General features: G+C 43.0%; 1 protein-coding gene and 1 pseudogene across 2 annotated transcripts; both read right to left on the bottom strand.

Annotated features, from left to right (window-relative positions):
- Positions 1–20,462: 20,462 nt before the first annotated feature.
- On the bottom strand, positions 20,463–38,515 carry LOC125395594 (mas-related G protein-coupled receptor member A). Of its 2 annotated transcripts, none has more exons than XM_048427038.3 (2): positions 38,418–38,515; positions 20,463–22,812 (listed from the first exon to the last, which is right to left on the bottom strand). In XM_048427038.3, exons 1-2 carry the CDS (start codon positions 38,426–38,428, stop codon positions 21,810–21,812), a joined length of 1,014 nt encoding a protein of 337 aa, XP_048282995.3. In that variant the 5' UTR covers positions 38,429–38,515; the 3' UTR covers positions 20,463–21,809. The 2 variants fall into 2 exon arrangements, with proteins under 2 accessions (XP_048282995.3, XP_048282996.3); XM_048427039.3 differs by having other exon boundaries at positions 20,463–22,809; positions 38,418–38,512.
- Positions 38,516–63,936: 25,421 nt separating this feature from the next.
- On the bottom strand, positions 63,937–64,833 carry LOC125395596 (small ribosomal subunit protein uS3 pseudogene; annotated as a pseudogene).
- Between the last annotated feature and the right edge of the window lie 7,256 nt (positions 64,834–72,089).

The following is a 72,089-nucleotide window of genomic DNA, read 5'->3' as shown; positions in this document are numbered from 1 at the left end:
CAAATGTTGGAAAATTTGGCAACAATCATGTTTCCATCCATCCATGGCAGTGACCAAACGGAACTGGGTAGTAAGCAGTGTTTAGAGCCTGTATGTGCCCAGTTTACCAAAGCCCTTATTCTTAGCCTCACTATTGAGGACAGATGTTACTTATCACCCATCTGTTGGTTTCCTCTGTGCCTATTCTTAAGAGGGAAAGTTCCTGTCTGCTGTAACACATCTGTATCTTTACCCACCTCAGCTTGCTCCATTTCCCTGGCAGCTGCCAGCATTTGACTCGTGACTCCTTTCGTCCCTCTCAGGACTAAAGCTTCATGGGCAAGGTGAAATGCTTGCATGTGCTGGTTCCCAGGGCCTGTCTGACTTCCTGGTGCTGAGGTTCTCCCAGCCTGCCCTTCAGAACCCAGCCATGCTATTGACAATGCTTAATTGTTCTGCAGATGGTTTTTGAGGGATTGCTCACCCTTGACTCTCCTGTCCTTGAGTTCTGATTTATCTGAGCCCTGTGAGGAAAATGCCTTTTGTCTTGGGAGTTCATCCTTCGTCTTTGATTTGGAACAAAATGAGCATTTAAACAATGCAGCATAGCTTCAGTTGCTAGGAAGGTCAACAGCCCCAGAGGCTGCCTGGCGACCAGGCCGAGGGAATCTTCATTCAAATCCCAATCCCCTCGCTGTCACTTACTTACTTCCCTCCTCCTCCCTCCCTTCCTTCTTTTTTCTCTTCTGCCTCCACTCTTTCATCCTCCCCTTCTCTCATTTTTAAGCAAAAGCATCACAATGTATGACCTTTTCTATAACGCTTTAGACACAAAGAGTTTAGATTGTCTTATGACAATTTTGATTATTATTTTTAAGACAGGGTTTCATGTAGCCAAGTCTGCCTTTTAACTTCTGGTCTTCCTGCTTCTAAGAGCTGGGATTTGAAACCATGGCTTAGCCTAATGCATTTTTTTTTAAGCTACCTACTTCCCACATCCAGTCAAAGGCTCAATGAAACAACCCACTGGGTTTTAAATTATACTCTGTGAGTTAGTCACTTTTCTTTGCTGTGATGAAACACAATGACCAAGGCAACTCATAGAAGAGACAGTTTATTTGGACTTATGGTTCCAGAGGTTTAGAGTTCATGATGGTGGAGTGGAGGCAGCAGGGAGCAGACATGCCGTCTGGAGCAGAAACGGAGGGTTCCCACCTTGAACTACAGGTAGGAAGCAGAGAGGGAACCAGAAATGGCAAGGGTCTTTAAACTCCCAAAGCCCACACCCAGTGTCCTACCTTCTCCAACAAGGCCACACCTTGGAAGCCTCTTCAAATAGCACCAACTGGGGATCAAGTCTTCACACTGCTGGGACTGTGTGGGACATCCCGCCCAAAGCACCACACTCTCTGTACCTGTTACGCCTGTGTCATGGGGCCCTCAGAGACCACCACAGAGCCAGCATCTGATGCAAACACATTGGGGCTTATTGATTACAAGTTACCTAACTCGAACTGCAATCTATCACACCACCACAACAGGTCAGGGAGAATAACCTGAGTCTTCAGGGTAAGGAATTTTAAAGGGGGAAACCGCAAGTAGGGTAGCACAAACCTTGACGTTTCGGGATTGGGTAAAAGTATATAACTTTTGAATTCATTGGCTGGGATATTGGGGAATTTCAAAACAGAACAGTGGTTAATCAGTACCTAAAAGTACAGTTTCTTGGGAATGTTTATGATTTTGCTGGGCTGCATTCACCCCCACCCCAGTTAGGTCCTGTCTAAAATGGAGTTCTTTCTCAAAATGGAGTTTGTTCTGCTCCTTCTGTTGGACCCTAGAGTCCAATCACCAAGGATGAGTCTCCCCAAGAGACCATCTCTCATACCACAGCTGATGTAAAAGCATGAGGATTTTATTAATTCTGTCATGACAGGGTCTTTCAGCATTAGAGAGGCCAGAAAGACCTCAAATGACTGGATTAGGCTATTTTTAAAGGAAAAAACCACAGAAGCAAGGGGGGTGTCTGGGGGTTGTTCCTTAACTATTATGATTGGCTTATTCAAAAGGGCTATTATCAATAATTGGCTGGAGCGTGGTTGCCAGATCAGATGAGGTAAGAAGAAACATCCGAGGGTCATTTTACCCCTTTCCCAGGGACTGAGTCAAAACACCAGGAACTGAGTCAACACCTAAGGGTTATCTTGCCTCTATTCAAGGAGATGGAAAGTTCCCAACATCTCAGTACGTGCATGTGTAGCTGTTAAGTCCTTGGTTGGGGGGGAGGGGAGAGCATTACTGTTGAGACTGAAAGGGCTCAGAATTGTCCTCAGAATTGTCTTAAAGTTTTACACTTCAGGACCCACATAGCTGTTTGCTTTAGGGTAAATAACTTGCTTTTTATCTGGGCCTAGTCAAATGGAAGAATGGTGAAGCGTAGGTGCTGCCTGATTTCTCCTGAGGAGAGGTGAGCAGGCTTCTCTTTACCTTGGATAAGGGATCCATGACAGATCAAAGAAGCAATTCCACCCGAGTCTAGCTTGGTCAACCAATGAAGTTGGGGTTACTCCCAGAAGTGTGGGTGAAGCTTAAATGAGCATGGGCGACAGAAGGACCTCCCCTGCATCATTTCATACGGCTCCGTGGAAGTCTCTTCCCGACAACTCTTTGCTGCTTATAAAATCTTGGGAGGGACCGAGTGCATTCTACATCTTTCTCTGCTTCCTGAGGCTTGTAAGTTTCACAGATTCCCTGAGCCCTATATGCAGGTTCTTGAGTCTTACAAGCTTCCTTCATTCAGGAGGGACCATGTCAATTTCAGAGGCAACGAATGCAGCTGCCTAATGCCTTTGCAGTCTCCTCTAGCCTTACCATTCACAAGAAGAATGCCAGAGGGTTAGAGAGTATGCTGGAGAGTTTCATGTCACCTTGACAGGAACTAGAGTCATCTGCAAGGAGGGAATCCCAACTGAGATACTGCCTTGTAAGCTAACGCTGTAGAGCATTTCCTTAATCAGCGATTGATGGGGGAGCACCCAGCCTGTTGTGGGTAGTACCATCCCTGGGCTGGTGGTTCTGTAAGAAAGCAGGCTGAGCAAGTCAAGAAGTGGGGTCAACAAACCATAAGCAGCTGATGGCTCCTGTCTCCAGGTTCCTGCCCTCTGAGGGAGAGAGGGTTCCTTTGTTTGTCCCAGATGCCTAGCTAGCTTACACCTGAAATAATCACACAGAAACTGTATTCATTTAAACACTGCCTGGCCCATTAGTTTTAGCCTCTTATTGACTAACTCTCACATCTTTATTCAATCCATTTCTAATAATCTGTATGTCACTATGAGGTCGTGGTTTACCAGGAAAGATTTAGCATGTTTGACCTGTAGGCTCTATGGCAGCTCTCTCCCTCTCTGCTTTCTTCCTCCCAGAATTCAGTTCTGTCTACTCCGCCTACCTAAGTGCTGTCCTATCAAAAGGCCAAGGCAGTTTCTTTATTCAACCAATGAAAACAACACATAGACAGAAGGACCTCCTACATCACTGCCCTGCTTGAGCTCCTGTCCTCACTTCCTTCAATGATGAACAGGATGTGGAAGTGTGAGCCAAATAAACCATTTCCTCCTCAAGTTTCTTTAGTTATGGTGTTTCACCATAGCACTAGTAACCCTATCTAAGACAGAGAGTAAGGTGTCATTGTTAGGCAGCTTTTGAAGGATTCTGGTTCATGGTGAGCAAGGCTTACTTTTGGGCTTACAGTCATGCTTCTTACTTAGGTCTTAGGCGTGCCTTGGGTCTCTGCTGTTCGACGGTGGTCAAGGATGGATTTCTACACTCTATCCTCATTACACACTGTCTGCAGCCAAGTCCCTTTCTACATTATAGAACAGTCTCTATGTTGTCAAAAAAGGTAGTGACAGAGCCTTAGATGTGTCAGTGGTTTATTCCGGCGCAGAATCGGCGTCAGTTTCTGTAGGATGCACTGCACTAAGCAGCATGTATGCCCCCTGCTGGCTACTGTGCTGAAAACCTTAGACATTAAACACTGAATTCAGAAAAATCTTGTCCTCGCCTAATCTTCAAGGCAGGATTTTAAGCACGGACATAAATGTCTTGTCAAGCAAAGCATAGTTTGCACCTTAGAGGTGGTTGTCGTTGGAGCTTGCGTTTCCTCTCTCAGAGCTGATGTTTACTCTCTTGGCTGCTCATCTCTCGATCCCTCAGTGGCTGTGTTAGCAGTCTGAATAGAGTTGGATAGCATCATTCTCCAGGTAGGCCTGCCTCTGGGAGAAACAGTGGGCTGGAGTATCTCATTAGGTAATCATTTCTCTGTTGCTAGAGAAGCAGATGGTGAGTTCCGAAGCATGCTCTAAAACGGGGGTGGAGTTGAGGTTAGACTCACTTACTGAAATGGCAAATACTGTGTCTGTAACTATGTTCTAGGAGCTGTCCTAAGCAAAAGGGTGTACAACTGTAAGCGAAAAAGCCAGGGCTGAGGCAATGGTTCTCTGGTTAAGAGCATACTGCTCTTCCAGAGGACCTGACTTCGATTCCCAGCTCCCACACGGAGGTAACTCTAGAATCTAGAGTATCTGATACCCTTTTCTGACCTCTGTGGGCACCAAGCACACATACACATCGCACACCCTGCATGAGTTGCACATACACACACATACACATATAAACAAAACACACATAATATCAAATGAATACATATAATGAAATAAGAAAGTTCTAAATCCTTCGGGATATACTGGGGGAAGTGACTTCAGCGTTGTTTTCTAACCAAAGTTAGAATTCTGAGCACTCTGAGCTTTTGGCCCGAGTCTTAGGGCTATAATGCTTGTACATCACAGTGGACATGGACTCTAAATGGCGCTATCAGGATAGCTGAACACTGCAAGCTGCCTTGGGCCTTGAAAGGAGACGTGAGGCTGGCACAAAGTCTGTCCTGCCAGGTATTAATGGTCCTGAGTGCAGTTGTGGAGGAAAAAGGAGGAGAGAATAGATATCGTAGGGTTGTGTGTTTGCACGTCCTCAGGTGAAAGGCATCTTAGAGGCAGTTTCTTCAAATGTCTTTATTTTAGAGATGGAGGAATGAAGACCCAGAGAGAAATGCCTTGCCCGAAAATCGAACCAAAATTATTAGTGATCGAATGAAATCTCCATTGACGAGCAGAACAAACCCACGAGGTCAATGCCAACAGTGACTCCAGCTCTAAGAACACATATGGCTACCTTTCCAGGCGTGAGAGTGGGAGTTTTTATATTTTCTTTGTTTACCGTAAGGATGCAAACTAAAGGTAAAATTAAGCATTTAAATCATGCAAAATAACTTGCATCCTCAGTGATGTAAAAGAAACAAGCCAAACCCACTGTATCCGAATACATGAACACACGAACATGTAATTATATTTTCTTTCCTAACCTTCCCAGATCCTATACCTATTATTTAACGATTGTAGCACCACTAGTCTTCCTGTGTGCAGGTAGGACCCCATTCTGAGCGTACAGCGGAACTGGCCCTCAGTGGCTTCTTCTCATACAACCGATCCCAGAGAGTTTCCTGCAGTGGTGGAGCCTAAGCTGAGTGCTGAGTGCTGAGCTGGAGGACCAGTCTGGAGAGACAAGTGCTGAGCTGGAGGACCAGTCTAGAGAGACGAGTGCTGAGCTGGAGGACCAGTCTGGAGAGACGAGTGCTGAGCTGGAGGACCAGTCTGGAGAGACGACTTTGTTCCTGACTCCTGCTGTACTGAATCGCAGATTTTGGAGCTTGTTGCCACAGCATCACCTTGTCTAGTCTGACCAATATAGTGACATACGCACATTAGGACGAGTCAGCAGCATCTCATGAAGTAAAATCAATAAGACATGTGTCATACTCAGAAAATGTGTCACTTCCACAAATGACTTCAGTAAATTCCTCTGGCAATGAATAGTCATCCCAGGATTAATTGGAAATCAAGCGCTTTAAAACTAAGTGGCTATTAGTTTGCAATGAGTAATGAGCTGGGTGTTAGACTTGTGATACTGGGAGAGATCTTGAAATTTCGTTTTGTGATCACACAAGGATCGTACAGATACAGATCTAACCCATCCACTACCAGAGAGCGGTCCAAACCACTTATTTCCAAGCTCATGATGGTCAGAAAATCCAGGGGAACCTTTAAATCAGGCTCCCATGGCGTTGTTCTGGAGTTTGGATGAGGGAGCACCCTAGGCAGCTTTCATTGTCAGCTCACACAACCTAGAGTCCTCTGAGATGAATTTACTCCTCCCTGTCATAGGTTTGCCAGGTTAGATGGCTGCAGTGGGCTCTCAGCTCCCACTCCGCAGCTGGCTCTGAGATCATCACTCCTCTAAGTAGACCATTGTGGACTCTTTCCACTTGAGCCAGCGTCTTGGCTAGTCTGGCAGAGTGGAGAAGAGAGTTCCCGAGAGTCTTAACTTCTTTTTGTTGTCTCCTCGGCAGGCCACCGTGGCTGTATTTTTATCATTTACAGTCTAAGCTGGAATAAAAATAGACAGAGACAGCAGGTTGTAAACTCACCACCACGGTCCTCCCCCTGTAGCAACAAGCATCCCCTCGGTGATGCTGACGGTCACCCTCCCCTCACATGATGACGAGGGTTTACTGCTTCCATGTCTTTCTGTGATGGTCTGTTGGCATGAGAACCGGAGAGCAGGGGGTACCCATCTTGTTCAGGACCTGGGAAACTCTTATTTTGTACCCCAGTGTAAGCACCATTTTTTTTGTGGGATACTTGGGGTCTAGATTAGCAGGCATGGGAAGCCAAAATGCTTCCAGTGGGCCTCTGGGTGATGTTGAGTGGACCCAAGCCTGATTCCGTCTTTCAGTTCTTGAGTCAAGTGTTTCAGTCACTGAGGACTTTCCACTCGAGTGGCCCTTGCCTTGAGGATACCTGGATTCTCAGCTTGCATAGGTGACCTCAGCGCTACTATCAGTACCACATGGTGTGGCAAACGATTTGATCAGTGGGGTCCATGTGCCTGGTGTTTTCTTCTTTAGGCTCAAAGACCCCGTGGTCCAACATGGTGCCGTGTGTGGTTTCATGGAGATGTATCAGATATCATACAGGGGTGGGACTAGGGCAAGGAGAGAGGTACCTTGGACATCAGTGTTAAGATAATACTTAATATTTGCAGTTCACATATCTCATTTGCCACATCTTGTTTTTGACTCTGACTTTGAACCCTTGACCAGTGGTGCCAGCAAAGGCACTCTGAGCAGGGCCAACAAGTACTTACATCAAAAGTCTATGTCAGTTTTAGTCAGGATGAACTGATGTCGTTCTCTGGATACAAGGTTCCTGCTATTACCCAGGGCTACTGGCATCCTTGAGGGATGGTACCACAACAGGGAACCACGATGCTCGTCTTTGTTGTTTATAATTTATATGTCGATTACCTAGTTTTGTATTGACGCAATAAAATGCCGGGGAGACGGCTAACTTTGTAAAGAACAATTAAGCAGATTTGGAGGTTCAAGTGTGTGATCAGGTGATGTCATTTGGTTGGCATCTGGTGAAGTGTGGTATTGCATACACACACACATAGGACCGAGTGGGAGAGGAGGACAATTTTCTACAAGATTACACATTTAATGACCAATGATCTCCTACTAGATCTCACCTCTCAGAGTCCCCTCACCTCCCAATTACATGTCCCTGAGACCAAGCTCTTAGGATGAGGATTTTGGGGGGGACAGAACAGCAGTCTAGAGGCCAAAGTCTGGTCGGGGTGAGACTGCTGTAGGTCTGTGCATGACTTTAATCTCTGCCACCATGACTGTTTCTCCATGATGTCACCGTACCTGTCTAAGAACCATCCTATAAACAGGCTAGCAAACTTGACTTGGATTGGGAGCCTAGTCACGTTTCAAGCCTTCTTTAATTTGCCGTGTGCGCCCTCTAGTGGACATTGTTGTGTAATACAAGCGAATAGAACAGATTAATATCAGAATGGGGCAAACATCTTAACAATCTAATTGCGTTAATTATTTAATTTCTAAACTTTTGTGTGGTGCGCACATATGTTCATGTGGGTGTATGCACATGTGTGTACGCGTGCAAGTGTGTATACATGTGTGTGTGTGTAGGCCTAGTCAACTCTGGGTGTTTTACTTGATCTTTTGAGACAGGGTCTCAATTTGTCTGAGTTGTCTGGCCAGAGAGCTTTAGAAACCTGTCTGTCACCACCTCCCCAATGATGGAGTTACACATGTGTGCCACTGAGCCTGGGTTTTGTTTAGTGTGCGGGGCAAACGCTTTGACAACTGAGCCATTTCCCTAGCCCATAATCTAATTTTAGAACTTTTTAAAAAAATTAAATCTGAAGGAAACCATGTAAAATGAATACCTTTAACTGTCAACTTGATACAATCCAGCATCATCCGGGAAGAGCGTCTCAGTGATGGATTGTCCACATCTTGTTAGCCTGTGAGTGTGTCTGTTGGAGATAGATAGTCTTAGCTAATTTAAGTGATCCGGCCCATTGTGGGCAGCACTATTCACAAAGTAAGGGGCCCTGAACTGTGTATGAGTACAGAAATTCAGCTGAGCACGAGGAGGGAGGAAGGCAGGAGAGTGGGCAGGCCGGCCGGCAGGTGACAGGTGAGTGGGCTGATTGGCAAGCAGGCCAGCAGGGGAACAGGTGGGCGGCCTGGCAGGCATGCGCTCTTTTCTCTCTGCTCTGAACTGTGGATGGGATGTCTCAATCTCCTGCTGCCATGACTGCTCTGCAGTGATGGCCGCGGACCTAGAATGTTCAGTTGAATAGACCCTTTCTCTCCTAAGTTGCTTTTTGTCAGGATATTTTATATCAGTAGTGCAAATGAAAGCAGAGCACCGTGTGTCACTTTTTCAAAAAGAAGTTAAAAAGTTCATTCAGTGCTTACACAGAACATAAGACTACACCAGATTATGAGAAATGTAATCTTAATAGCTGGTTGGAAGGGAGGAAGTAATTTACATTTTCAGTGAAAAAAGAAACATCCTCATTGCTACAAACATGTTCTAAAAGTCATAAAATAAGGTCTAGCCAAATTTATTTTTAGTAATTTTTTCTCATGTGGATTAAAAGTGAAATCTAATGTCTATATTACTGGTCACAACTGATATAAAATAATATATAGAATCAGAAATACAGTATAAAAGACAAGACTTTTAAATAATAAGAATATTAAAAACTTTTGGAAATTTTACTTATTTTTATTTTATGTGTATGAGTGTTTGAATGTGTGTCTGTGCACCATGTGTATGTAATGCCAGTGGAGGCCAGAAGAAGGTGTCGGATCCCAGTAGACTGGAGTTACAGAAGGTTGTGGGCCATTATGTGGGTGCTGGGAATCAAGCCAGGGTCCTCTGGAAGAGCAGCCAATATACTCTTATTTGCTGAGCCGTCTTTGCAACCCATAAGATGAGGAAAGTAACAGGAACACAAGCAACCAAACTAGTTGTTTGTTACATTGTTTCAAAACAGACCCACACTGATCAAAGCAGGAAGGGTGCATGACAGGCACATCCCCGCCCCCAAAAAAGCCTAAGTGACTGCTACTTAGTGGCATGTCAGGAGCTTTCTCTAAGGACCTGGAACACTCGGTTAGTGCCGTCCGGTGGGAGCTGTGGAGCTCTCAGAGAGCTGCTCGCCTTCCACAAGCTCGTTTGTATACTCGACTTTCTGGAGTCAGTTTAAAGTCTCCACGGTGCTTGGGGTCACAGCTGCCCATATGCTCCTTTCCTTGTTGTATGCTGCAATGCAAAGGGGAACTGACTGCACGGTGATTGCCGAGTCATCACTTTGGCGTAATGGATTGACTCACAGAAATGCTTGTTTCTGCACAAGGCACACTCTCAGGGTCTCACCCAACAATGTTAAAATTTGACCCCTGCCACTGACCTTGCTCTGAATGCCACTGCTTCTCCTGCCCAACGTATATCACCGGAGAGGAGAAGATGGCCGCTACTGTTGTTTCAAGATTCAGGATTCCTTCCTACAATAAGGGTCATGCGGTGTCACCCTACATCACCCTTTATTTGACCTCCAATAAAGGAGAAGAATAGGGTGGCAGCCCCCATCTAGTTTTGAACTTACTCTTAAAATAATTCCCTTCTCCCCTAAATTTCGATGTAAATTTTAGATTCCCTATTGTTTCTACAAAAACATAAATTGGGCTGGGCAGTGGCGGTGCACACCATTAATCCCAGCACTTGGGAGGCAGAGGCAGGCGGATCTCTGTGAGTTAGAGACCAGCCTGGTCTACAGAGTGAGTTCCAGGACAGTCAAGGTTGCACAGAGAAACCTTGCTCATGTGGGATGCCCTTCTGTATGCTGTAAATATCGTTCATTGCCATTGGCTAATAAAGAATCTGATTTGACCAAAGCCAGGCAGAATAGAACCAGATGGGAAATCCAAGCAAAGATACAGGGAAAAAGAAGGCAGAGTCTGGGAGTTGCCGCCAGTCGCCAAAGGAGTATTACCCATAAGCCACGGGGCATGTGGCGACATACAGATTATTAAAAGTGGGTTGATTTATATGCAGAGTTAACCAGTAAGAAGCTTGAGTCATTAGCCAGTTTGTAATTAATATTAAGCTTCAGAATTTGGGAGCTGGCAGGCGGAAGAGAAACCTCCAGTTACACCTTGCCTCAAACAAAACAAAACAAAACATGAATTGGGGTTTGTGTTTCTTATTTCATTGAATCTTTAGATGTAGTTTGGGGTCACAGACTCTTTAAAGATAAGAAGTCCTTGAATCCCAAACAAGCACGTCTCCCCAGCTACGGCGATCTTCTTTATCTTATTAATAATGTCTTGCCAATATTAGAATAATTAGTTAAACTTATCCTGATTTCAGGATTTTGAAACTATTGTGCATGATACAAAAATCCTCTTAATGCTGTATAATTGTAGATCCACAGGAAGTGGCCAGACATTTAAAAATGAGCCATGCATTTGTCATCCAGTTGTTTACCACAATGACATTTTACACACATGGAAAGCAGGAATCGGAATTAATAGTGTTCTTCAGTCTTGACTAGTTTCACACACACTTGTGCGTGTGAGAAACTCTCTGTGCAGTTGGATCTTATGTATAGATATGTGTTGCCCCACCCAACCCGGACGCAGTTCCAGCTTGTCACCGTGTTGCCCTTCACAAATCTCCTTTTCTCGCGGAGATACTCCGTGGGCAGTGAACACCTCAGACTTGACTTTGTTGCAGTGAATCGTCTTCTTTGAATTATATTCTCAGACTGTAGTAGTTGGCCTTCTCCTTTCTTCTTTTTAAACTATACCCCGTTTCTGTTTCTATTATCTCCACAGTTTTTTGGCTTTTGTTTCTCTGCACAATCATTGCTGATTCTCTGGCTGCCTTCAGACTTTCTCTTTGATCTTCCAGTAGAGCATATGCAGAGGAGGGAGACTTATGTCCCCCAAATGTACGCGTGGAAGCCTTAATCCTCAATGAGAATGCTTCTGGAAATAAAACTTTCAGGTGGTTCTTCAGGCTGAATGGTGCCGTAGGGGTAGGATTGGTGTCGCTAAGGGAGAATCTGATTGTGTACAAAGAAAGGAAGGTGACATCAGACTGTGCTGTGCACACCTGGCGCGGGGACCATGGACTCCCAGCCCCTGGAAGTACGAGAAAGAAATTACTCCTGTCAAAGCTGCTCAATCTGTGATCTTTTGTTTGGCAATCTTGCTGACTAAGACTACATGAAATTCGCTGACATTTTAAAATGTTTATCCTGATTTAGGTCTGGGGCGGTTTTGATGTTCTTAGACATTTTCTCTGATACCTCTACCTAATTTTGGAACATTCTTAAGCATTATTTATTTTGGCTATTCTCCTTTGCTTTCTATGGGACTCCAGGTACACGTTAGTTTATCTCTCAGCTTTTACGCGGCCTGTTTTTTTTTTTTTTAATTCGTCAATCTTTTAGTGTTATTTTTGGATAGATTCTATTGCTCTGTCTTAAAGTGGACTGCTTCTTCCTTGCAGTGTGTCAAATCTACTGATGAGCCTGTCACAAGAATTCTTAACTTTTGATGTCCATGTTTTGTTTTTAGAATTTCCATCTTCTTTTTTCTTTTATTTGTGTGTATGTGTGTGTGTGGTGTGTGTATGAATGGATATGTATGTGTACACGTGTGGAGGCCAAAGGTCAACCTTGGGTTTAAGAAACTCTACATGGGAAATCTCACAAGGCTGTACTCGTAGGTGAGGAGTACATTACTAATGGTTGCTGGGAGACGGAGAGTCAATCTTCTACAGGATGCGCTCCTAAAGTGATTAGTCTGAAATGCCACTAAATGATCTCAGCAGGTTATTTTTATTTTTTAAATTTTATGTCTGTAGATATTTTGACTGGATTTATGTGTGTGGAACATTGGTACAGTGCCCAAAGAGGCCAGACAATGAGCTGGAGAGATGGTTCGGAGGTTAAGAGCACTGACTGCTCTTCCAGAGGACCCTGGTCAATTCCCAGCACCCACATGGCAGCTCACAACTGTTTGTAACTTCAGTTTCAGGGGACTGGACATCCTTATAGAGACATACACACCAATACACATAAAAGAAAAGTAAATTATTTTTAATAAAAGAGGCCAGACAAAGGCAGCAGATCCCGTGGGATTGGAGTTACAGATGGTTTAAGCTGGAATATGGGTGTTGGAAATTGAACCCTGGTCCTCTGCAGCCGGTGCTCTTATCTGCTGAGCTGTCTTTCTAGCCATCAGAAGTGTAGACTTTTATTTTAAGATTGGGAGATTAGAGTTATACTGAACAAGGTCTTTGAAGGGAGAAAAAGGAGACAGTGTCTGCTCAGGACATCATAATGGGTGATCTTTGCAGGTTCATTAAGTCACAGGTATCATCGATGACTTCTTAGAAATTGCATCTTTCAAAAAGCATTTATTAGCTGGGCATAGTGGCCCATGCCTTTAATCCCAGCACTCTGGAGGTAGAGGCAGGCGGATCTCTGTGAATTCAAGGCCAGCCTGGTCTACAGAGTGAGTTCCAGGACAGCCAGTTTCAGAGGCAGGTCTGGAACAGCGGCCCCAGTCCATCCCTGGCTTGGGTCCACAGCAGCCTTGGTGTGGGTACGGTGTCTCTATTGACTGCTCGAGGCCTGCCATCTCAAGAGCTGAGGGAGTGAACAGTTTTGTGCAGTGTGAGCCACATCTTCGAAGAGCCGATGTAGGTAGGTGTTTCACAGTCTGTGAGGCCCCTTGAGTCCTTGGGGAAGTGGTAGAGGCAGGTAGCCACACATGATCTCAAAAGGAGAGCAGCCGTATTTGAAGGGCATTCAATGCCCACTAAGCAGACAAGTGGCAGAATTTCTGCCAAGGGAGGTCTGTTTCTTGGCAATGTTTGGCTGGTGCTCTTTTAAAGTCCTATTCATTCTCTCAGCTGCTCTGATGGCCGGGGATGGGAGCACGTGTGGAAGTTCTACGTAAACTGTGTGTGGAGGAAAAGCTTCTACCCAGCCTGCAAAAGTGCACATCACAACTGCATGCATTGGTAACCTCTGCTGGGTTGAGGTCAAGTCCACTTCCTCTTCCAGATGTTCCGATGTGTAGGACCACTGTTTCTGTGTCAGTGTGGGGCCTCGGGTCCTGGCTTGAGGTTGTTCCAGGCACATTACCGATAAGCTTTGCTTGTGTCTGTCAATGGTAGCAACCTGGGGATCACCGCATTTCTTAGCAACAATTTCTGTAGGGCACTTTTTCTATATGTGTTCTTTCATGAGCTGGTGAGACTAGGTGGGAGATGGCATTTCAGGAATTAGTCCTTTAAGTCTGACTGTGAGAAGAAAAATCTCTTTTTAAATATCTCAGCCATCATGGAAGGGCTCTCGCTCCTCTTTAGGCACCTATGTGGCTGGATAACACAGCCGCCATCTTCTTGGGTGAGGGGAGGGCCTGACAGTTCCTTCAGTGCTATTTCATTGGAATAGGGTCATCACTGGAACACAGCAAATCAGTTTTTGGTAGAGCTGGCTGGCCCAATGAGGTTGGTGAGCATGGTGGGTGTGGTTGGTGGGACGTGATCAGGTGACCTTGTCACTGCCTCTGAGCTGTGTGGTGCTGGCAATTGGAGCTGGTATGGAGGAGGCATAAATTTCATCCTCTGGAGAAGCTAATGGGGATGCTTTCTTGGTGTTTCCAGGCTCAACAGTCCTTTCAGCCAATATGGTCTTGGGCTGAGAAGGATCTGGTAGTGACGCCATCCCAGAGGGTCTTGGGCTGGTGGACAGGTGGTCCCATATGGACCTCTCAGGCCCTGTTAATCAGAGTCAAATCTAGAATGACGTCAAAGGGAGTCTGACCAATTTCACAGAGAATCGTTGGTTTGGAGAGCTTAATTGAAATTACTCAGGTGGTGGTAAGTCCTCTTTTAAAGTTGTCAAGTGTGATCTGTAGGACTGTGAGCGTCTCACATGGGGACTTTGTGACAAATGCCCCCATCTCAATGGTCCACTCTCCTCTTCTTTGATTGTGATATTTTGAGTTTTAAGTTAGAAATAGATCCCTATAGAGCCGTAGATAACTCGAATTACTGGTCCTCCTGCCCCCATCTCCTCCCAAGTGCTGGGATCACAGGCATGTACCACCATGCCCAGTCCCCTTCCTTGATGTTGACATTATCATGTGATCAAACACTGAACAGCTGAATAGTGATACAACCCATGGGAGGTGAGTTGCCCCCTAAGTCCCTGATGTGTTAATAGGGCTGAGAGTCATGAGAACCACAAAGATGCTGGTTCCCCTTTAGTTTCTAATTTAGGTCTAATAAGGCACATATTAAGATCATTATTACAACGAATATGTCTTCACATTTTTAAATTGCATTTTCACGGCACTGAAAATCCTAGCGAACAAGAGAGTAAAAGACAGGAGATGTGAGTGGTGATCTCACGGCACACGAGATCCTCTTGCTGCCATCTTTCTCTGCCTTTGGCATCCAAGGAGAGTGGTATTATGAATCCCATCCATCAGAACCTTTTCCTTCTGCTTCTGTTTGGATTGAGCCACTGGTGACACTGTAGGGTTCTGGAAGGGAGGAGGAGAGGGATTTGGGTTTCTTGCTCTCTACCTTTCTTCTATGAGGCTGTTGCCCTGGCAGCGCTTTCCTGCCTGCCTGGCTGTTCTCCTCTGTTAATGCAGCCAGGGTTCTGCCCCATGCCTCACAGTCTGTGGCCATTGTGTTGCCTGGCTCCTGTTTCTTATGGTGATTCCTTGGGCACTGACTTTTCTCCTCAACCCACCTGTTCTTGTAAACAGTCCCCTCCTGAGGCATTCCTCTTCTGTTTCTTCCTGGAGTCTTGAGAAACACACAATAGAAAGTGTTTGAAAAGGCAACAGAGTCCTGAAACCTGCTTTATAACTGCTCACCCGGGGAAGCAATGGCTGTACATCTCCCTGCTTCTTTAGAGAATGCAAGAGGCAGCCATTTTCACGGCAGCAGATCTGGGTGGTGGCAATGGAGGGATTTGCATGAGAGGGTCTGGGTAAGCCCACTTAGAACACCACAAAAGGCTCTGAGAACACACAGCGCTCAGAAGGCAGTGTCTGCGTCCTGCCTTCCCCCTGGAGGAAGCACTATGACTTTCTGCTCCTCACACCCTGTGCTGGAGATACAGGGTCGTGACCTCAGAGGACAACCTCACCAGAGGACTCCTGAAAGATCTAGAATGCACCCCTACTTTTTTTCATCCTGCAGTCAAGGGTGGGGAGCTGACCCTCACTGCAAGGGAAGATCCTCTCTCAGCCTGAGTGACAGCAGAATGTATGGTTTTGTAAATTGTGAGATGCCTGCTGAGCCTGGAATAGAGATGGAGGCTAGCTGAAGCTTGTCAGTACTCTGGATGGATCTTGTGATTTCTTGTGCAAGGGCTGGGAGCAAATCAGAGAGCAGAGTCAACTGAGCCACACTCCATCACAGAGGTGTTTCTTGACACTGGCCCCAATTCCACTCGCACACAAGCCTCTCGCTTTTTCTCCGTTTCCTAAAAGTTACTGTGATTCTTCTCTTTGGTCGCCAACTCAGTTCAGCCCCAAGTAAGGTGAGCTTGCACTATGGAGGTTTATAAGTGGTGAATGAAGAACTGAGTCACCCAAGGCTTACTAGATAAAGACTTACCTTGTCCTGGCAGCAACGTGTTCACCTTTGTCCTAAATGACAGAGAAGTGTGTGCAGGCTGACATCCCCGAGTCCCACACTCTAGAGACCATTGCTTCCTACCCTTTTCCACCATCACCGATTTTATTTTTTTTGAGACAGAGTCTTACTATTTATTCTTCACTGGCTTAGAATTTGTTGTGTAGGCCACATTGGCCTTGAACTCAGACATTCACTTACCTTTGCCTCCTGAATGCTGGGATTAAAGACAGGTACCACCATGCCCACCCCTAATCTATTCTTATTCTTCTCATTATTATTAACACCGAATAGCGAACTTATTTTATTATTCACTTATTTCTGTGGTAGTGGGGATTGAACCTAGGACCCCACATGTGTGACATAAATGTCTAACTAGTCCCTTTTATTTGTTTTTAATTTATTACTATGAATAAGAGGATCAGTTTGCTTCTCTTATGAAATATAAAGGGTTCGGCACACAGAGCATATTCTTCTTTCTCCTTCTTCCACTTGAGAGAATTTGTAATTCATTTATTTTCATGTAGTGTAGATACATAAAGTTTAAAATCTTTGATTCTGTTTTTCCTGCTACAAGTAGTCTAATATTATTGCTAGCGTTGGACACTGTTTGATTGTATCCTTCCACCCCTCTGAGAGCTCATGTGACTGGCACTTGGTTCCTATGGTGATAGGCTCTGTGGAACTTTACAAAGTGCAGCCCAATGGGACATTGTTAGGTGCTCTGGGAATCCCATTCTCAGGAAGTCCCTGAAGTTTTTGAAGCATAGTTGTTACAGAAGGATCAAGCCTGGCCCCACCCATGTCTTAGGGATTTCTGACTGGATAAAGGATTGTTCCTCCCTGTGTACTCCAACCATCCACCGTGAGACTCATCCCAGAGCCTGACTGATGCTTGAACTTGTAGTTTTCAGAACTGTGATCTAAATTAAGATATATTTCATTCAGGAGGCCATGTCAAGCAATAAAAATCTGACAAATAAATAACCACATGCAGAAGATTTCTTCAGTGGACAAATTCAGCAAATACACAATAAAAACCTTGCTATGGACTTAAGTGTGTCCCTCCAGGAGTTGTGTGGAAATCTCAGCCCCCCTTATCTCAAACTGTGACCACTTATGGTAGGTCATAACCAGTAAGAGTTGTATCCAGGGTGGCATGGGGATAAGAGCGGGTGATGGAAAATGGATACAATTAAGGTCCAATGTATGCATGAAACTGTTGTGTGACAGATTCTTCCCGAGGAGTTGGAACACCCACATCTACTCTCTCCAGGTAGGAGTAGATGACAGGGCGAAGTACAGATCCCACTGAAGTGCCAAAATCCAGCTTGGTGAGCCAATGGCTTTTGTTGGTGTTCCCTACAGGAGTAAGGATGAAGGGTCACTTACAGAAGCATAAAGGACTCAAGGTCAGCTGCATCTCCAAAACCCACCCTAGTATAGGTGACAGCTTACAAAACCTGGGGCGCTGGAATGCACTGCACAACTGCAGGCAGCTCTACAGGTGGGGGTGTCCTGCCCAGGTGCCCCAGGTGGTCTGATCCTCTTCCAGGCAGGTGGTCCGGCCTCAGAGACTTCTTTGTTTCTTGGCTTGCTGGACAGTACTTCTCAGCAGTCGTTGCTGTTTATATCTTCTTGGGGAGGCAAGGGTCCTAGGGAATCTGATCAGCTTCCCCAACTTCCTGAAGCTATTTTGAAACTTTTGCTTACTTTCTTTCTTTTTCCAAAATATTTATTTAACTGTACACCTGTTTGTTATGTATTTATTTTAGGAGTAAGATTTGAGCCAGAGACTTAAGACCTCTCTCTGGAGACCTGGCTGCCCGAGAATTTGTTATGGAGACCAGGGAGGCCTTGAACTCACAGTGATCTATCTACCTCTATCTCCCAAGTGCTGGGATTAAAGGCTTATGCCACCAGGCTGGCCTACTTTCTTTCTTAATGAGCTTCTGTGAAGGATGGAGTGTTTGAATCTCTAGGAAAATGCTACACAGCTATTGTGGAAGAATAAAATAAGAAGCACAATAAAAAGAAGACGTGATTAGGCCAGAGACACAGAAGTTGGTCCCTGTGAAGAAGGTCCCATTTACAAGCTACAGAGAGAAGGCTCATAAGAAACTGGATGAGCTTGCTGTGTTCCCCACAGAATGGCTAAATTACTCTGGCAGGGGTTTGGAGAAAGCTGAGTTTTCACACACTGCCAATAGGAAAGGAACACAGCTTAGCACTATGGAAAGTACTTTTGCATTTCCTGGAAAATTAAACATGTACTTTGTATTCTACCCAATGCTCCACTGTGGCACATATCCCAGGAAATGGAAAGCGTTGTTCACTTAAAAATCTGTACAGGCACTCTGAACTCATCTTTATTTATAATAGCTAGTCTGGAAACAATCCCAACACCCTCTCACTTGTGACATGTGGAAAAACCTATGTGATCTTATCATAGAATCCTGCTCTATCATTAAAACGAGTCAGCGATGGACTATTGGTGCACACTACAACCTGGATGACACCTAAGGACAGTATACTGAGAAGAAAAATACAAACTCAAAGTTAGTATGTGAGTCCGCTCACATAACACTTCTGAGATAATGAATTCTCAAGTGGGCCTGGGAAGATAACTCAGCCAGGAAAGCGCAGTTTTTGCAAGTCTGAAGACCATGTGTGATGCTTAATGTTTATTGTCTGTCTGATAGGATCTAGAGCCCCACCTAGAAGACAAGGGGTATCTGGGTTAGGCTAGTCTCTGGGAACCTCTGAGAGGGATTATCTAGATTACATTAAGGGAAGTGGGAAGTCCCACCCTGAATGTGGGTGTCTCCATTCCATGGACTGCGGTCCAGGATGGAATGAGAAGGAGAGAACCGGATGGGCATGGAGCATTCATCATTCTGCTTCCTGACAAAGGGCGTGATGTAGGCAGCAGCCTCAGGCTCTTGCTGCGGTGACAGTCTTGTCATGACAGCCCTCACCTTGAATCATAACTCAAAATAGACCCTTCCTTTCCCAAGTTACTTTGTTCAGATATTTTGTTGCAATAACAAGATAAGTAACTAATTAATACTCCATGTAACAAGCAGGGTGTGGTGGTGCCTGTAATCAATGTTGCAAGGCAGGAGACAGGATGGAAGGTAGGATCCCTGGAAGCTTGAAGGCTAACTCTCCTGGTCCGCGTGGTGAAGTCCAGGCTAATGGGGGGTGGGTGTCTCAAACAAAAGGTGAAAAGCACCACACACACACACACACACACACACACACACACACACACACACACGCTCACATGCTTGCATGCCTAGCACACACGTGGATGCACATGTACACATGCACGCACAAACATGTGCACACATGCACACCACATGTAAACTAGAATACAATGTTATAAAACAACGGGCAGGGCAGTTTGTAGCTAGACTACCCACACAAGTACATGGGTGTCTGTCACCTCTAATGAGAATACTAGTCTTCTGGAGAGGTATTATGACCAGACACCCAGGCAGGAAGGAAATGACCCAAGCATTTATGGCAATTAAGCAGTATTTAAATTTTTATCTTTTCTTCCAGTGGCTTTTGGGAAGGAGTAAAGGACAAGGTAAAGGGAGAGCAAAAGCATCGCCACAGCACATCTTTCTCCCACGTTCTCAGAGCTTCTGAAGCCCATCTGCTCTGTTCTGTCACACGCATAGCAGGGAGTTACAGAGCTCAACCTGGATGTCCAGGCAGTGGAAGGCTGGGGACATAACTCGGCGGTAGAGTTCTCACTTCACTACAGTGCCAAAGAAAAAGCAGTCTCTAGCCTGCAGATCCAAAGATCTTCAGGTGTCTTCTTCTCAACTCTGAAGCCATGACAACATTTAGAGTTAAGGGTTACTCAGGGAACGAAATGCTAAATTTACTCTGAGGTCAGAGCTCTTTCCTTTATTCTCAGGAGAGACTACAGTGGGCAAGGGGGTACATTCTGCTTGTTACCCCTATTTCCTAAATTCCCCCATTCTATTTTTATCTGTCTCTTTAAATCTACAGCCTGTGAACCAGCAGGGGTGGGATATCCTTGGGAGGACAAAGAATGCTGTGTTTTGGCTAGTGCAGCCCTGTCTGAGTTGACATTATTTTGGAGCTGGCTCTGGCTGCTTTTGTATGTCTGTGCCAGCTGTCTGTCAGGGCTACTGCAGACATTGCTCAGAGTCACGGTACTCCAGCTTATGCAGCAAAGGTCCGGGATAGTAAAGATTGTGTGTGTGTGTGTGTGTGTGTGTGTGTGTGTGTGTGTGTGTGCGCGCCCTGATAATCATTCCTTTGAGAATCTTAAGGTTGATTATTATTTTTATTAACAATGCCACAATGAATTCCTCTCTGTCCCATTTTATTGTTTATTTTCCCACCCTGCCACGAAACTTTTATGTGGTGGTTAAAATTGTAGAATCATCAGTTTAGATTTCAAGCATCCCAGGAAATCTCCAATTTACCTACTTCAGTTGCATAGTTCCAAATGAGGTATTCTCCTCTTGACATATCTGCATTTTATTCTGAATAGATCCAGAGACAGTTGCATCTGCATCTCTGTGTAAGGAGACCTCTTCTATACTGCTGGGAGCAGGGACTGAGACTAGGCACACAATCACATCTATTTTTATGGCCAACAGAGTCATAGTAATACTGATGCCGGACTCGTACCATCTCCACATTCAGAAAGAACATGTCACAGCAGCCTCTCCAAATCCCGGCAGTTGTCAGTCACATAAAGGTGAATCTGCTCATTTTGATTATAGGCATGGAGGAGAGGATACATTTCTGGGTTTTTCTTAATCACTATGGTTCTTATATTCAGGTCGTGATTACAGTAAGATCAAATTCTACAACCTTGTTCAGAAAACAGGCCCCAGATTCCTTAGGGAATAAGATCAATCAGGTCAACGATATTTCCTAACTCTGATACCTGCTTGTGTTTCCGTGGATGGACACGAGCTCTAAGGTGGTCATGGGGCCAGCTTGAGGACATAGCCTAACCATTCTTCCTAATCTAGAACTCATAGCATACACATCGCAGTTATTTTGACATCTGTGACTGCTGGGGTCAGCTGACTGGAGCCCCAGGATTCTTCTGCTGCATCATAGGGCTGTGGGAGTGTGCGAGGCAATGCAGCGTCTGAACCTTGGCGTCTGTCTCTGTAAACTGTGCTGCTGTCTCACGACGGAGGGCTACTATCAGCACCATGAGATGACGATCGCACAGGTGTAAAACACTGTTGCCGTTGCTGAAGGTGTTGTCTCGTGAGGGTGCTTCCCAGGAAACCATGGGGCTCTTTCATCTTTACTGTCAGGTACAGAACAATCGCAAACAAGAGAGTCGTGGTTTTGGTCAGGGGCTATTTCCATGGCAACAAAAGTTGCAAAGAAACAGCAAAAAAGCTTCAGAGGACGTTAGCTTGAGAATTTTATTTATGTCAAGGAGGATGAAGACACGATACTTCCAGATAAATACTTTTACTCAGGACAGGTAGAAAAAACTAAGTCAACAGTGATCTGTTGAAGACACTGGTGAGCCACCGAGGCGTGTCAGGTCACAGGGCTGAGAGGAGAGCAGCCAGCTGTCAAGTGCACAGAGCGGTGATCCCTCCGAAGTCACCTCTTAGGTCCAGGAAGTGCTCTTCCTCAAGGCTCCACTCTGCTGTTTGACATCTCCGTGGTGTCCTGAGGGATGCTGCTTCCGTTTTCACCCGTCTCAGGGGCGTCCTGGAGAGCCCTCTGGAGAACCATCTTGAGGGTCTGATGCTTCAGCTGATGCCTGAAGGAGCCCACGAAGAAGTAAATGACAGGGTTGGCACAGCTGTTAATGGCAGTCAGAACAAGTGCTGCCAGATAGAGGCCATACCCTAATACACCGTAATTCTTAATCCAGATGAACAGGAACCAGTGGATGCCAAAGGGTAAGCCGCAGAGGAGAAAAACCAGCACGGTGAGCATGATGGTCGCATACAGTCTGGTGAGCTTTATCCGACCAGCACCACAGAACAACCTGGCCAGCAGGGCCAGGCTGGACAGAAAGAGGACCACAAACAATAATATCAGGCACGCGGCAGTGAAGAAGTTAGATGCCAGACACCGGTTGTTATTTTCGAATTTGTCCTCTAAGAAGCCACAAAAATACCGGTTCAGAATGCTGATCAATATGGACAGGGTCCAGATCGCAGCACACGCGACAGTTGATGTGTGTTTCGGGCGGCGGCAGCGATACCAGATTGGGCACAGGACAGACAGGCAGCGCTCGGTGCTGATGGCACTGAGCATGCTCAGGCCTGCTATGTAGGGAACCATCATGACCGTTTTAAAGGCTGGGAGGAAGATAATGTTGGGATAGGAGAACTTGAGAAGAAGCAGCGTGGAGTCTATGATGTGACAGAGGAGGAATAGGAAGTCAGCCACCGCCAGGTTTAGGATGTAGACGGAGAAGGCGTTCCTGCGCAAGCGGAAGCCCAGGAACCAGAACACAATGGCGTTTCCTGTCAGTCCAACCAGTCCTGAGATGACGATCATCAAGTTTGGGACCAGGGTCCTGCTGTTGAAACTCCCAGGCTCGGTTTTGTCCAGTGGATTTGTTGTGACCACCATCCCCGAGACTGAGGTGTTTAACCTCAGAACCCCTGCCACGGTGCTGCTGGGAACACAGAGAAGACGTGAGCCTGCTGTATGTATACACCTTTTATTAAAGACGTATTTTTATCAGCACATATTAAGTATAAGATGATGAGTTTTATTATGAGATTTCCAGACATGTTTATAATGTACTTTTTTAATGATCACTAATTAATTGCCAGGCCTATTTAGCATCTTATGTTTCAGGGGAGGTGGTACAGGTTGGCAGAGGTCAGGCAACTTACTAAAACCCCAAAGCCCTGGAACCTGCCCCTCCCTTTAGAATTATCACCACAGTGCATTAATTATATGTAGATGGGATTCAAGCCAGAAATGTTCAAATTAGTTTCAAGATGGCAATGAATATTGTAGATTAAGAAATCACAAGGCTTAAATGAAATACAGAAGGAGCGAGGAAAAGAAGCCAACAACATGGAACGAAGTAGTCATCTAGAGGAAAAAATCAGAACCTGGAAGCTTGCTTTGCTTGCTTTCTCCCCCCTTACAAAAGCAGTCATGATTTCAGGAATTCACAGAGGCAGGAGGATGCATTGTTCTTCAGGGATGCACAGACATCCAGTACCGAATGCACCCCATTCTTGATGCCCTGCCTAAGAGACACTGGCTGCCTTGGTCCCTATTTCCATTTAAGGAGTTTAAAAATTTGCACAGCTAGTTTTAGGGTCTGATGCATTTTCTTTTTCATGAAACCAGGAAATCCATAGCAACAAGTTATTTATACTTAGTTTGTTGACTAACCTACTTGGGTGTGTAGAATCCTCATTTAACACGGGGGAGGGGGAGAAGAGAACTAAGACTTAATCAGACAAAGAAATATTCCTCTGATCATACCATGCAAAGCATTTTATTACTTATCCCTGATCAAATGCAGTGCTGCTTAAGGCTTTCTCTCCTCACATCACTATACCCTCACACCATGATGCCCTACATCACTGCACACCCCACCATGGTGATCTACATCACTGCACACCCCACCATGATGCCCTACATCACTGCACACCCCACCATGATGCTCTACATCACTACACCCCACCATGATGCTCTACATCACTACACCCCACCATGATACCCTACATCACTGCACACCCCACCATGATGATCTACATCACTGCACACCCCACCATGATGATCTACATCACTACACACCCCACCATGATGATCTGCATCACTACACACCCCACCATGATGCCCTACATCACTACACACCCCACCATGATGATCTACATCACTGCACACCCCACCATGATGATCTACATCACTACACACCCCACCATGATGATCTGCATCACTACACACCCCACCATGATGCCCTACATCACTACACACCCCACCATGATGATCTGCATCACTGCACACCCCACCATGATGATCTACATCACTACACACCCCACCATGATGATTTGCATCTCTACACACCCCACCATGATGCCCTACATCACTGCACACCCCACCATGATGCTCTACATCACTACACCCCACCATGATGCCCTACATCACTACACACCCAACCATGATGATCTACATCACTGCACACCCCACCATGATGCCCTACATCACTACACACCCCACCATGATGATCTGCATCTCTACACACCCCACCATGATGATCTGCATCACTACACGCCACCATGATGATCTGCATCTCTACACACCCCACCATGATGCCCTACATCACTATACACCCCACCATGATGATCTACATCACTGCACACCCCACCATGATGCCCTACATCACTGCACACCCCACCATGATGATTTACATCACTGTACACCCCACCATGATGATCTGTATCTCTACCCCACCATAAAAGATGTGTAGTTTCACTAGAAGAAGAGTCAAGTTATAATCTGTGATCAGTGAGTGCACGGTTGTTAAGGAAAGTAGCACCATTGAAAAGAAGTCAAGCACTGCACTGGGACAATAGTGTTTATTATGATATTATGATTTATTATGATATTAGTGATATTATGATAATATGTTTATTATGATAAAACACCATCGCCAAAAGTAACTGGGGATGAAAGGATTTGCTTCAAGTTTACAACTCTCATATCATGCTTTATCACTGATCACTGAGGGAACTCAGGGCAGAAACTCAAAGCAGGCACGTGGAGACAGGAACTGAAGTACAAGCCATGGAGACCACTGTCAACTAGTTTGCGACTCAAGGATTTTTCAACCCACAGGGGGTGGGACCCTTCTACATCAATCATTAATCAAGAAAATGCCTACAGATTTGCCTACTGGCCAATCTGATGGAGGCAGACAAGTTGAAAAAAACCAAACCAAACCAAACCAAACCAAACCAAACCAAACCAAACCAAACAAACAGAAAATTACTGTGGCCAATAAATACAAAGTTTCCTGAGGGCATTTCAAGATTCTATTCACCGGCCAGACTCACTTCTTTGCATTGTAAGTTCAAGGATGCAAACTAGTACACTAATTTGAAAGACTTTCCTGTGAGCGAATGAGCCCCGAGGGCATCCTGCCGTCAGTGGAAGCACTTTCCCAGCCTCATTTGCCAAGGTTCTCAGAGGCTGTTGAAGTCAAGGCCCTTGGGCGCCTAGCTACTGCTTGAGCTGGTGTTCATGTGGTGCCTCCAGGATAAAAAGGTTCCTGGATCATAGAATGTTCTACTGTGATTCCTGAGGAGAACTAGGAAGTCTGGAGCAGAGTCGTATTCTCTACAGGGAACCCCCGAGAGTGTGATGTGTGAACGGTTAAGGTAAAGCCAAAGGTGCAATGGAATTCCAGGATGCTGGAGATGTCATGGATACAGAATTCTGGCTCAGACACTGAGGGAAACCAGCTTCAGAGGGAGGCTGAGTGGGTTACAAATGGTGAGACTCTAGGAGCTCAGCTGCCCAAGCCTCTTGGCACTTGTGTAGTGTTGCGGTATACCCTAGATGTTGGCCATGCAGCCTCCACTGTGTACTACCTGCTGTGTTTTTTTTTCTGAGATCTGATTCTTTTTCTCTGTTCCTCCATTTATTGCTGCTAGTATGGAAATAATTACCCTGTTTCACAGTTTTATAGAATGGTATAAAACTGTGTATATATATATATATATATATATATATATATATATATATATATATTACCATTTCCCCATCCCTTCATATCTGCTCTCTGTCTTTGCAACCTTCCCCAGCAAAATAAAATAAAATTTGAAAGATAAACAAAAACCAACAATAACAACAAAACCAAGCAAACTAAAACCTCAGCATGGAAGCTGTAGTGAGACACAGTGAGTCACACAAAATACCCTTTAGTCTGTACATCTTTACTTGCAAGTGTTCATTGCAATGAGTTATGGGTCTGGTTCGAGGGCTCTGGCTTCGGCTCCACCATTTATACTAAGCCTCACCGGGACTCCTCTTGGATTTCCTGTCCTTGCCCCATGTCATGGAGATCCTGCTGCTTTAGATCTGCAGGTCCAGCCACTTCAGTACTCTAGCAGGTTCATAGATGGGGTGGACCAAATCATAGCCTTGGTTCTGGGCTGGGATGATAGCTGGATTGGGCAGCCTGCCGGTTTTCCCTCATCATCAGCACCAGGGCAAGCTCTCCAGCACTGCCCCAACTAGCTCACCCACTGCAGTAGGCATCAAGGAGCAGGGCCATTTCTCCTGCTCTTATGCCCTTGGGGCTGGCTCCACCACTCCCACAACGCCAGCTCTACTGTTTGGCCCAGGCAAGGGCTAGGGCTTGCTCTCCCTCTCTTGCTGTAGTTAGTGAGGGGCAGGGCCAGCTCTCCCTCTCTCTTGACTCCATGGTCATCTCTTCCACCTGCTGCAAGTAGCAAGGGGTGGGTGTGGGAGGGTGCCACAGGAAAACGGAGGAGGGGTCAACTTTCCTGCTCTCACACTCTCAGGGCTGGCTCACCTAAGCCTCTGCCAACAGGGTTATTTCTACTGTGTTGCCTGGGATGTGGCACAGGGCCAGCTCTCCTGAGTGCTGCAGCCAGTGAGGGGCAGGACCAGCTCCCCCATTCTCATGCTCTTTATATATCTCATAGATGTTCACAGCTGAAAGTTTGTCTTGCATCTCAGAGGAGCCTGAATTTATAATGTTGGAACTGCTAAGGCTTTGGGACTTTTGCAGTTGGATTGGGTGGACGACTGGATTTTTCATTATGAAAGAGACACAAGGTGGAATATTGTGGTTTTAAGTGATGTTTTGGGGTGCCAGGCTGGGAAGGGGTGGACTTGGTTATCGTTAATCTTGGCGGTAAACTTGAGTAGGTTAGGAAACACCTAGGAACTTCATGAAGCATAGCCCTCAATATGGGTGCGAGGTCACCTCCAGACATGAGCTCATGAGAACTGACACAATAAATACATTAAACCATTGATGAACTCAATATGAAGATTGTGCTGGTGGGAGGTAGGGCCTAGTTGGATAAAATAGGTCAGTGCCAGTGTGTTCCTTGGGGTCACAGTTTTCTCTGGCGTCCTCTCTCTATGTCCCTCTTTTTGCTTCCCACACACCAAAGTTTGAATCTTCTCTGCCATAAGCTTTCACCACTGTGATCTGGTTCTGCTCACAGCGGGCCCAGAAACAAAGGGACTGAATCCTCTGAAATCATGAGCCAAAATACGTAAATCTTCCACTACATTATGTCAGGTACTAGCCACAGCAAGGAAAAGTAGTGGACGTGGCCATTATCAGTGATTTTGTCTTTTTACTTTTGCATTAGGCTTAAAATTGTTATCATCCAGGCAAATGCAAACCTGACCCCATCCCTTGGGGACCTGGGAGAGACAGAGTGACCACCCTTACATGCATGGCAAGCAGTATCTTGACTCTGTATGCAGGTGCAAAGGTCCCTTTAAGAGACGAGCTCTGCCCACTCCTGCTCCCTTTCTGCAGTTTCTCTGAGGAGGCCCATCTCTGTCACCCTCCCTCCCTCTCTGTCTCTCTCCCCTCCCTTCCCCAATAAACTTTCTTCCTGTGTAAACTGTGTGTGATGGTGTGTTTGTCCCCTACCATGGGATCTATGGTCCCCTCTCGCCCTGCACATCATTACAAAAACCACTGAATACAAACATTTTAGTTATAGAATATTTTTAGTGTGATAAAAGTACTTGATGAAAGCAGTTCGAAAAAGGAAGGTTTATTTGAGTTTATCGTTTGAGAGGACCCATCATGGCAGGGAAGGACCATGAGGGGACTCATCACGGGTGTCTTAAATCAGAAAGTAGAGAAAGATTCAAACTATGGGGTGATGTCACCATATTCGGGGTGACTCTTCCCTCCTTAGTTAAACTACTCTGGAAATATCTCCACAGACACGGCCAGAGATGCATCTCCTAGGCTTCTGTAGATACAGCCAAGCCGCCAATGAAGAGCAACACACTGCAGCAACCTGCATTATTTCAATAGTTGGGTTTATAGTCTGTCATTAATAAGTCTTATGTTATTAATAATGGCCCATGTTTTTCCAGTTTAAAGGACTTCCCTTTCAAACTTCCTGTAAAGTCAGTCAAGAGGTTATGGACTTTGTTTATCCAGGGAAGTTTGCTGTTTCTACAGCCCTTCTAGGTGACAGACATGCTTTCTATGGTGTTCTTGCTCCGCAGTTATTCTTTAACTACAGTAATTTAAGTATTTTATTCTGTGTTCTGATCTGTAGGGTTTCTGCCAAGCAGTCCACAGATGGTTTCATTGGGATTTCTTCATCTGTAATACATTAAAAGAGTATTGATGCTCTGTGAAGTTTTTCTTTGATTGCTAATGGGCACACTTTGGTAATCCTCTCTTTGTGTTGGAATTCACGGGAGACCTCTATACTTTCTTTACATTGCTATCTCTTATTTTACTTGACTAGGGGAGGTATTTTTTCCTTCAAGACTTGGTTTCTCTGTAACTTTTAAGCCTGTCCTGGAACCAGCTCTTGTAGACCAGGCTGGCTCAGAACTCACAGAGATCCGCCTGCCTCTGCTTCCTGAGTGCTAGGATTAAAGGTATGTGCCACCACCACCTGGCTGATCAGGGGAGTTTTTAATCTATTATTTCTTTAAATTTGCTTTCTGGCTTCTTTTTTTGAGGCTGACTCACTGTGTAGTCCAGATTGGCCTTGAGCTCATAATCTTTCTGTCCCAGCCTCCCATATTGTGATTATATTATGTGTCATGACACTTGGTCTTCTTTTTAAACATTTTATGTTTGTTTTTGATTCTGTGTATGTTGTGTGTCTGTGTGGGGTATATGCTTATGAGTGCAGTTACCTGCTGAGGTCAGGTGATGGTGCTGACCCACCTGACCCTGGAGTTATAGCCATTTTTCAACTGTCTGCCTTTAGTGCTAGAAATTGAACTTGGGTCCTCTGCAAGAACAGGATGCATTCTCAGCAGCTGAGCCCTCTTGTGTGTTGTACTCCTGTATTCAGTAGGTATCTTGATGATAATTCTCAATTCTCTACACCCTAGTAAAGATTGCATAAATTTTCAGACGTTTTGGGTAGTATGGGTATTTTGGTATGTGCCCTAATGCTGAGCTGCATCCAGTCCTTAGCATGAACATTTAAACAATACTGATTTTTCTTTTCCAGGCTGCCTTTCTAATTTTTAAACGTCACTTCCAATTTATTTAATCAGATCTTCCATTTTAAAGACCTTCCACCCGTGGTTGAATACGTTCCTATGCGTTCCTGGTGGATATGGCAGAGGACTGATCTTGTCTTTTCTACACAGCGTGGCTTGTAGCAATACTACTGATTTGCTGATATAGGGTTGGATTTTGTGCTTTGCCGAGTTTGTTTATGAGTTCTAGTGACTCTAGGTAGGACTGTTAAAGCTGTTGGTATATGACCTTGTCACCTGCAAAACTCAGGATTTGGCTTTCTCCTTCTAACCAGTATTCTTTTTTTTTTTTTTTTAACAAAATCTTTTTTCTTGTCCAAATTCACCAGCAAGGACTTTCAGTACCATGTTGAGTAAAAACGGTGAAAGCAAGCATCCTTGACTTTTTCTATTTTATACGAGACCTCAGAGAGAAGGCTTCTAAGTTTCCCCGTGTCGTTAGCTGGGGCTTATTATTGTGTTGAGACATGCACCTTCTGCACTTATCTGTTCAGTGTTTCATTTTTTTTTGTTTTGAAAAGAATGAATTTTAGTTGAGATGGAGGAAGGACAGAGGTGAAAGCAAGGAAAGAGATATCTTGATCGAGGGAACCATTATGGGGTTAGCAAGAAACCTGGCGCTAGAGAAATTCCCAGGAATCTATAAAGATGACCAGCTAAGACCCTAAGCAGTAGAGGAGAGGGTACCTGAACTGGCCTTGTCCTGTAGTCAGACTGACCTTAAAAATCACATTGAACCATACTCCTGCAACTGATGGAAACAGAGGCGGAGACCTACATTGGAACTGAGCTCCTAAAAGTCCAGTTGAAGGGTGGGAGGAGTGAGAATATGAGCAAAGAGGTCAAGATCATGATGTGGACACCCTCTGAAACAGTCTACCTGAGCTAATGGGAACTCACCAACTCCAGCGAGACTGGGAAGACACAAGCATAGGACCAAACTAGTTCCTCTGAATGTGGTTGACAGTTGGTGGATGGGGCAGACTCAGGGGCCACTGGCAGTGGCACCAGGATTTATCCCTACTGCTTGTATTGGCTTTTGGGGAACCTATTCTCTTTAGATGGATACCTTGCTCAGCCTAGATATAGTAGGGAGGGTATTGGACCTTTTCCAAGCAATGTGCCTTAACCTCTCTGAGGAGTGAATGGGGATGGGGTGGTGGTGGGGTAAGTGGAGGAAATGAGGTGAAGGGAGGGAGTGGGAACTTGGATTGGTATGTATAATGAAAACAGATAGTTTGTTTTCTTTTAAAAAATAAACTAAAAAAAATTAAGAGATAAGCTCCATATATGAGAGATAAAATAGAAATTCCACTTCTGAATCTATTTGGATGACTACTTGGGTGTTTGTGTGTATGTGACAATGTGAGTGTAGCTGTGTGTGTGCGCGCACACACTCGCATGTGTGCATGTAGGTGGAGTAGAGATTGAGGTCTATTTTCTCAATTGCTTAATAGTATTAGTTTTTAAGACAGAGCATCTCACTGAACCTAGAGCTCACTAATTTGGTCAGACTAATTGGCCAGAAATCCCCAAGGACCCTCCTGTTCTGCTTTCTTGGTGCTAGCATTACCGGAATGCGCCCCACCTGGCTTTTATGGGCAATGCCCGGTATTTAAGTCCAGGGCCTCCTGCTTATTTAGAAAGCACTTTACCAACTGAACAATCTTCCCAGAACCTCTCTTCCTTTATTTTGTTCTTTAGGAGAGGTCATGATCTCTTATTTTTTTGATGCTGGGAACTGAAGCTGAGGCTTGTGAATGCTAAATGCACACGCTACCCTCAGGCCTCCTTGAAACCTTTAGCCCGTTGGCGAAGCGCACCATCCGCGTAGTCAAGGAATGGTCTGCAGATTTAGCGTTCATATTCTGACCTTGTGCACCCAGAGATTCTAAGCAGCTTGCTCCTTTGCTCTGAGCTCCCAAACTTGAGGTTTGTGGCTATTTAGCTGTTGGGGTGTTGTCACTGTTTGACCACTAGAGGGTGTTCCAAGCCCAAGTTTGTACAGATTCACAGTTTACATTATTCTTCGAAAGGAACTAGAGGAGCGTCTAAATGGGGACTTTTGTTTACAGCACTCTCAGAGGCAGGCACCTCATCTGGTCTCCAACAGGTGCCCAGGCACTGTAGCGGCCGTTCTAGCACCGTGTCCTCGCAGAGTAACTAGCTCTCACGCAATGGTTCGACGTCTACTTTATTCTTCCTTCCTTAGTCAATTAGTCTCTATTTTGTACGACCTGGGATTGGGAGAGGGCGTAGTGGGCATCGTGGTAAGAAACACTGAGATCCCTAAGCCCACAGAGACCAACGTAGCACTTGGGAGGAACAAGATCTTTCTGTTGCAGGCTTCCTTTATGCTGTGGTAAATTCCTGCTTAAAAACAGCGTACTCAGATACAGGTGCGACAGGCCAGGATAGAACTCTACCTACTGGGACCGCTTCACGATGGTTACTCTCCTGGGAACAGAACTCTGTATGGCTCAGGTCAGCACCAGGTTTTATGCCTCCCAACACTCTAAGGATTCTACTACGTCTTATCTCCAGTGGCTGGAATTTTAATCAGCGATCTGCTATCTGAGGTTGGGAGATAGCCAGGCCCTCTAGTCTCTGTCGAGTCTCCTCAACTCTCATGAAGACGCTGTGCCGAATGAATAGGTGTTCCGGAACACGGGCAGATGGGGGAAGATGGTGAATCAGAGATACCCACTCCTGCATTCCACTGACTAAGCGTGTGGCTGCCAGGAGAAGCAGGTTGTTCGGAGACGCAGGAAGGACAACACTACTCAGTAGTCCAAGACGAAGACGCACCTGGAAATACTGAACTTTAGAGTTATGGAAGAAAGAATAGACCCTAACACAGGACGGTAAACGAGAGAGTACGGAAGTGGGACCGGAGTAGGGCTGCAGTCAAAGAAGAAAAGCTTACAGCTGCAATGAAGATCAGGGCGGGGCCAGTGAACCGCACTAAGGGACAATGCACTGAGCCAATAAAGCGAACTGGTTCTCCGAAAAGCTAAACAGTATTAATAAACAGTGACAAAGAGAAGACCCAAATAAAATTAGAGATTGAAAATGGGGCTTTAAGACAGAGGATTACTAGGGTATATTTTAAAAAGTTATTGTCTAATAAATTAGAAAGATCTAGAGAAACTGATACATTTCCAGGCAAGTATGACTCATTACAGCACAAATTCAATATTAAAGATGTAGTTGTTTTCTTATATGTAATAAGAAATATACTGAAGAAGAAATCCGGGGAATAAAAAGGTCCGTGGTTGTGGTGGTTTTAGTAGGAATGGCCCCCATAGATGCACGTGTGTGAGTGTTTGGCCTATAGGAAGTGTGTCACTGTGGGGACAGGCTTTGAGGTCTCAGACGCTTTAGCCCAGGCTCAGTGGCACACAGGGCTTGTCCTGCTACCTGTGGATCCAGATGTAGAACTCTCAGCTGCTGCTCTGGCACCACGTCTGCCTGTATGCCACCATGCTTTCCACCATAATGATAATGGGCTAAACCTCTGAAACTGTACACCAGCCCTGATTGCTTTCCTTTATAAGAGTTACTGTGGTCACGGTGCCTCTTCACAGCAACAGAAGCCTTAACTGAGACAATGACCTGAGAAATTCTTGGAACAGTGGAAATAGTAAGGCTCAGAAGAAATAAGTCGAAGAAGACAGTTAAATGTCTGGAAGGACTGAAGCTGGTTGTGGTGGTGCACTTGGGAGGCAGAGGCAGGTTGCTGTGGAATAATCCTTCTGTACACTATGGGAATGTAAGTCGTCATGATAGATTTAATAAACAAGCTGACTGACTAATAGCTGAACAGAATAAAGTTAGGTGGGAAAGTCAAACTGAAAATGATGGGATGACGAAGGGCAAAGTTAGAGGAGTCACCAGCCAGATGGAGAGCGATTCAGACACACAAAATGGGATAGAGGTAAAAGCCACGAGAAGATCAATAGAAATAGTTTAGTTAAGCTAGTTAGTAATAAGCCTGAGCTATTGGGTGAGAATTTATAATTTGTTTTAAATCTCCAAGTCAATTATTTGGGAAGCAGCTGCTGGTTATTTGAGAACAAGCAGTTGGAACAGGAAAACCCCACTTACAGCAGGTGATCGCTCTGAGTTTGAGGCCAGACAGGTCTACAAAGTGTGTTCCAGGACAGCCAGGGATATACTCAAAAAGCCAAAAACAAAACAAACAAACAAACAAAAACAAAAAACCCAACCAAACCAACCAACCAAACAAAAACCAACCCCCCCCCAAAGATTTGGAAAGACTTTCGTCTGTTTATTGTCCATACTAATAATGTGAAAATGGCTGTGTCCAGGCCCCACACCTTTCCTGGGCAGCATGGTAGAGCCAACCCCATCAGTGGAGGTAAGGGCGAGCCAACCCCAAAGTGATGTCCATGGGCAGGAGAGAGATGCCCTCGTCCCCATCCCCTCCCATAAATGCCTGAGGCTGGTGGGACAGCTGACCCTGCATCTATATGAGTGGGAGAGCTGCCCCTACCCTCCATCAGCTGCACAAGTTGGGAGGGCAGATCCTGCTGTTCTCCTAGGCAACTCAATAGAATGAATCCTGTTGGCAGAGGTGAGCCAGCTCCGACGCTGTGAACACTGGAGAACTGTCCCTGCCGTTCATCAGCGGCAGCACTCGGGAGAGTGGCCCCTGCACCCATGCCTGGGCAACATAGTAGAGCTGGCCCTGAAGGTGAGGTGTGAGGTAAGAGAACCAAATCTGAGGACGTGAAAGCAGGATAACTGGCCCTGACCCTTGCTCATCTCGGCAAGGGGTGAACCAGCCAGGGCAATTCAAGAGACCTCACCCTGGTAGTGAGGACAAAGAAGAACTGGCGGACTGACCAACCCTGCAACTAGGCAGGCCGAGAACCAGGGTTATGAGTTGGCCCACCACAACATGTGCCCGATCTGTGATCTGCCAGAGCACGTGAAGGGATTGGTCCTACAGACCCAAAGCTGCAGGATCCCCACGACACAGGGCAGCCGAGAGGAGCTCCAGTGAGGGCCCAGCATCGGTAGCATAGCAGATGCGAAAGATACAAAGGAAAAATAAAAAGGGAAATGGCTATGTCACTCCAAGTCACCCATAAAATTCCAGTTATATCCTCACACAAATAGAAAAAGACCCCAAATTCATACAGAAGCAAAAAAGACCATAAATGATGACGGAGCTCCTGAGCAAGCGCAATACTAGAAGCATCACAGCCTCAGAGCATCACAGCCTCAGATTTCAAATGATGTACTAACCTGTACAATAAAATAGAGTGGTACCGGAGCAAGGCACAGGTCATGGAGACCAGTGTAGTAGACTAGAGAGAGAAAACCCACACAGCTGCCTCCGTCTGCTCCCCAACCACGGTAAGAGAGCCCCTGCAGGGAGTAACGCTGTTACACAGGAAACCGCAGGCAGAAGTCAGAAACTACCCCATCTCTCATGCTGTACAAAGTCAGTTCAGATGATCACCCCGACAAAAGGCAGTAAGCAGTGACAGACACTGGGGAGGATGTGGCGGAAAGGGGTCCCTTGGCTCCCAGAGGGAATGTGAGTGATGGCGGCCAGTAAGGACATCAGGAGAGATTTTAAAAGACGAGAGCTAAAACTGCCACAGGCGCTGTCCATGTAGACTGCTTTTGGGCATCTAGCCCAAGCAATCAGAGTTAACAATAGAGATAATTATATATCTGTGTTTATCATGATTTCATTTACAATAGTCAAGCTATGGAACCAATCTACGTGTACATGAAAGGATGGATGGATAAAGAAAACATATCCCCCATACACACATGTGCATACACACACACACACACACACACACACACACACACACACACGTTTTATTCAGCTACAGAGAAAACAATCGGGCTGGGATATGGCTCAGTGGGTCAAGGGCTTAGGTTCAGATCTCATGCATGGTTCTGAGTGCCTGTAATCTCAGAGCTGGGAGGTGAAGGCAAACAAACCCCCGGGGACTTGCTGGTGAGCCAGTCTGGCTAATCTGTGACTTTCATATTCTCTGTGAGACACTGTCTCAAAATGTGAGGCTGAGGCTGGGAAGATGGTTCAGGAGATAATGCCCTTGCCATGCAAACACGAGGACTGGAGTTCAGATCTCCAGAGCCCACTTCAAAACTGGGTAGGTGTGGTAGCCACCTATAATCCAAGCACTTAGGAGGCAGAAATGGTACGATGACCGTTTTATGTCAACTTGACACAATCTAGCGTTATCTGAAAGGGAGGGACCTTAAAAATGCCTCCATGAGATCCAGTTGTAGGGCATTTTCTTAATTAATGGTGGATGGTGGAGTGTCCAGCCCATTATAGTAGTGCCATCCCTGACCTGGTGGGCCTGGGTGCCCTAAGAAAGCAGGCTGAGCAGGCTGTAGCAAGCAGTCCAGTAAGCAGCACTGCTGCATGGCTTCTGCGTCTGTTCCCGCCTCCAGGTTCCTTCTCTGCTTGAGTTTCTGCCCTTCTTGAGTTCATGCCCTCACTGCTTTTGAGGATGAGCTGTTCTATGGAACTGTGAGTGGAATGAACCCTCTCCTCCCCAAGTTGCTTTTGGTCATGGTGTTTCAGCACAGCAATTGTGGCCCTGACTAAGACACAGGGGAGCCCCAGAGCAAGCTTGAAATCCAGGCTGGAGTTAGCTTACTCTGGGTTTAGTGAAAGACCCCAACCCAATAAACAAAGTGTAAGGTGATCAGTTAAGACATTTTGTTTCTACTTCTGATGTACACACCTGTATGTGATGTGTGTCTGTGGTGTGTGTCTGTATGTGTATCAGTGTGTGTGTGGTGTTGGTGTGGTGTGTCTGTATATGGGTGTGTGCAGTGTGTATCTGTGTCTGTGTGTCTGTGTGTATGACGTGTGTCTATGTGAGTGGTATGTGTGTGTCTCTCTGTGTGGTGTGTGTCTGTATGTATATGTGTGAGTGGTGTGTGTGTCTTTGTGTGTGGTGTGTGTCTGTGTGTGCCTGTATGAGTGGTATGTGTCTGTGTGTGTGGTGTGTGCATGTGTGAGTGGTGTGTGTGTGTCTGTGTATGTGTGGTGTGTGTATGTGTGAGTGGTATGTGTGTGTCTGTGTATGTGTAGTATGTGTATGTGTGGTGTGTGTATGTGTGAGTGGTGTGCGTGTGTGTCTGTGTATGTGTGGTGTGTGTATGTGTGAGTGGTGTGTGTGTGTCTGTGTATGTGTGGTGTGTATGTGTGAGTGGTGTGTGTGTGTCTGTGTATGTGTGGTGTGTATGTGTGAGTGGTGTGTGTGTGTCTGTGTATGTGTGGTGTGTGTATGTGTGAGTGGTGTGTGTGGTGTGTGTGATGTGTGAGTGGTATGTGTGTGTCTGTGTATGTGTGGTGTGTGTATGTGTGAGTGGTATGTGTGTGTCTGTGTATGTGTGGTGTGTGTATGTGTGAGTGGTGTGTGTGATGTGTGAGTGGTGTGTGTGTGTCTGTGTGGTGTGTATCTGTGTATATGTGTGAGTGGTGTGTGTGTGTCTGTGTATGTGTGGTGTGTGTGTATGTCTGTATATGGGTCTGTGTAGTGTGTGTCTATGTGTATCTGTATATGGGTGTGTGTGGTGTGCATCTGTGTGTGTATGTGTGAGTGGTGTGTGCATGTTGTATGTGTGTGTAGTATGTGTGTATCTGTATGTGTTGTGTGTTTGTGTGTCTGTGTGTTTGCTGTGTGTTTATCTCTGTGTGTATGGGTGTGTGGTGTGTGTGTCTGTATGTGGTGTGTGTGATGTGTGTGTATGTGTGTGGTATGTGTGGTGTGTGTGGTGTGTATGTGTGTTTGTGTGTGTGGTGTATATGTGTGTGTGTGGTGTATGTATCTGTGTGTGGTATGTATGGAGCATGTGGTGTGTGTGTGTGTGATATGTGTCTGTGTCTGCGTGTGTATATGTGTGTGATCTGTATGTGTATGTGTGTCTGTGTCTGTATACATGATGTGTGCGTGCAGTGAATTGGTGCAGATTGAGGAAAATGGAGGGAACAGGGGAGCTTAAGGAACAGCACAGAAAGCAGAATGGGGACTGTCTGGGGGGTGGTGGAGAACAGGAGATGAAGGGAACGGAGGGCGATAGAAGCATGAATGCCTCCAGGTACTGTTTGCATGGGATGCCATAACAGACACATTAGCTTGCATGAGTAATATACGGCGAGGAAGAGAGCTGTGCAAATGGGGTCTAAATGGGGGCGATGATTGCTTATTTAGCTGCGGTGTTGCTCCCAGACCTTAATTAACTTCTTGCCTTCATATCCTTGAACTTCACTGACAGTTTTCAGGAGGACTGGGCTGGTCTGGGTTTTCTGTCATTTCTCTCTTTGTTTAATATCTGCTGTTGTAGCATTGTGTCTTTGGAGGACTCATAATTTCTTGAGATTTATAAAGCTATGTCTTTTTTTCTAATGTTGAGCATTTGTGCAGATGGCCATTTATCACTTCTCATGGTGTACTTTGGCGGGGACCCCTCCCCCCGGTGTCTCATCTGTGATGCTGAATGGGCAGTTGTTGCTGGCCCCCAAGCTGTGGGAGTGCGCTTTCAGTTTCTCAGATGGCTGGGCAGTTCCCTTTGCTCTGAATGTGGGTGGGGCAGCTGACTGGGCTCTGCTCTTTGGTAAGACCACCGGCTGGCATCTGCAACGAGGCTGAGCAAGAGGAGAGTTGCCTCAGGTCTGCTGGAGCTCTGAGTGTGTTATCTGGCCACAAGGTTCTGTGATTTGAGCTCATCTGTTGAGCAGGTTAGCAGCAAAAGTTTTAGTGGCAAGGAGATCAGGATGGAACCTAATGAATATTAATTAGCAGCTTCTAACCCTCACTGTCCAGCCTGCCAGCACCAAACTCACCAAAAGGGAGTTGCAGGTTTCACATCTTTTCCTGCCATGGTCCTCATGGCTACTTAAATATTCTGCCCCTGTATGGAGTTATGTGGCTATATACACAGAAAAGATATAGCAATAGATCTGGAAATAAGTTATAGGTAGAATCTTACCTTTCCCCCATTCTTCTGGCTGGATGTGGCAAGCTGGCTTATGTAGAGGGGAAGATACAGTCACCGAAAGATACTTCTCTGCTCTGGAGAAGTGCATTTACAAACTGGAAGGAAGTCTAAAGTTTATCAATACACCAGACAGCTCTGTGGTTTCCTGCTCAGAGTCCGATTGACAAATGGGAGTGTAGGGTCTGTTATGTCATGTTCCTCCTGAGACGTTTCTCAATCTCTGGTTTTGTTACGCTTTTATCTCTCAGCTTGTACTCATCACAATCCCACTGTGTCCTTCTTTGTGATTGTTGCTCTGGGGCTTCCCAAAGCCAAGCCAGGTGAGCCGTGCTGGCGGGTGTGCTGTAAGGACGGCCAAGCCTCTCTAGCTGCCCGACAGCGTCTCCTTTTCTCAGCTAAAGCAGTGATGTCAGCGCACTGCCAGTGTCTTGCAAATGGCACAGAAATGTATCAAACAAAAGGCGAATGTCTTACAAAATGTTGTTCTTTGGGAGCAATTGCTTGTTAAAGTGTTTATTCCTAAATGTTTTATTAGTTGAGATTATAGTTTTGATTAACAAACATTCATTTTTACTTTTTGGAATCTGTCCTGCTAGTTACTGTATAATCCAACTCCCTCCACGAGGTGTGAAAATATTACATATTATATTACATATTGAGGGGTGACCAAGATTCTTTCTTTCTTTCTTTAAGATGGGATCTCATGTATTCCAAGATGGTCTTCAATTTGCTATATACCTGAGAATGACCTTGGACTTCTGATTTTCTTATCTTTTTCTTCCAACATGGGGATTATGGGCAGTGCCACCACAGCTAATTTTATGTGGTGCTGGTGATCAACCAGGGATTTGTGCATGCTAAGGAAGTGCTTTCCAGAGAGACCCATGGCCCATCCCCAGCCCCGGAGTGAGAGATTTGAACAGATAGTCTGTGTCTGGTTAGTAAGCAACCATGAAGGGAACAAGGGCTCCAAGAACGTGTGCAAAGTTGTGACTATAACAACATGTTGTGAAATCCGAGTGTAGCAAGCATGGGTGTGATGGTCAGCCTGATATGCTGGCAAGGGACCGGATTGAATCTGGAGCAGAGGATCTAGGGAGAACAGCTTAATGGAGGAGGGGAGGTTTGAATATAGAGAAGTGAGGATTGACCATCTAGGTGGATACGGCAGTGACTGTAAGTGAGGGCAGGCTGTGCTCACAGAATCTGTAAACCAGACAGGCCGGAAGATTCTATAGTAAACACGGATACACTCACTAGTGATACTAAGAATGTAATATTTTTCTTATTTTCTACAGATTTCTTTTTCAAAAAGACCACATAGCTAAGTAATAGCCAAACTGTACATCATCTTTCTCTCTGTGATAGTTCAGATGTTGAAATCGGTGTGCCTCATTCATGGTGTGTGCTACAGTATGTTAGAACAACAAGCTTTATCAAAAAAGCAAGATACTATAAAACACACTGGAAATGAATTTTACTATGCCTTACAGCATCTAATAACCAAGTTGTTAATGACTCCTTCACAGCCATTAAGACACCTTCAACATTCAAATACAAGACCATTCAGCATGTAATTTTATGTGATTTGACTTAAAGATGAACCGTCCACCCCTTTCATTTTGGGATTACTTATCAGGTCTCTGCAGGTAGGAGATAGTTTAGGAAAAGCTGTGTAACTGACAGAATCACAAACACCTAAGTTTTGCAATCAGCTAAGTGATGATATAACATCATGACTTCCTGCCTGGGCCTGGCTTACAGCACTGCATAACATTTCTTCCCAGCTGGCGGTGTCTAACAGCCAAGCTTTTCTATAGCAGTTAGACACACGCTGGCTAGTTCTTGTTAACTTGACACAAAACCTAGACTTATCTGGGAAGAGGGACTCTCAACTGAGCACGGGCCTTCATCAGAATGTGAATGGGGAATTCTCTTAATAAACAATGATAACATGTGAAGTCCTAGTCCGCAGTGGGTGGTACCAATCCTGGGTGGGCCTGGGTTGTATAAGAGAACAAACTGAGCAGGCCGCGCAGAACAAGCCAGTAAGGAGTGTCCCTCAAGGTCTTCGCTACAGTTCCTGGCGCCAGGTTCCTGCCTTGGTTTCCCCTGTAATGGACTAGAAACTGTAAGCCAAATAAATCTTTGCCTCCCCACGTTTGTTTTGGTCAGTGTTTCATCACAGCAGCAGACAGGCAAACCAGGACAGAATCATACAGGATTTGGAGTCAGCAGAGCTCTGGACTGGGGAGAGCTTTGAATCTGGAGCCAAGGAACCTGAATTTGCAGCATTGAACCATGTTATAAGAGTCATCAAATTAGGGGGTGGGCAGAGGTGTGTATGTGCGTGTGTTGAATATATAGGCTATATGGATTTTTTATATATGATGTACTTGAATATCTTTATGATACCCGTTAATCTGTCGAATGAGTATATACCAATTAAAAAGCCATCAATATATTTTGTTGGGAAATGTGATGGTATAATTTCATAACTATTTTAGAAAGACTTTATTTTTATTTTTACTTGTGCGCACGTGTGTGTGCTTGTGTCTGTGTCTGTGCACATGTGTTCAGGTACTTGTGGAGGCCAGAACAGGACACTGGGTCCCCCAAAGCTGGAGTTATAGGCAGTTATGAGCTGCCTGATGTGGGTGCTAAGAACTAAATTCTTTGGACAGGCTCCAAGCATTCTTCACTACAGAACCATTTTCCAGATCCTCATAGCTATTAAAAAATTATGTTCTGAATATTCACAGTCTATTTGTTAACCTCCCCACAGACTAACATGTAGACCACTGGCCACAGAGATTCTGTGTTGTTTGAGCATCTCACAGTGGTCCCTTCAGTGTGCATGGGTTCTTTTGGGGGTGAACAACCACGAGAACCAATTAGTCCTGAACTTTTGACACTAATTTTTTTTTAGCAGTATAATTAACACAACTGTGGAAGGGTTGGTTACTTTGAAATTCATTCCTCAAGAGGACTGACCGTGCTGACCGAACAAAAGTCACAGGACAATTGGTATGAAGTCTTAAAATGTCTGTGGTTTTCAACCATGTAATAAATCTCTGAACTGTGAATAGTGGCTTCCAGGATATGTTTTATTTTGAAATAAACACTGAGATTACAATGTTAAATTGAGATTAGCCTTAAATATTTCTAGAATTTACATTGTTCTGGGTGAAAACTAAATAAATACCAATTATCAAGGCTGCAGGAACAGTCTCTCCAGGCCTTTGAAAAGCTTCCTGGGCATTCATGCTGCAGGCAGGGAGGCCATCCTTAACACTGTATTCTGAAGACATGGTGATAAAATGAGATCCCGAACTCATTCGCTCAGAACCAAGCTGTCTACCTGCAGCAGCGCCCAATCACAGCAGAGACTGTTGCCCTGAAAACAGAGTCTGAGAGAAAAATAAGGAATTATAGTTTCTAACTACATACAACAACTACAAACAGAACTTTTGGGGTTTGGTAAGGGAATTTTTATTGAGTTGAATGGAAAAAGTGCCGAATAAGGAACAATTTAGAAAGCCTAACGTAAGGTCCTTCTTCTTTTTGAATAGAGCAACCTAAACTTTCTACTTTTAGACTAATGCTTTCTCAAGGAGAATCTTGGGAAGCCAGAATAAAATAAACCCAAGTTGAGGAATCTTGAGGCATTTTACACGAGGCTGAAAGAACAGCAGATACTTGTCACGTGTGGCAGGGCAGTGCCCACTTCAGAGCTAGGCCTAGGTTCTTTGTCATTGCCCTGCTCTACAGCCTGGCATCTCCCGAATTCCCCGAGGAAGACTTCCTCCACGTTCATCACCTCAGGAATGTCCTGCAGAGCGCTTTGGGGAACAGGCTGAGGATCTGTTGGTTCAGATTCTGTTTTTAGTGCCAGTAAAATTAGCTATGGTGACTGTACAGTGGTCATCAGGGCAGGAAAAAACATACAATGAGCTTACAGAGGGATGAGCTATAGTAAGTTTGAACTGTAACTTAGAGCCTTGGATACCATTTTGTGAGCTACAGGAATATGAGGACCAGAGACGTTATGGTCACATGGATCCTCGCCAGTTGGACGCTTTGGAACACACAGTCAGACCTGGATCTACAGAAAGCCTCAAGTAAGAATAGTAGCTATGTGCTGACGCCGAAATAAAGAGCTTCAAGACTTGTACAAGACTTCACCAGCCAACGTTCCAGCGGGAGTCAGGGAAGGTACACCCACCCCTAGTTGAAGAACTGCAGGCAGTCAATGATGCTAGGTTATGGGGGTAGGTTTCCCACAGGGACAAGACCCCTGACACAATGCGCATGTTCAAGTGGTCAGCCTTATACCTAAATACCTATGAGGAACACTTAATGGGCTCAGTAGGTCATTTGTGTAAAAAATACAGTAAAAAGTGTGTGTTTGAGGGCTTGATGACAGGGTTCATCCATGATTGTCACCTGGGAAGCAGACAGGCATGGTGCTGGAGCAGTAACTGAGAGCTTTATAGTCCTGATCTGTAGGGAGGGAGAGACAGACAGATAGACAGACAGACACAGAGACTGAGAAAGCCATACATAGATAGAGACAGACAGACACACAACACACAGAGAGATACACACATAGACAGAGACACAGACACACACACACACACAGAGGCAGTCAGACAGAGACAGAGACAAAGACACACACACACACACACACACACACAGAACTTGGATGAGGGCTTTTGAAATGACAAAATCTCACAAGTATCTTCTAATCCTTCCCAGATAGTTCCACTCCCTATTGACTAAGCATTAAAATATATGAGTCTATAGTGGCCATTCTTATTCAAACCATCACATGCAGAAGAAGATGACATGAATTAATGAGGGGGAATGTGTGTGTGTGTGACACAGAATGAGCTGGAGTAGTGGAGGGAGGTATTTAATACTGAAAATACAGTGTACACATATATGAAATTCTGACCCTTGCCCCTGCAAAGAAATTAAGTAGTTAATACCAAACAAACTCACAGCACTCAAGTAGAAAGCCAGAATAGTTACTTTACAAGATGTTTAGCAATAGGATGAGAGGCAGAGCAGGGCACACCAGCTGAAGTGTGTCTAGTGCCATGGCTCTAGTGCTGGGTGGAGGGAGAACTGGTAATGGTGCTGAGGATGGGTGTGGAAATGATAGAATGCAGATGTGATAGAAGTTGAACAGTTTCTCTAGGAAGTTTATGCTTTGAAATCACAAGGTTAAGAAGTCAGCCCTGGCCAAGATCGGAGTACAGATGGAAAAGGCATTTTTGAATATTCAGAAGCCCTGCAGCCAGAGCACAGCTTTCACTCCCATTAGCCCACCCCAGGTAATGATGCTCAGCAAGCCCAGGTCAGGGGCTCCATTTCTGCTGACTCAGTGACTACTTGGAATCCCTTTTAATTGTAATTAGTCGAGTGCTATTACTGTTGCTCCCATCTTACGTATAGGAAAGTAGAGAGGCAGGACAGTTCAGAAGTTGTTCCTGGTCTCACCTCAAAAGTGGTATAGTCTGGATCCAACCTGTGAGTCTGCATCAGGATTCTTTTCCTTCATAATTGCCGGAGCCAGTCTGCCAGGGTGGTGTCCACCACGCACGGCACAGCGGAAGAAGATGATGAGATCTTTAGACTCAACAATTTAGAAATTGCAGTTCCTGTATATTAAAACATAGCAGGTCAATTTGGAACCCATCAGGAACATCAGTGCAGGAAATAGGAACAAATTGGTTGGGTGCAGGCAACAGAGGCAGACTCCGGAGCTCAGGATGCAGTCCTGCCTCTGAAAAGGCCTTCGTCAGTCCGGACTGCCCAGGTCTCAACAGGACAGGAGGATCTGGATGAAAGGAGGAGAGAACCTCCGCATATCGGGACTGAAGGCAGCATACATCGTGTGCGCTCCAGTTTCTGCCACCCTGGTGAGCTAGAGGAAGATGCCGAGGAAAAACCACAGCTTCTGCTATTGTTCCGCAGGGAGCCCCCCCCCCCCCCCCAGGTAGTTTTATGAGAAACTTTCTTGTTACTATGACCATGTACCTGACAAAAAGTAACTGGTGGGTGGAAGGATTTTTTTCTTTTGGCTCACAGTTTGAGAGAGTAGGGCCAATCACGGCACAGAGCTTGTGACTGGGATTCCTCCTCACACCTTTCGGGATCAGGAAGCAGGAAGAGGGAAGTGCTAGCGTTCAGCTGCCTTTCTCATGCCTCCCCCTTTATTTAGTCCAGGACTCCAACCTATGGGACGGCACCATCCACATTCAGGGTGGATTTCCCCTCCTCCATTAAACCTTTCTAGAAATGCCCTCAAAGGTACGCCGTAGGCGAGTCTCACAGGGGATTCTAAATCCGTCAGATTGATAGTAGAGATTAACCTGTCCCTGCACTGGACAGAGGCTGCAGTTTGACGACGACGACGATGATGACAATGATGATGTCCATATTTACTGTACTAGTACCAGGCTTCCTAAGGATATCGTCATAGGGCGTGGAGGAATATGCTTATTTTGTTTTAGCTTTGAGACAGTGTTTCTCTGTGTAGTCCTGGCTATTCTGGAACTCACTCTGTAGATCAGGCTGGCCTTGAACTTACAGAGATTCACCTGCTTCTGCCTCCTGAGTGCTGGGTTTAAAGATGTATGCCACTACTGTGTGGATATACATATATATGTATATGATGTATACACACAGATACACACACACACACACCTATGAAGTGTATGTATTTTTGCATTATATGATAAATAGTTTCTAGATGGTCACAAGGCAAGAGGCAGCTGAGCTGGAGATGAAGCCTAGGGCTGCTCAGAGCTCTCTTTCCCTCTTGTCCCAATGTTCCCCAGGCTAAGGGGCCCCAGAGAGTTCTATTTCAGACAGGCCTCACTATGTAGCCCTGACTTGTCTGAACTCTCTTTGTAGATGAGGCTGGCCTCAATCTCACAGAGATCTGCCTGCCTTTGTTTTACAAATGCTGGCATGAAGGGTGTGCATTGCCATGCCCAGTCCCCAGAACTGTTCTATTTGGACGACAATCAATTCAAATTATTAATCATTTTCCATCCTTAAAACACTGGGCCTTTTCAACCCCAAATTTGTGTTGTAAATGAAAAACAAACAGAAAATCTGGCAATGCTGGCTTCATATCCCCTATAACTGGTCAAATGGAACTGAGTAGCTTTGGCTGCTCAGGCCAGGTCACATAGAGTTCAGCATGGTCCCTCTTGCCATCTTTCTTACTAAGGGCCTCGGTTACTTGTCATTTATCTGTGTGTTTTCTTTCACTGCTGTTGTACTCAAAGGGGAAACTCTAATCCTGGAAGCTGGCAATTGAACTCCCTCTTCTTTGATCACACTTGCTTCATTTCTGTGGCCTCTGTAAGCCTGTGGGCGTGGCCCACGCCGTTTGCATTTGCATTTCCATTTGCAAAGTAAGCTTTTTGGACGAGGGCCTGCCTACTTCTGGTTTCCAGAGCTCTCCAGATCCTGTGCTTCAGAAAAAAGAGACTTGTGCTTTGACGATGTGTAATTGTTCCACAGATGAGTTTTGAGGGATTGCTCACCTGGGTCCTTTCACTCTTGACTTTTGATTTAGACAGTCCCTTAGAAGCAAAGTGTCTTTTGTAGGTTCATCCTTCATCTTTGATTTTGGGCAAAACTAGCAGTTTCGGACATTGTACCAGCTCCAGTTGCTAGGGAGACAGTCTGCCTGGGTACCAGGTTGTAGCAATATGCATTTAATTTTCCTTTTATTCTCCTTTCTTTCCTTCATTTTTCTCTTTTCCTATTTTGAGCAAAGAGATTATAATCAACAGTTCTTTTCACAAAGATCAGTTTTAGTCATTAATAGAGTTTAGGTTGTCCCGACTCTTAAGTTATTTATTTATTTATTTATTTATTTATTTATTTATTTATGTCCTTTGAGTTTCTCTGTATAGTCCTGGGTGTCCTGGCAGTAACTCTTTAGACCAGGTTGGCCTTGAACTCTGCCTTTGCCTCCTGAGTGCTGGGATTAAAGACATGTACCACCACTGGTTATTTTAAAAGACCATGTCTCATCTTAAAGACAACAGTTGAATGTGTCCGGACTTCCTGTAGCCAGAATTTCTGGAGAGGTCTCATTTGTCAGTCTCCACTATCTTCCTGCTGTCCTTTCTCACTGTATCCTTGCTCAACCCCCGCAGCTACAATGACCTCCCAGTTACTATTCATACCCTCTGAGCATCTGTTATTACCTCTCTTTATGGGATTCAGTTTCAGGCCCTTGAGGAATGCATCAGGAGTTGTCTGAACCCCTGAACTCACTGGAAAGGCTTGGCCACCTGTCTCAGCTGTCTCAGCCTCTGGGATCCTGGCTATTGATTTCTATTTCATAGCTGCTCCTTCGCTTCCCCTAGAACACCCAGTCACTGCCATCTGCCCTAGTAGCATCCACAAAAAATCCCACTGCAGAGGCGGAGCTGACTCAGCCCAGACTGGGGCCTGTGTCACCAGCTTCTGACCCTCAGGTTCCTACCCCCACCCTCCCCACAGCCTCTGCACCACAACATGAGGCCCTTTGTGGGCCCTTTGGCCCACACCAAAGTTAAGCTGTCTTCCCTCAGCCCTTGTACCAGTTTGCAAACCCATGGCTTTGCATAATGTACCCAGGTCACAAGGGGATTTCCTAGCAACAGATCTCCCCATCTGAGCCACTTTTTAAAAGCTTTTATTCAGATTTAAAATCTGTATTTTACTTTCAGCTGCTGCTTTCCCTGTCTTACTGGATTGTTCTAGTTACCAGTGGCTTTGGGTTCACAGTAATAAAGAATTTAAAAGCTGGAAAAGAAGAGAACTTTGAATCTTAGAACTAAGGAATGTATATTAAAAGAATCATGTGTTCACACTGATGATTCTAACTTAAATTTAGATGTGTGGTTTTTGCTTAACATCCTTGATTTTATGTTTGTGTACTTTTCTTAACAACATTAAAAATGATTGGTTTACATTATTTTATAATATATAAAATAAATATACAGTGGTATTGTTACTTCTGGTAAAATTCTAAAGAAAGTTGCAGATTGCAACTTTATATCCCTCTGAGCAAACACAAAGTACCATGTACTAAGTTAATCCTAAGTGGTTTGGGGAGATATTTTCTCCTTCAGTATAACTGTTCATATACATTCCAAGTTTGCACTTTATTTTAGAGTTTTATTTTGCCACTTTTAAGTTTAATTTGCTAGTGGTATAAGTGAGCATTTCATGTCTATTCAAAAGTGCCAACTGTATATTCAAAAATGCCAACTGTATATAAAGACATTTCCAGAGAGATTTGGCTTCTAGTTTGCTCTTTGTTCCATTTTCAAACTTTTAATTAGTCTCAGTTATTATGCATTTTTTTCAAATAAAGTATAATGTATTTTCAAATAAGAGCACACATTAGGTATATTCCTTTCATTTTCTTTAAAAGGTATTTAACATATGTGTTTTGCCTGCACATATGTAAGTGCAGCATGTGTGTGCAGTGCCCACGGAATCTAGAAGATGATGTCAGATTCCCTAGAGCTGGAGTTACAGATGGTTGTGAACTACCCGGTGTGGGTGCTGGGTTCTCTGCCAGTGCAACAAATGCTCCGAACCACTGATAGCCTCTCCAATCCCTTTTCTTTTCTTTTTTCTTTCTGTTCTTTTCTTTTTGCCATGATTCAGTCTTTGAATGATTGGAATGGACAAATTCAAATATATATGTGCATATTTAATTATATATAGCATTGTCCTGGAGAAAGTGCTTTGTGCGAGCTCTAATGTCCCTATACAAACAACAGAAGATTGATATGTTGCTAATCATGCATCCTCTTCTGTCTATTGTTTATAGCAAGACAGACCTTGCTTCTTACATCAGTAATGAGTTCTATGCATATACATGCTGGAGTTATTTTTCTTTCTTTCTTTTTTCCTTTCATTGAAAATAGATTTTTTTACATATGATATCTCTTGATTATGTTTTCTCCCCCTTCTACTCACAGTAGTTCCTTCCCAACTCCCCTCCACCCCTTTCTGTCTTCCATTAGAAAACAAACAGGTTTCAAAGATAGTAATAAAGTAAAATAAACTTTAAATCCAGCAATAAACAACCAAACCTGACTGAAATTAATAAAATAGAAACAAACAAAAATTAATACAAAGAATCAATGAAAAAAGAAACAAGTTAGTTCTTTGAGAAAAATCAGTAAGATTGACAATCTCTTATCCAAATTAACTAAAAGACAGAGAGAACAAACAGATTCAAATCAGAAATGAAAGAGGGGAGATAGGACACCACAGAAATCCAGGGAATCATATGGACATATGTAAAATATGCACTCCACCAAACTGGAAAATCTAAAATAAATGGACAACTTTGTCCATGTTCCATTTATGAAAGTTAAATTGATACCAGATAAGTGATTTAGAGACCTATAACCCTTAATGAAATAGGAGCAGTCATTAAACATCTCACAACAAGCCAGATGGTGTTATTGCAGAATTCTAACAGACTTTCAAAGAAGAATTAATGCCAATACTCCTCAAATTATTTCAGGAAAACAGAAGGGATATTGCCACAGTTATTCTGATATCTAAACCACACAAAGACCCAACAAAGAAAGAGAACTACAACTCACTTTCCCCTATGAACACAGACGCAAGAATTCTCAATAAAATCCTTGCAAAGTGAATCCAAAACCACATCAAAAAGATTATTTACAATGATCAGTCAGTTTCATCCCAGAGATGCAGGAATGGTTCAACATATGAAAATCAATTAATGTAACCTACCATATAAACAGACTGAACAACAAAAACCACATGATAATCTCTCAAATGTGGAATAGGCCTTTGACAAATTCAACACCCTTTCATAATAAGAGTTCTGGAGAGACTAGTGATACATGTGGCATACCACAACATAATACAAATGGTTTATAGCAAACCCAACCTAAATAGAGAGAAACTCAAAGCAATTGCACTAATATCAGGAACGAGTCAAAGGTGCCCACTCTCTCCACATCTACTCTGTATAGTGCTTGTGAGCAATATAACAACTAGAGGAGATCAAGAAGATCCAAATTAAAAAGGAAGAAGTCTACGTATTTTTTGAAAATTTATATGTATATTTATTTTGCATAATATTTTATTGATTACTTGGGAATTTCACATAATGTATCCTGATCACCCTTACTTTCCTGTCCTCCCAGGTTACCTCCAATCTTTTTGACCTCCCTGAGGAAAAAGGACTTTAAAAAGTCTAATTTGTGATGGGCATATAGTCAGTGGGTGTACGGTCAAACTCCCCATAGCTAGCATCTTAAAGAAAAGTGAGTCCTTCCCAACCTCTACTCTACAAGTGGTCCTCTATTGTGGAGAGCTACACTTCAGCATCCTTATCAAAATTTTAAGAGTTCTCTTCAATGGCTTCCTGTCTAAGTTGTTACTTTTTTTTTTTGGAAGGGCTGGGGGTGGTCACAGAAGCCTTTTGTCTCTCTTTCTCAACTGTGAGTCTGAAGTCATTGATACCACTGCAGAAGAAACTTCTCTGTTCATCCACTCTGCACAGTGTAAGCACCACTCCATTCCTCTACCCCCACCAAACATTCATTCATTGCACTGGCATTGGAAACCACAGCGTGCCGCTTAGTATACACACACATGTGCACATGCACACACACATATATTTTGCCCATCCAGCTCTATTTGCAAATACCCATGAGTCATGGTCTTTCTCAAGGACTTTGTTCTCTGAAGCACCATAAATACCAGACCACCACCGAGAGTTCTCTGATCACAGCCATACTTCAGGCTTTCATCTTCGCTGGTGATTGTGTGCTCCCAGATCGATTCTGCAGCACTAGCTCTTCTGTTAGGTCCAGAAGCTTGTAGATGGAGTAGGTGCTGGGGTTGACTGACTTGAAACACTGGATCGGGGCCCAGATGACAGCTGACTGGTCAGGTCACTCTTGCACTGGTCCGTTCTGGGCCAGTCCAAGTATCTTAAACTGCAGATGATATGATAGTATCCATAAGTGACCCTGAGAAACTCCTGTATCCATAAGTGACTACTGAGAAACTCCTGTAGCTGATTAATACTTTCAGCAAAGTATCTGGGTAAAATTAACACAAATCAGTAGCCCTCCTATATAAAAATGACAAATGGACTGAGAAGAAAATGAGGGAAACCACATTTTTTCACAAAAGCCTCAAATAATGTAAAATATTTGGGGTAATTTTAACCAGGCAAGTGAAAAATATGTATGATAAAAACTTTAAGTCTTTAAAGAAATAAATTGGAAGAGATAACAGGAGATGGAAAGATATCCATGTTCATAGGTTAATAGTATTAAAAATGTAGTAAAAATGATCATTCTTCCCAAAATAATCTACAGATTCAATGCAATCACCATCAAATTCCAACAAAGTTTTTCACAGACCTTGAAAGAACAAATTTTCAGCTTCATATGGAAACACAAAATACCAAGTATAGTTAAAACAATCCTGAATAATTCAAGAACTGCTAGAAGTATTAACATCCCTGACATCAAATTGTTCTCCAGAGCTATAGTAATAAAAATAGCACGGTATTGGCATGAAAACAGACACATTGATCAATGACATTGAGCTGAAAACTCAAACATAAATTCATACATCTATAGACACCTTAGTTTTGATAATCCGGAAACATACACTCAGGCGGCAGCAGCAGCAGCAGCAGCAGCAGCAGCAACAGCAACAACAACAACAACAACAACAACACAAAACCAAAATCTTAAGCAAATGGTGCTGGTCAAACTGGATGTCTGCTTGTAGAAGAATGCAAATATATCCATACTTACCACATGTACAAAACTCAACTTCAAATGAATCAAAGACCTCAATATAAAACCAGATATACTGAACCTAATAAACTGGGGAAATAGCCTGGAATTCAGCAGCACAGGAGAAGACTTTTTCTAATTTTAAAAATGTTTGTATTTAATTTTATACATTATACATATATTAATTTTATTAATTTTTATTGAGCTCTACATTTTTCTCTGCTCCCTTCCCTGCCTCTCTCCTCCCCTTCAACCCTCTCCCAAGATCTCCGTGCTCCCAATTTACTCAGGAGATCTTGTATTTTTCTACTTTCTACTTCCCATGTAGATTATTTCTATGTAAGTCTCTCTTAGTGTCCTCATTGTTGTCTAAATTCTCTGGGATTGTGGTTTGTAGGCTGGCTTTCTTTGCTTTATGTTTAAAAACCACCTATGAGTGAGTACATGTGATAATTGTCTTTCTGTGTCTGGGTTACCTCACTCAAAATAATGTTTTCTAGCTCCATCCATTTTCCTGCAAATTCAAGCTGTCGTTATTTTTTTCTGCTGTGTAGTACTCCATTGTGTAAACGTACCACATTTTTCTTATCCACTCTTCGATCAAGGGGCATTTAGGTTGTTTCCAGGTTCTGGCTATGACAAACAATGCTGCTATGAACATAGTTGAGCACATGTCGTTGTCACATGATTGAGCTTCCTTTGGATATATACCCAAAAGTGGTATTGCTGGGTCTTGAGGAAGGTTGTTTCCTAATTTTCTGAGAAATCGCCACACTGACATCCAAAGAGGTTGTACCAGCTTGCATTCCCATCAGCAATGCAGAAGTGTTCTCCTTTCTCCACAACCTCTCCAGCATAAGTTGTCATCAGTGTTTTTGATCTTGGCCTTTCTTACAGGTGTAAGATGGAATCCCAGAGTTGTTTTGATTTGCATTTCTCTGATGGCTAAGGATGTTGAACATTTCCTTAAGTGTCTTTCAGTCATTTTAGATTCCTCTGTTGCGAGTTCCCTGTTTAGGTCTGTACTACATCTTTTTTTTTTTTAAATTGGATTATTTGTTCTTTTGATAACCACTTTCTTGAGTTCTTTGTATATTTTGGAGATCAGACCTCTGTCTGATATGGGATTAGTGAAGGTCTTTTCCCATTCTCTAGGCTATTGTTTTGTCTTGTTGACTGTGTCGTTTGCTATACAGAAACTTTTCAGTTTCAGGAGGTCCCATTTATTAATTGTTTCTTTCAGTGTCTGTGACACTGGGTTATATTTAGGAAGTGGACTCCTGTGCCAATCCATTCAAGTGTATTTCCCACATTCTTTTCTATGGGGTTCAGGGAATCGAAGACCCTATCTCTTATTCAATGGCCAGGCAAAATCCTACAGCTCCTTTTCCTTGTTTTTGTTTCTTGAACCCAGTAGGCTAGCAATGCCAAACTGTGTGAGCCATGCATCTGTCAACCACATTGAGAGGAACTAGTTTGGTCCTATGCTTGTTCCTTCCCAGTCCAGCTGGAGTTGGTGAGCTCCCATTAGCTCAGGCAAACTCTTTCAGTTGGTGAACCCATTATGGTCTTGACCTTCTTGCTCATATTCTCATTCCTTCTATTCTTCAACTTGACTTTGGAAGCTCATCCCAGTGCTTGGATGTGGGTCTCTCTGCCTCTGCCTTTGCCTCCATCAGTTGCTGGATGAAGGCTCTATGGTATTATTTAAGAGAATCATGAATCTGACTACAGGGCAAGTCAAGATTGGGCCCCCTCTCCTCTAATGCCCAGGGTTCTAGGTGGGGTCATCCTTTTGGATTCCTGGGGATTTCTCCAGAGCCAGGTTTCTGCTAACTCTATAATGGCTCCCTCAATCAAGATATCTCTCTCCTTGCTCTCATTTCTGTCCTTCCTCCATCTTGACCATCCCATTCCCTCAAGTTCTCCTCTTCCCTCCTCCTTTACCCTCTTTTTCTCCTCCTACCCTCCCCTCTCACCCCACCGCCATGCTCTCAACCTTGCCAGTCAATCCTGTCCTTTTCCAGTTTCCAGATGAGTGTATATATATATTTTTTTGGGTTCACATTATTACTTAGCTTCTCTAGGATCATGGACATATAGGCTCAATGTCCTTGGTTTATAGCTACTATCCACTTATGAGTGAGTACATAATATATTCATCTTATTGGTGCTGGCTTACCTCACTCAGGATAGTGTTTTCTAATTCCATCCATTTTCACACAAAATTCAAGATATCATTTTTTTTCCCACTGAGTATTACTCTAATGTGTAGCTGTACCACACTTTCTTTATCCATTCTTCTGCTGAGGGGCTTCTAGCTTGTTTCCAGGCTCTGGCTATTACAAATAATGCTGCTATAAACATAGTTGAACAAATGCCTTTGTAGTATGATTGAGCATCTTTTGGGTATATGCCCAAGAGTGGTATTTTTGGATCATGAGGTAAGTTGATTTCCAGTTTTCTGAGAAACTGTCATACCGATTTCCAAAGTGATTAGACAAGTTTGCATTTCCACCAGCAATGGATGAGTGTTCCCCTTACTCCACATCCTCTCCATCATAAGCTATCATTAGTGTTTTTGATTTTAGCCATTTTGATAGGTGTAAGATAGTATCTCAGAGTTGTTTTGACTTGCATTTCCCTAGAAGCTATGGAAGTTGAACATGTCCTTAAGTATCTTTTGGCCATTTGAATTTCTTCTGTTAAGAATTCTCTGTTTAGTTCAGTATCCCAATTTTAAATTCAATTATTTAGAATTTTAATGTCTAATTTCTTGAGTTCTTTATATATTTTGGAGATCAATTCTTTGTCTTATGTGGGGTTGGTGAAGATCTTTTTTTATTCAATAGGCTGCCTTTTTGTTTTATTGTCTGTGTCCCTTGCTTTACAGAAGCTCAGTTTCAGAAGGTCCCATTTATTCATTGTTGCTCTCCGTGTCTGTGCTATTGGGGTTATATTTAGGAAGTGGTCTCCTGTGCCCATGCATTGAAGACTACTTCCCACTTTCTCTTCTATCAGGTTCAGTATGGTTGGATTTATATTGAGGTCTTTAATCCGTTTAGACTTGAGTTTGGTACATGGCATAGATAGGGATCTATTTTCACTCTTCTACACGTTGACATCTAGTTATGCCAGCACCATTTGCTGAAGATACTGTTTTCATTGTATAATTTTAGCTTCTTTGTCAAAAATCAGGTGTTCATAGGTGTGTGGATTAATATCCAGGTCCTTGATTCAATTCCATTGGTCAATCTCTCTGTTTTTTATGCCAATACCAAGTTTTTTTCACTACTGTAACTCTGTAATAGAGCTTAATGTCAGGGATGGTGATGCCTCCGGAAGTTCCTTTATTGTACAGAATTGTTTTGGCTATCATGGGTTTTTTGTTTTTCCATATGAAGTTGAGTATTGTTCTTTCAAGGTCTGTTGTGGCTACCAAAGTTTCTTCCCTTCTCTCCTGGCGATTCGCAGGGCCGGCCGTGTGACCTCCGACTTCCTGGAGACTGCACTAGCTCTGGCTTGAGGGGATAACCTAGCTAGAACCTGGTTCTCTTTGTTATGGTGATTCCACTTGTATTCAAAGTCTTAGCAGTGGGTCAGATAGCCTGGCTCCCCAGATTACCTTGCCCGAGGCGAGGCACCGTGAAGGCTTTAATCTTCCTCCTGCTCCTGGATGGGAGGAGGCCTTGCATTTTCGATACTTCTTGCCCACTGATATAAATACCTGTCTTGAGTTTAATAAAGTTGCCATTTACTCTTGTAGATGAGCCAAGTCTCTTTTGTCTGTGTCTCTTTTTCAACCCTCAGGACAATCGTCCCTTCTCATGGGCCCGAGTTCAGGAAGCGCACAGCCTGGGTCGGGCGTGGGTATCCATTGGGAAGTGCAGACTCTTACAGTCTGTGAAGAATTGTGTTGGGATTTTGATGGGGATTGCACTGAATCTATAGATTGCCTTCGGTAAGATTGCCATTTTTACGATGTTGATCCTTCCTATCCAAGAGCATGGAAAATCTTTCCATTTTCTGGTATCTTCTTCAGTTTCTTTCTTCAAAGACTTAAAGTTTTTGTCAAATAGATATTTCACTTCTTTGGTTAGTATTTTATGTTAATTGTGGCTATTGTGAAAGGTGATGTTTCTCTGATTTCCCTCTCAGCTTCTTTATCCTTTGTGTATAGGAGGGCTACTGATTTTTTTTTTTTGAGTTGCTCTTGTATCCTGCCACATCAAGGTATTTATCAGCTATAGGAGTTCTCGGGTAGAATTTTTTGGGTCACTTATGTGCACTATCATATTGTCTGCAAATAATGAAAGTTTGACTTCTTCCTTTCCAATTTGAATCCCTTTGATCTCCTTTTGTTGTCCTATTGCTATTGCTAAAACTTCAAGAACCATGTTGAGGAGATATTGACAGCATTGTCTTGTTCCTGATTTTAGTAGAATTGCTTTGAATTTCTCTCCATTTAATTTGATGTTAGCTGTCGGCTTGCTGTATATTGCTTTTTATTATGTTTAGATATGTTCCTTGTATCCCTGGTCTCTTCAAGACCTTTATCATGAAGGGGTGTTGGATTTTGTCAAATGCTTTTTCAGCATCTAATGAAATGATCATATGGTTTTTTTCTTTCAGTTTATTTATATGATGGAATACATTGATAGATTTTCATATCTTGAACCAGTCCTGCATCTCTGGGATAAAGCCTACTTTATTATGGTGGCTGATTTTTTTTGATGTGTTCTTGGATTTGGTTTGCCAGTATTGTATTGAATATTTATGCATACATGTTCAATGAGTGAGACTGGTCTGTAATTCTCTTTCTTGGTTGAGTCTTTGTGTGGTTTTGGAATCTGGATAACTGTAGCCTCATAAAAAGAGTTTGGCAATGTCCCTTCTGTTTCTATTATGTGGAACACTTTGAAGAGTATAGGTATTAGCTCTTCTTGGAAGTTCTGGTAGAATTCTGCACGAAAATCATCCAGCCCTGGGGTTTATTTTTTTGTTGTTGTTTGGGAGGTTTTTGATGACAGTTTCTATTTCCTTGCAGTTTATAAGTCTATTTAAATTGCTTACCTGATCTAGATTTAATTTTGGTATATGGGTCTATCTAAAAAATTGTTCATTTCTTTTACATTTTCCAATTTTGTCGAGTACAGTTTTTTTGTAGTATGACCTAATGATTTTCTGAATTTCTCAGTGTCTGTTTTTATGTCCCCCTTTTCATTTTTGATCTTGTTAATTTGGATGTTCTTTCTCTGCCCTTTGATTAGTTTGGATAAGGGTTTGTCTATCTTGTTGATTTTCTCAAAGAACCAGCTCTTTGTTTCATCGATTCTTTGTTTTTTGTTTTTTTTTTTTTGTTTGTTTCTATTTAGTTGATTTCAGCCCTCAATTTGATCATTTCCAGTCTTTTACTCCTCCTGGGGTGAGTCTGCTTCTTTTTGTTCTAGAACTTTCAGGTGTGCTGTTAAGTCACTAATGTGAGCTTTCTCCGTTTTCTTTATGTGGGCACTTAGTGTGATGAACTTTCTTCTTAGCACATGCTTTCATAGGATTGGATATGTTGTGCCTTCATTTTTGTTGAATTTAAGGACTTCTTTAATTTCTTTCTTTTTTTCTTCCTTGACCCAGGGGTGGTTCAGTAGTTCACTGTTCTATTTGCATGTGTTTGTAGGCTTTCTGAGAGTAGTATTGTTGTTTAATTCTACCTTTACTCCATGGTGATCTGATAAGAAACAATATTCTTTTGTATCTGTGGAGGTTTTCTTTGTTACTGATCAATTTTTTTTTTTCAGCTTTGTATGTGATCAATTTTAGAGAAGGTTCCATGAGGTTCTGAGAAGAAGGTATATTCTTTCCTGTTTGGGTGGAATGTTTTATAGATATCTGTTAAGTCCGTTTGATTCATGACTTCTGTTAGTTCTCTTATTTCTCTGTTAAGCTTTTGTCTGGTTGACCTGTCCATTGGTGAGAGTGGAGTGTTGCAGTCTTCTACTATTAGTGCATGGGGTTTTGTGCATGATTCAAGTTTAGTAATGTTTCTTTTATATATGTAGGTGCTCTTGTATTAGGGGAATAGATGTTCAGGATTGATACTGCATCTTGATGAATTGTTCCTGTTATGAGTATAAAGTGTCCTTCTCCAACTATTCTGACTGATTTTAGATTGAAATCAATTTTGATAGATATTAGGATAGCTACACCCACTTGTTTCTTAGGTCCATTTGATTGGAAAACCTTTTCCCAACCGTTTACTCTGAGGTAGTGTCTGCCTTTGAGGTTGAGGTGCATTTCTTGTATACAGCAGAATGCTGGATCCTGTTTTTGTATCCATTCTCTTAGCCTGTGTCTTTTAACTAGGTGAACCGAATCCATTAATATTAAGAGATATTAATGACCAGTGGTTGTTAATTACAGTTATTTTTCCGGTAGTAGTGTTTGTGTGTTTCCCTTCTTTGGTTATGCAGGAAACTCCCTGCTGCTTGGTTAGAAAAGCGGAGGGAGTTGGGGGAGGGGTTTTGTCTGACTGGGGAGGTCCTAGAGATTGGGGCATTCTGCTGTGTGGCTGTTCGCTCACCTCTTAAGTCCCCTCAGTATTGTAGCTAGCTGTGTTTCAGAGTTCCACTGAAGTTGTAGCAACAAACTTCTCTTAAGGCCAGGCTACATGCCCAGTAGTAGATGACCATCAGAAAGAGAACTCAGCAGCTTCTGTGGAGGGTTTGTCTCATAATGTCAAAGCAGTGTTTTTTTTTTTTTTAAATTGTATTTTTAATTTTTTATTTCAGTTATTTATTTATTTATAGGTCTTTTTGGAACATATTATGGCTTCCTGTTTAATGATTTTATGAGATTCTCCAAGTATCAAAACAAGTGAGTCTGCATCTATATCTGTTTCTCGTGATTTTTCTTGGGTTCTTTCCCTTCTGTTTGTTTGTTTTATCCTATTCTAATGTGTTAGTTTTTGTTTTTCTCTTTTATATTATATGATATTATATTCCTTTAGAAATTTGTTTGTTTTCTAATGAGAGACAGAAAGGGAGTGGAAGGGAGGTGGAGAGGAATTAGGAAGAGTAGAGGGAGGGAAAATCACTATCAGGATATATTATATGAGAAAAAAACATTTTCCTTTTTTAAAAAAACATTTTAAATAATTTTAAAAAACTGTTTACCCTTTTATGAAAAATAGATTCTTTTTCTCATACGACACATCCTGATTACAGTTTCCTCTCTCCATACTCCCAGCTCCTTCCCACCTCCCCTCCCATCTGGAACCACTCCCTTTTTGTCTCTTGAAGAGAATAGGCTCCTAAGAGGTGACAACCAAACCTTACAAATAAAGTACAAGATAAAACAAAACCCATCACACTCAAGTTGGACAAGGCAAGCAAACAAAAGGGAAAAGAGCCCCAAGAACAGGCATGAGAATCTACTTGTTCTTCTCACACTCAGGAGTCCCATATGATACTAAACTGAAAGTCATAATATACACAAGACGACCTGGTGCAGCCCCGTGTCAGTCCAGTGCTTGCTGCTTTCTTCTCTGTGACTCCATAAGAGCCCTACTCAGTTGATTTAGGGGGCCTTGTTCTCTTGGTGTCCTCCATCCCCTCTGCCTCTTTTACTCTTTCATATTTCTCTCTCTGGTCTGGGTTACCTTATTCAGAATGATTCTTTTCTAGTTTCATCCATTTGTCTGCAAATTTCATGCTGTCATTTTTTTTTAACAACTGAGTAATACTCCATTGTATAAATCTACCACATTTTCTTTATCCATTCTTCTGTTGAGGAACATCTAGGTTGCTTCAAGTTTCTGGCTTTTATGAATAAAACAGCAATGAACATGGTTGAGCAAGTGTCCTTGTGGCATAAGCCAAAGATTGATATAGCTGGATCTTGAGATAGATGGATTCCTAATTTTCTGAGGAATCACCACATTGGTTTTCATAGTGGCTGTACAAGTTTGCACTCCCACCAGCAATGGAGAAGTGTTTGCTTTGCTCCACATCCTCACCAGCATGGGCTCATGTTACTTGTGTTATTTGCCTTTAGCCATTTTGACAGGTATAAAATGGAATCTCAAAGTAGTTTTAATTTGCATTTCCCTGATGGCTAAGGATGTTGAACATTTCTTTAAGTGTTTTTCAGCCATTTGAATTTCCTCTGTTGAAAATTCTCTGTTTAGATCTGTACCCCATTTTAAAAATTAGATTTTTTATTTCTAGTTGAGTTCTTGTATATTTTGGATATTAATCCTCTACTGAACATAGAGTTATTGAAAATCTTTTCCCCTTCTGTAGGTGGCTAGTTTGTCCAGTTGATGGTGTCCTTTGCCTTCTAGAATATTTTCATTCCGTTGGGTCCCATTTATTAGTTTCTGATCCTCGCTTGCACTGCCAGTGTTCTGTTTAGAAAGTCTTTGTGTTATTGAGTTCCAAGCTATTCTTCACTTCCTAGTCTGTCAGGTTCAGCGTGTTCTGTTTTATATTGAGGTCTTTATTCATTTGAGTTTTGTGCAGGGGGATAAATACGAATCTATTTACATTCCTTTACATTCAGCTACCCAGTTTGACCAGCCCCGTTTGTAGAAGATGCTGTCTTTTTTCCATTGTGTACTTCTGATTTTTTTTTTTTAAGCAATGTGAATTTATGTCTGGGTCTTCCGGTTTGCTTTCATTGATTAATGTGTCTGTTTTTTATGCCAATACCTTGTTCTCATTATTACTCTAGCTTTGTAGTACATCTTGTGGTCAGAAATGGTGGTACCCCCAGCAGTTATTTTCTTGTTCAAGATTGTTTTAGCTCTTCTGTTTTTTTTCATGTGTGTGTGTTTGCATATGAAGCTGATTGAGATTTTTGTCCTCTCAAGGTCTGTGAAGAATTGTCTTGAATTTTGATGGGTATGCTTTTTCTAGGATGTAATTAACCTCTTTATATTGAGACTTTCCTTCTTGGACTGGATTTGTAGATAGATAATGCTTAAATTTGGTTTTTCAATCTATTGTGATGGAAAGTTTTACTGGGTATACTAGTTAGGGCTGGTATTTTTGGTCTCTCAGAGTTTGTAGAACATCAATACCAGCCCTTCAGTGTCCACTGAGAAGTCAGGTATTATTCTAATAGGTCTAGTTTATATGTTACTTGTTCTTTTTTCCTTTCAACTTTCAATATATATATATTTATTTATATTTATATTTTGTTCTGTACATTTAGTATTTTGATTGCTTTGTGCCAAGGGAACTTTCTTTCTGGTTCAATCTAGTTGGTGTTCTGTATACTCTTTGTGTATTTATAGGCATATTCTTTTCTAGGTTATGGACATTTTCTTCTTTGATTTTGTTGAAAATATTTTCTGTGCCTTTGACTTGAGTTTCTTTTCCTTCCTCTGTTCCTGTTATTATTAGATTTGGTCCTTTTATAGTGTCCCAGATTTCCTGGATGTTTTGTGCCAAGAATTTTTTCACTTTGACATTTTCCATTTCTTTTACTGCATCTTCAATGCCTGAGATTCTGTCGTCCATCTCTTGTATTCTGTTGGTGAGGCTTGTCTTTGAGGTTCCTGTTCAAGTTCCTAAAGTTTTCATTTTCAGGTTTCTCTCAGTTTGAGTTTTCTTTATTGATTCTGTTTCCACTTTTAGGTCTTCAACTCTTCAACTGTTTTATGTATTTCTTCCGCTGGTTTTTTTTTTTAATTTTCACAGATTTCAAGAGGTTTATTCATTTCCTCTTTAAGAACTCCTTTCCTCTCTATATTTTTATTTTAAGGTCTTTGTCTTCTACTTCACTTATGCTGCGATTCTTAGAGCCTACTGTGGTAGGCTTTAGATTAAGAATATTGTTTTAGTTGTTATTCATCGTGTTTTTCTCACTGGTGTCTAGGCACCTGGGTCTGGGAGGATTGTAATTCCAGATGCTGGTATGTGTGTGGTCTTGTCTTTGTTGAATGAGGGATTTCTCCTTTGATTTCTGTTCCCCTCTCTGGTTCTTAGGAGGGTGGAGTGGCTGTATTCTGGTAGGGAATTCTGGGATCCTCTTAGGTGTGTCCACTAGGGGTTCTGGGTAAAACGTATTTTGGCACATTGGGAGCTGACATTTAGGAATGGGAATGGTATAGGAGGGAGAGGCTGAATGGGTCCACAAGAGGGAGGAAAGTTGGGAATGGGGGTAGAGAGCACATGTAGTCTGCTGCAGAGCTGGGAATGAACTGGGGGATTTCATGCGGAGTGGGGGAGAGTGAAGATCTGTACTTAGCCTACCTACTTTCCTGGCACGAGTGACTTGAGGGCTCCTAGGAAATGCATGCTGTAGTTAGGAGCTGGGGGAAGGAAGTTTGGAGCGGAATATCTGTGTATCCACCAGAGAGGAAGACCTTCAGTTAGCCTACCTGACTTCCTGGCTGACATGGCTTGTGAATTCCTGGGGAATGTTTTATTGAAATACTGTGATGTGGCTTCACTTATTGTATCCTATTTTGTTTCATCTAGTCTGGGTTTTAGAATGTATTAGTATACAACTTTCTCCTCTTCCTCCCCCAATCTTCCTTCTCTTCATTTTAAAGTCTGACTAGTGTTTTAGGTAATTAAGTTACACTATTTTCCTATGCTAGATAATGTCACAGGAGTAACACTGTGAGCGTTTACTCTCTGTATAGCTGTGTTTCTGGGATAGAGCCCTAGAAGTTAGAATTGTAAATCAAAACTTAGCATATATTAAAACCCTTTTAGATATTGACAATTTGTGGTTTACAGAGGTTATGGTCCTCTTTCTAGCAATGATTCACATCAGAATGTGAGTTTCTCCAGCATAGAGTATTGTACAATTTATGAATTTTTTAAAACCAATATCCAAGTAGTGGCATTTTAAGGCAATTATAGAATAATTGCATTTACCATGCTGCAATTACGTTAATCATGTTCTTTCCCAAAGGATTTTATATTGGTATAAATTCATTGTGTTGGGTCTCATAAAGAGAGTTTATTCCAATTATATCATGTAAGTTGACCACACTCACCGCAGTCATTGCCTCCCCTTACTTCCCCTTCACAGCAATCTCCTTCCTTCCTTCAGTCCTCCTTCTTCTTTTATGCTGAATATGTGTGTGTGTGTGTGTGTGTGTGTGTGTGTGTGTGTGTGTGTGTAATTACAGAATTCCAGTACTTAAACATAAGAGAAATCATACAATAGTTGTCTTTCTGTGTCTGGCTCACTTTGCTTAACAATTTCATTTTTTTTATGGATGAATAAAAGTCCACTGTGTATATATACTATGTTTTCATTGCCTATTCTTTTGTTAATGGACACCAGTCTGTCTAGTGTGAATGCTGTTACAATACATTGGGTGTCCAGGTACCGCTGTGCTCTTCTGAATGTGTTTAAAGAAGTCTTACAGCTACTTACATGATAGATAATTTTTTCCTTTTTCTTTTTTTGAGGAAGCTGAATGCTGCTTTCCACAGTGGCTGATCGAATTTGCATGCCTCCTGGCAGTTTATAAAGGTTCCCTTTCGTCTACACTTTGGTCAGCATTTGTTGCTGTGGCTTCTCAGTTAGCTGGGCAGAATCTCAATGTGGTTATAATTTGCATTACCCCGATGGCTAAGAACTTGGAACATTTTTCAAATGTTTATTGACCACTTGTAGTTCATCATTTGAGAAATGTCATTAGCTCATGTATTGATTGGGTTATTAGATTTTTTTTTTTTAGTCCTTTTCATTTCCTTATGTATTTTTGGTACTAATCCTCTCTCAGATGTAAAGCTATCAAAGAATCTTCTTACTTCATTGCCTCCTCTTTACACAGTTATTTCTTCGCTGTGCAGAGGCTTTCTAATTGCATGGAATCCCCTCCTACTATTTTCCTGAGGCATTAGTGTCTTTTTCAGAAAGTCTGTGCCTACGTCTACAACTTGAAATGTTTTACTCTAATGGTTTTGGGGTTTCAAGTCTTACTTGAAAGTCTCTGACTCATTTTAAGTTGATTTTTTGGTACAGGAAAAGAGAAGGCTTTAGTCTCATTATTTCATGCACAACCATTCAATTTTCCCAGTACTGTTTGTTGACGATTCTGTCTTCTCTTTTTCTTTTGTTTAAATTTTTAAATCTAACTTTAATTCCCCACCAAACACACATCAATAGCAAATGCTCTCAAGACAATATGGCAAATAACTGTCAGATAATTTCTGAATTTTTCCTATTTTTCAAAACATAATGGCTAAGTACAGGACTTAGAAATGTGGATTCAAGCAACAAGTTTTGAGCTTTAAGTTCAATGGCATCCGAAAATTTTCTTTTTTACCTTAGGGATGCTGAGACAAACACTTAGCATAGCGTCATAAAACACAGAGGCCATTTTATGTTTTACATGCAGGGGTGAGTGCATACCATGAGTTGTCTGGCTTGCCCACCAAAGATTTCTTACATGCCAGGAAAGAAACACACACACACACACACACACACACACACACACACACACACACACACACACACACACACAGAGTCCTCCAGGCTGGGGACATAGCTGGATAACACAATGTACTCTTTCTATGTGCAAAGACCTGGGTTCTGTCGTGAGCACCACAACCAAACTGCTCTTCCAACCCTTAACTGTTCAACACAGGGTCAAGATACCGCCCTGTAGCCACCAGCCTGCACAGACCCAAGACTTCTCTGGTCAGCTTTGCTCAAGCCCTCCAGCTTAAACCAACAGGATAAGCTACGCTCCATAGGCAAGCATAACTCATTCGGTTGAACACTAAACACAGTCCAGTCAGGCCTCTTGTCTTTGTGCAAGATTTCATTAAACGTTTTTACAGGATAACATCTAACTTCCAGATGGAGCTGCCGAAGACTTGTGAGGCTGTAGGCACTAGTTGGCACATGGCAGGTGGCTTTGGCTTCTCACTCTTCTGTTCTGAGATGGGGATGGTGGGCAAGATTTCATGTTTAGGTACCACAAGGCTCACATGATCAGGTAGAGGCTTCTTAGGGCTAATCTTACCACTTGGGTCCTAGGGCAGTATGATCTACACTTTGATGCCCAGCATACCTGGTCTGAGGAGCACATGGCTCACGGCGGTGTCAACATAGTAGTTAACAGGATCTCCACTGTGGATCATCAGACCTTCCACAGACTTCATGGACTTGGCTTTCTGTCTTCAGAGCTTTTCAGACACCACAATCTCACGGCCCTTGGCTTCACTCCCCACAATGAACTGAAGCACGCCATAGTAGGCCCTTCATAGAGCAAGTCCTCCTAGGCGTTTGTAACATGGAGACTCTGCCTGGGCAATGACGCACAGACCTCCTGTGGTCACCTTTTCGAACTACAGCTCTGCGCTGCCTGCAGGGAAGCTGAACCTCTTCTGGACTGCTGCAGTCAACTCTCTGATCTGACTGCCCTTCTCGCCAAGAACATTCTGTGTTCTGGTGGCTAAGATAATGATTTCTGTTCTGGCTGGTGTTAACTGGCTACAGAGTAGCCATCGTCAGCCACCTCCCCCAAGTGAGAAACTCATTCTACTCAGCTTTGATGATCCATCAGCCACAGGCTTCCTCTTCTTGCACGTCTGCACCGCCATCTTGCTGCTGCCCTCCAGGGAAAGGAACGGAAGCAGTTCGCAGGCAGACGTGGGTATAGCCGGTCTTTTCTTTAGTGTAGGTTGTTGGCATCTTTGTAGACAATCTTGTAGCCGTCTCTTTGTAAGTTTCTTTTGGGGGAATCCGTTTGATCCTATTGATCTGTACAGCTGACTTTGTGTCGGTACCACAGTGTTTCTGCTGCAATGATTAAGTAGAAGGATTGAAATCAGGTGTTCTGCTGCCTCCAACAGTGTTTGTTTTGCTCAGGATTTCTTTGAGTAGCCAAAGCCTTTCATGCTTCTATGGAAATTTTAGGGTTATTTTTTTCTATTTTTGTGAAGAAGTCATTGGAATTTTGATGGCTATTACATTGTGTCTGTCTATCACTTTTGGTAATATAGACCATTTGCAATATTAATTCTGTCTATCCCACGGAGGGTCATTCCATCTTCGAGTGTCTTCTTCAGTTTCTCTAAGTGTTTTACCATTTCCAGTTTCTTTCTCAGCACGTTCCTTTTGGGCATACAGAAAATTAGTAATATTTCTGTGTTGACTCTGTATCTTGACACTTTGCTGAAAATGTTTATCAGTTATGAGATGTTTTCAGTATTTTGCATCTCTTATCTATCAGACATATCTACAAGTAGGAACACTTAAACTTTTTCCTCCACTACTTGTAACCACTTTATTTCTCTTGTCTTATTTCTCCGGGTGAGACTTCAGTATAGTAATATTGAGTAAGACTGGAGAAAGTGAGCCCCCTTGTCTCCTTCCTAGTTTAATGGAAAGCTTTTGAAGTATTTTTTTCATTTAGTATAAAATTTGATTATAATTTTGTCATACATAGCCTTTATTGTGTTGTGATATATTCCTTCTATTACTAGTATCTTCATGCACTTTAAAATGAAAGCATATTGTATATTATCAATTTCTACATCTATTTGGGTAATTATGTGATTTCTGGCCTTGAGCTGATTAATGTGATGCATACATTTATTGATTTGTGTGTATTCAATCATCTTTGCATTCCTTGAAAGAAGTCTACTTGGTCATAGTGAACAAACTTTTGAATGTATACTTGAATTTGGTTTACAAATATTTTATTGAGAATTTTTTTGCATCTCTGTTTGCCAGGGAGATTGTTCTATAAATTCGTTTGTTGTGTCCTTGTTTAGTTTTGGTATAATACTAACTTTATAAAATGAGTTTATCAGTTTTCCTCCCCCTTTTGAGTAGTTTGAGGAGCACTGGTGTTAATTTTTTTAAGGGATTGGAAAAAATTTGCACTGAATTTCTTTGAACTAGCCTCTTCTATTAATTGGGAAACTTTTTATTATTGCTTCTATTTTGTTGCTTGTTAAAGGGCTAATTAAGTTGGTTATGTCTTCTTGGCTTAATTTTGGTAGGTCATCTATGTCTAGAAATACATTAATTTTTTTCTAGATTTTTCAAAATTCTTAGGATACAGGTTTTGAAAGCGTTCTATAAGAATCTGAATTTCAGGAGCTGGAGAGATGGCTCAGTGGTTAAGAGCACCGGCTGCTCTTCCAGAGACCTGAGTTCAATTCCCAGCAACCACATAGTGGCTCACAACCATCTGTAATGAGATCTGGTGCCCTCTTCTGGCCTGCAGGCATATATGCTGGCATAATAATGTGTACATAATAAATAAATCTTTAAAAAAAGAATTTTATTGGTGTTAATTGCTGTGTCTCCTACTATGGTGGTTTGAACAAAAATGCCCCCATGGCCTCTTGTATTTGGATACTCAGTCATCAGGGAGTAACACTATTTGAAAAGCATCAGGAGGTGTGGCCTTGTTGGAGGACCTGTGCCACTAAGGGTGGGCTTTGAGCTTTCAAAATGCCCATGCTGGGTCCAGGCCTGGTGTCTGTTACTTAGCCAGTGGATCAGGATATAGCTCTCATGTACTTCCCCTGAGCAGTACATTCTGCCGTGATAATGGACTAAATCTCTGGAACTGTAGGCAAGCCCCCGGTTAAATGCTTTTTTTTTTCTATGTAAGAATTGCTTTGGTCATTGTGTCACAGAACAGTGACCAAGACACCCTCCTCATTTCTAATTTTATTAATTTGGTGTTCTCCACCCTACTTTAGAAAAATACAGTGTCTGCTGTATCCCAAACTGGTTTCAAACTCACTATGTTGCTTAAGGCTGCTATTGACCTCTTTGTAGTTTTGCCTCCTGGTGTTGTATGGTCACTTTGTATATTATGACCATGGTTTACTTGAAATTATTACCAGAATATCAGAATTCATGGTACCCATAACCGCAAGCACTGTGGGAAGGAAAAGAATTAAATCCTTAAGCTGTGTTATATTAGAAAGCTGGCAATCCAAGAAGGCAATGGGTTAACATACTGGAAAATAAGCTTTTCACACTGTCTTTCATGCAGTAGGATTTATAGGGATAGAGATAAAGGTAGCCAATCACTGTGGAGCTTAGTCTTGCCCCTGGTCAGGTAGTCAGCCACACTCCTAAAACTTGTGAAATATGTATTTCTCTCATTACCAACCATCACATTCTTCACTTATTCTCTGGACACTGGGCTTAGGAATGCCTCGGAATTCTGAGACTAGTTACTGATTGTCGGTATCACCCCATGCTCCTCCATGCAGTACTTGGACTAGAGTTAACTAAGAAAAAATAAGCCATCTACAGTACATTAAGATATTAATAGCATGTGTACTGCCTGCTTTTGTGTCAGCTTGACACAAGCTAGAAGTCACCGGAGAGGAAGGAGCCTCAGTTGAGGAAATGCCTCCTTGAGACCCAGCAGTGAGGCATTTTCTCAATTAGTGGTCAATGGGGGAGGGCACACCAATGGTTGGTGGTGCTGTTCCTGGGCTGGTGGTCCTGGGTTCTATAAGGAAGCAGGCTGAGCAAGCTAAGGGAAGCAAGCCAGTAAGTAGCACCCCTGTATGGCCTCTGCACCAGCTCCTGGCTCCAGGTTCCCACCCTGTTTGAGTTCCTGTCTTGACTTCCTTTGGTGATGAACAGGATGTGGAAGTGTGAGCTGAATAAACTCTTTCTTCCCTTACTTGCTTTTGGTCCTGGTGTTTTTGTCACGGCAATAGAAACCCTAAGTAAGACAGCATGTAAGTGTAGATTCTTTTCTACAATAAAGTACAAAAGTCTTCCTACAGCATGAAATAAAAAAAATCCTTATCTGTCCTCTATCACTTCCCATGGTTAGCAACAACCCTCAATCACAAGATCGGTTTCACATGGAAGACGGCATCCTGCTGCCATGACTCTTGATGACTCTTAGCACAGCTTCTCACCAGCAAGTAAATTCTCTAACACATAGTTTTGCACATTGGAACATTCTACATACACAGAGGAGATGTTACTGTTAAATGGATAAAGAATAGGAAACCCAGGAAGGCTTTCTTGAGGCAGAAAAGACCAAAACTGAAGAAACCCTCTCTCATCTTTACATTAGAGACAATTTTATGAATCATCTTAACTTCTTGCTAGATGTAGACATTTTTTAGAACACACTGTGGAAAATAGAGCTTTTGGCAGGCTAGACACTTCATCTTCCCCAGAGGTAATGATGCACCTTTGTTTTTAGAGTTAACTTTTGAGGAGTTGGGTCTGATATGCTGGACTTGTATGAACATTCCCAAATTATGTTTGTTCCCGAAACAAATGTCATAAATGGAATATAAATAAGAGTCATGGTTAAGGAGATATGCAGTTATTGCTCAGTGACCACAACTGTGCCTAAGAAGCATTTCTTCTCATCTGCTCAGCTCTAATTGCTTTGAAAGGGTTGACACAGATGATTCCATTTTTATTGTTGGTTTTGGGTCTTGCTATGTAGCTCAGGCTGGCCTCAAACTTAAAGTTCCCCTGCTTTAGCCTCCAAGCGCTGGGATTACAAGCATGCACCACTATGGCCAGGGTGAGTTGGGTTTTGTAACTTCCCTCTTTGTCTCAGAAAGCTGTCTTTGAAGACATCACAGATGAACCGTCTGGTGGTTTGGTTTTGACTGTTCCTCATTGCTGGGATGACAGCTGTTCTGGCTGATCTGATACCATACTGGGGTTTGTGAAGTGACAGATATCAAGGAGTTAGTGCCAATAAATCCGTTTATGACCAGACTCGAGCAGCTAAGAAGTACAAGAGTGGTACTTAGTCCAACTCTGTCTGTTTTCATTTTATCTTAACTTTGTCCGTGCTGCATGTGATGCCCTAACATCTAAAAAAAAAAAATTATAGCTCAGATACCTTATTTAGAAGCTGTACTCTAAAGTATGTTAGTAGACAGCATTTGCTAGAATTACAAGGAACAGTGACTATTTTGAAGACCTGTGGAGCTAGCCGATGCTTTCTCCCTTACCCTGGAGGACTAGAGGGAAGAAAATAGAGAGTGGTTTAGAAGTATTTGTTGGCCAGGAGACTCACTGTTGGGATAAATGATGACAGGCTGTACCCAGACAATTTATATCTTCATTAAACCCCCAGTATATCTGGAACAGTAAACACTGAGAAAAATTTTGATGTCATTTTATAAATTGCATTTATTAAGGGTTAATGTATAAAGCTTTATCAATGTGTGTGTGTGTGTGTGTGTCACAAGAATATTTTCTGTTTCAATCAGAAATTTTGAATATGAGGAGTCAATGAATATAGAGACCTAGATTTAATACTGTCTTTTTATGAATAGTACTAGTTTTTGTCTTGGTAAGCTTGCAATGTACATAATACCAAATAATATACTAAAATACCTCATGTCATCATTTATATTAGAATTCACTGTTTATTAGGAATGGATAAATGTTAAGTACAACTTATCTTCCCATGTTAGCAATGAGAAAATGTATGTACAGTTCGTATGGGGCAAAGCTAGAAACCATGCAAAAGTGTCTCTAAATGTAAATCAGTCCTTTCAAAATCTTTTATAGCTACGTTTTATGATTGCTTGGAAAAGAATCAGCTCAGAAATTTCCTGAGCATTTAGCAAATGGATATTTTAATACTCTTTAGTAAAATAAACCTTTAAATGCAAGATATTGTTTTTCTTGTTTGTAAACCTGTAGCATGCTTTCTTTCATTTTTCAGTCTGTTTCCAGAACTGACATTTGCAAGCAAAGTCTTTGCATGACCAATATTTTTCGTTTATACCAAACTACTGTTACTCTCTAATATCTGCATTTCAATTAAGCCTGTGTAAGATAAGGAGACCTAAGGTGATTCTGTCCCTGTTTTTATGACACTTTTCAAAACAACTCTAGTTGTAAAATTGTGTATACACACACACACACACACACACACACACACACACACACACACCCCACATCTTCCCTATTCATTTGTTCCTTGGTGGAACCTGCTCCTTGGTGGAACCCAGACTGATCCCATGAACGGCTCTAGTGACTGGTTCTATAATCAACACGAGTTTTTCAGAGAGCTTGTATCCTGACATAGATTTCTTCCAGTGTGCACTCAGCGGTACTATAACTGGACCCTAAGATAGTTCTATTTTAGGTTTTGAGGAAGCGTTTTACTGATTTGCATAGTGACTACACTAATTTGAAATTTTAACCAAAAGCCTATAAAGGTTCCTGCTTCTTTACATCTTTGCCACTGTTTATGAGTTTTGGTTTTCTTGGTGGTGACCATTCTTGGTAAGATCTCAGTGTAGCTGTGATGTGCATTTCCCCGATGGCTGTGGATATTGAACACTTTTCCACAACCACTTGTACTTCTTTTGAAAACTGTTTGTTCTAATCATTTGCCCATTGTCTTAGTTACTTTTCTCCTGCTGTGAAAAAACACCATGACCATGACAATCTATAAAAATAAAGCGTTTAGCTGTGCTTCCAGTTTCAGAGGGTTAAAGTCCGCATGGCAGAACAAAGGCCTGGTCGTGGGAACAGCTGAGAAGTCACATCTTAATCTACAAATAGGAGACAGAGAACACTCAAAGTTGTGTCTTTTGAAACCTCAAAGCCCACACTTAATGACATCCTCTAGCAAGGTATGTCAGTGACATTCCTCTAGCAAGGCTGCCCTCCTAATACTCCCCTAGAAGCCACTGACTGGAGAGGAAGTATCCAAACATCTGAGTTTACTGGGGGCTGTTCTCATTTTAACCACCACACTCATGCTGATTGGATTATTTTTCTCTTGTGTTTATTTCTTTTAGTTCTTTGTCTATTTTGGATACTAATCACCTGTGTGATGAACATATGGCCAAGTCTCTGTTCCATTAAGTTGGGTGCCTCATCAATTTCTTGTTTCTTTTGCTCCGTGGGGACCTTTTAGTTTGATGCTAGATTTTGGGCTGGATTTGTCAATCCAGACCTTGAGTGGTACAGGCAGGGAGACTGTAAGCCTGAGGTCAGCTTGGGCCACTATGATGAGAAGGGGTCTTAGAAAGGAAAACAGGAGAAAAGAAAAGAAGACATAGAAATTAGGTGCTAAAAGAAGGAGAAATGAGAAGGGAATATAGAAGACAAAAAAGATGCATAAATAGAATTTATATCTAAATATTTATATCTGACTAAAAGTTTATATGGAAAAATATAAGTACTCCAAAGTAAAACACAAAAGAAATAAAAATAAAAAATAAAAAATTAAAAGAAAACAGGTTTGTGATCTTTTAAGGTCAGTGTTAGCATTCAGGCATTATGTTGGCCTGCCCCATCACCTGTCAGGATGCACTCAGGCAGTACCCTGGCCAGCACAGGGTCCTATGGCTGTTATGTCACTACTTAGTCTGTGCACATGCACTATGCACCTCTTTAAGAGACAAGCTCTGCCCATTTGCAATCTCTTTCCCTCAGCTTCTCTGAAGAGGCAGGCAGGTATTTGCAGTCTCCCCAGCCCCCCTTTTCCCCTCTCTCTGTCTTCCCACGAGGCTGCTCTATGTTCCCCTTCTCTCCCTTTGCTCCTACCCCTAAAACTCTCCACATAAGCTCTGTCTGCTGGGCATGGTAGTCTCTCAGCCACCGTGGTTTGGACCCAGCCTGCCAAGGTCCAGTCTCACACAGAATTATAATAGTCAGTCATATGGGCGGCTGTGGAAGATTTTGACCTAGCCTATCTCTTCCATTTGTGACCACCTATTGTTAGGAATATTTTCCTAACGCGAGCTCTCTGCCGAGCTCTCCGCCGACACAAATTTCCTATCAAGTCAAATCAAAACAAGCCAAATTAAGAGATATCCAGGTTTAATGGGAGTCCAGTTTAATGGGAGTTCTTCACTCTTGGGTGGCCCCA

The sequence above is a fragment of the Myodes glareolus genome, chromosome 24 (genome assembly GCF_982192425.1).
Source record: "Myodes glareolus chromosome 24, mMyoGla1.1, whole genome shotgun sequence".
Taxonomy (NCBI): domain Eukaryota; kingdom Metazoa; phylum Chordata; class Mammalia; order Rodentia; family Cricetidae; genus Myodes; species Myodes glareolus.
This window is presented reverse-complemented; position numbering and strand designations above follow the sequence as displayed.